Source organism: Salvia splendens, chromosome 11 (genome assembly GCF_004379255.2).
Source record: "Salvia splendens isolate huo1 chromosome 11, SspV2, whole genome shotgun sequence".
In the NCBI taxonomy this organism is placed as follows: domain Eukaryota; kingdom Viridiplantae; phylum Streptophyta; class Magnoliopsida; order Lamiales; family Lamiaceae; genus Salvia; species Salvia splendens.
Genome location: NC_056042.1, coordinates 14,422,826 through 14,494,914, shown reverse-complemented (window position 1 = coordinate 14,494,914; position 72,089 = coordinate 14,422,826). Strand labels below are relative to the sequence as shown.

The 72,089-nt window shown below is 40.9% G+C and overlaps 3 protein-coding genes across 3 annotated transcripts; all 3 read left to right on the top strand.

The window, feature by feature from the left end:
* The first annotated feature begins 17,437 nt into the window (after nt 1-17,437).
* Nucleotides 17,438-18,787, top strand: LOC121754477. The gene is made up of 2 exons (XM_042149827.1): nt 17,438-17,966; nt 18,228-18,787. Exons 1-2 carry the CDS (start codon nt 17,438-17,440, stop codon nt 18,785-18,787), a joined length of 1,089 nt encoding a protein of 362 aa, XP_042005761.1.
* A 3,006-nt stretch (nt 18,788-21,793) lies between these two features.
* Nucleotides 21,794-27,448, top strand: LOC121756466 (AT-rich interactive domain-containing protein 2-like). The gene is made up of 4 exons (XM_042152017.1): nt 21,794-22,062; nt 22,166-23,403; nt 25,648-26,547; nt 27,064-27,448. Exons 2-3 carry the CDS (start codon nt 22,234-22,236, stop codon nt 26,533-26,535), a joined length of 2,058 nt encoding a protein of 685 aa, XP_042007951.1. The 5' UTR covers nt 21,794-22,062; nt 22,166-22,233; the 3' UTR covers nt 26,536-26,547; nt 27,064-27,448.
* Nucleotides 27,449-35,078: 7,630 nt separating this feature from the next.
* Nucleotides 35,079-61,970, top strand: LOC121754988 (ubiquitin-conjugating enzyme E2 4-like). Its single transcript, XM_042150277.1, has 6 exons — nt 35,079-35,140; nt 59,279-59,358; nt 59,875-59,989; nt 60,109-60,161; nt 60,292-60,396; nt 61,698-61,970. Exons 1-6 carry the CDS (start codon nt 35,097-35,099, stop codon nt 61,853-61,855), a joined length of 555 nt encoding a protein of 184 aa, XP_042006211.1. The 5' UTR covers nt 35,079-35,096; the 3' UTR covers nt 61,856-61,970.
* The last annotated feature ends 10,119 nt before the right edge of the window (nt 61,971-72,089 follow it).

The following is a 72,089-nucleotide window of genomic DNA, read 5'->3' as shown; positions in this document are numbered from 1 at the left end:
CCGTCCACAAAAATAGACAATTTTAAATGACACAGATTTTAATGCGCAATTGGTAAAATAAGAATGATGGAGGAAAAATGTGATCGAAGTAATGTTAGAGAATTATGGGGTCTGCATTTAAAATGATGTGTAAGGTTAGTATATTTAAAACTTCCATTTTTAGAATTAGTCCAATTTTAGTAGAAGGCCCAATATGTTAAAACATGTCTATTTTTTGTAGATGGATTTACTACTTACAAAAAACTTTAAAATAAACCCCATATTACAAACAGTGAAACAACTGCAAAAGGAACACATGGTTACATAGTTAATAAAGGTGATACCTGCATTTTAGACGATTAATTCTTGGATGCGAGGCTGATAAGGCTAATTTCATGCATCGGTCTAGGGATTTTATTTCATGAAAACGATGGGTCTAACGCATGTTTAAAGCCAGGTGTATGAAGGTTTTCGCTAGATCCAGGAAAGGAAGAGGACGCTTGCATGGTCCTAGGAAACTGACGAAAGAGTGGACATTATGAAGAAAATTGCTTGACGGAGGAAGCCTCAGAGTTGAAGGGTAGAATAGGGATTTCTACGAAGACTCTAGAAGGCTATGTCCGCATCTATAAAAGGAAGAAGCATGCAAGCTGGAGGGACCCTCACGGTTGGAGGCCTCGCTGACAGCTTGTAACTTAGTTCACTTTTCACACACGTGGGTTCTTTTTGAGGGGAGATTCAGGGTGACGCACCTTGGGTTCATATCTAGCTTTCTCACGTTCTCGATTGAGTTGTAACACCGTCCTTCTGTAGGGCGAAGAAACAATTTAATTTCTGTTTTCATACTTTGCTGAATATTTCTCTTATCTTAATGCAAGTTTCGTTTTCGCTTATGTTGATTGTGTTGATTTCTGTTTGTTGATTGTGTTTACTTGAATTCTGGAGTTGAAATTGTTGGAGTTGGTTGTTTTCGCGGATTATTGCAGGTTCGTGGTTGGATCTGGGAGAATGGAGTTTGTTTGTGGATGAATCGGGGTTTTGTCTTGCTGATATTGTAGGATTGTCTGTGATTGTTGGAATTCGGAGTTGATCGGAGCAGATCTGTAAGAATCAGAGTTATGGAGTTGATTTTGATGGTTGTTGAGTTCGGGTGGCTTGGATCCGGAGTGGATTGAGCACTCGACGTGAATCTGAGCAGTGTTGATTTAATTTAATGCCTAGTTTACGTGTTTTAATTTCGCTTCGCCTAGTTTATGTCGATCTGATGTATTTCCGATTCGTAGCAAGTTTCCGGCGTCCTGATTTCTATATTCTGTTTGAATCTAGGTACGTGCTCTGTTTTCTCCATTTACGTACTTCAGTCGGTTAGGGAAATGCATGTCGTTGTTAGTCAGGGCATGAGTTGGATGTTTGCAGCTTTTATCGTACTTGCTATATTTGGAGTCGTGGTCCCCACTGCTTTTATTCTCTCTGTCTAGTCTTAATTTGTGAATCGTTTACACGGTCTAGGAAGTGATTTTAATACCTCGCGATCATGACGATGTTTGCTGTCAGCGTGTTTACAGTTTCCTAGGTCTAGCATTTACATTTCCTGCCTAGGACTAGAGTTAGGTAAAATTCTCAACCCTTCGTGTGGCAGCAGCCGCTTGTTTCCAGAGTCTCTAACACTACTTCACGAATCCATCTTCGTGGGATCGACCCCGCTTCCCTATACTAATTCATAGTATTTGGGGTTGAGGGATTTAATTGTTGAAGGGGAGTAGAGTGTGTCCAACGACAGAAACACTCTGTGTTCTTTGAGTTCCTGTACCTAGTGATCCAGTGGATTTAAGAAACGTGGTGTCTTGACCGAGCATCTGCATTAACTTTCTCTGTGCACACTTGCTCACTCCGCTCCTGAGTCATCTCTTAGCGAGCACTCGCGGGCACAACCTTCAAATGGCGCCGTTGCCGGGGATGGATGGCATGCTTTGTGATAGTGTTCAGAGCCTGTGGTGTAAATAGTTTTGATTTATTTTCTCTCTCTTTTATTTGTAGTTTATGAGCAGAGGCTGAAGATCTACCTACTGGAGCAACTCATCTGGGTGGAAGCACGGCCAGTTTAATTGGCGGATTAAGGATACAGTCTCTACTGTGACCACCAGATCAGGGTTCACCACGGGAGATCCGTTTCCGAGTGAATCTACTAGCGACAAATCTTGGACGTCGTCAGGACGCGAAGATCCAGAGTCACCACCCGAATCAGAAATAGAGTCAGAAACAGGGGAAGCAGAGGGAGTAGTCATGGCGCAAGTAGTAGATCTAGATCCAGAGATCGGTTCGCTCACTGCCCATTTAGATGGAGAACCAGCTCAAGCAATAGTGATGAATCCACGCCAGAGGACTATTGAGATCAAGACAAACATACTCGGCATCTTACCAACGTTCTCTGGGCGTAGGAATGAGTGTCCGTATGAGTTCCTAAACGAATTCAGTAAGTTGTGTGGTATTCAGAAGAGGCCGAATGATGCAACAGAGGAGGATTATCGCCTACGTGCAATTCCATTTACCTTGAAGGGGGAAGCTAATACGTGGTTATTGAGGTTGCCCCCAGATTCTATCCGCACATGGAGGGACTTCAAGTTGGAATTCTTAGATTATTTCTTTCCATCCAACAAGACGAATGCCCTGAAAAAAGAAATACTAGAGTGTAAGCAAGATTACGAGGAATCGCTGAGTCAATATTGGTCGAGATTCAAGGAGTTGTTGGATGCATGCCCGAACCACCGAATGATAAAGGCAGAGACCTACTCTCTGTTTTACGAAGGGGCAACTCCTGAGTCAAAGGACTTAATGAATTCCTCGAGTGGAGGGAATTTCACAAGAGAAAGAGGAAGTGAGGCAAACGAAATCCTGGGGAAGTTGATCGACGCTAAAAAAGCATACGATAACCCTAGGAATGCAGTGAGGAGAGGATCGGTGCATGCTGTAAGAGAGCAGGAAGATGACAAAGCAGAAGCAAGAATTAATAGGCTCGAGAAAGCTCTTTTGAACGCGATTGAAAGACGATTCCACTGGCTTCACCAGGGAAGGAGAAACCTTCTGGTTCAGGAGATAATCAAATTCAGCAATATTACGGGACCCAGGACAGAGATTATCAAGCCCAGATCAATGCAATGGGAAGTTGGAATCCCGATGGGAGTTGGAATCCAGGGAGACAGAGAGATGCACCCTGGAGAAACCATCCAAATTTCAGATGGACTGACAATGAGCAGAATCAGCCGGCACCACAACAATGTCAGCACTTTGCACCTCAGCCTGAAAGACAAGGTAACTGGTCAGGAAGGAATCAAGAGGGGCAGGGCAGCTGGATCAATCGGAACCAAGGAGACCACTCGAGCTGGGAAACAGAAATCAGAACAGTCAAGGGAACTCTTATGTACCACCGCACCAAAGGAATTTTCAGAACAATTACCAAGGTCAAGGAAATCAATACAACAACTCTTCAGGAGGTCAAGGAAACGCTCGTCAGGGTCAAGTGAGTGGACCGACTCTGAGCATAGGGCCAGGGCCCAGTCAGCCATCGAAATCACCAAAGAGACTCGATGATATGGTGCACGATCTCGTCAGTTCTCAGCAGCATATGCAAAACAACCTACAATCGAACAATGACGTAGTGCACAAGCTTCAAGAAGCTCAACAGGAGCAAAAGGCAGCAATGGATATGCTGGCCAAGCAGTTATCCCAGATAGCCACTTCTTTGAGTGATATGAGGGGAAATGAAGGGAAGATTCCCGCCTCCGTAAGGCCACCGGATAGAGCGAATATAAGTCAGATTACCTTGAGATCCGGGAAAGGATATGATGGGCCAGAGGTAAGAACGAAAGAAGCGACAAGCCCCAAAGAAGGCAAGGACGAGGCTACAATTCCTAGGCCTTGGAACTTGGAGGGAGGAACTTCCTGGATCAAGGATGACCTTAAGACAGGGGATGTGGAGAAACCCTTGCCAAGGTCAGCTGAGTCTTTTTTCCTCGATCCAGAGCTGGAGTTGGAGAACGAGGTAGTAAGAGAGGAAACTGGAGAATTCTTAGCTGAAATCTCTACAGGAGCAGGGAAGCGACTGAAGCCTTTCCCAAGCCGGGGGGAAGCCAAGAAGAAGAAGGAAGAACCGGTGGACTTCATGGATATTTTCGGGAAATTGGAGATTAATCTACCATTTTTACAGGCCTTGAAACTGCCGGTGTTTAGCAAATTCATCAAGGAATTTATAGCTGGGAAGGCTAGACCCAGTGGGAAAATTTTGATAGGCGAGAACGTCTCTGCAGTGATTCAAAAGCGGAGGATGCCTTCGAAATGCAATGATCCAGGTATGTTTACCTTACCCATCTCTATTGGTGATGTGAGAATCGAGCATGCTATGTGTGATTTGGGTGCATCGATAAATGTGTTACCACTGTCTATATACAAGAAGTTAGTGGGGGTAGGCATGGTGGACACGAAAGTTGTGATCCAATTGGCAGACAGGTCATGCATTTGTCCTGAAGGGGTACTTGAGAATGTGATAGTGAAGGTACATGACTTCTTGTACCTAGCTGATTTCCATGTGATTAGAATGAGCGATAATGAATCTGCAGAATCTGGCGGAGTACTTTTAGGGAGACCTTTCCTACGTACCGCTAAGACTATCATTGATGTCTTTGATGGAACCATCTGCCTTGATTATAATGGGGATAAATATACATTCAGTGTAGATGAGGCAATGAAGAAACCTCTTGACGTCGAAAATCTGCATGCTATGGATGTTATTAACCCCTTGGTCCAGGAATATCTTGAGACCGAATTAATGCAGGAACAGATTGAGAATTCCGAGATGAGTCATGCCATTGATAGAGAAGTGGCCAGTTGGTTGTTTGCAGCTTTTACCGTACTTGCTATATTTGGAGTCGTGGTCCCCACTCCTTTTATTCTCTCTGTCTAGTCTTAATTTGTGAATCGTTTACACGGTCTAGGAAGTGATTTTAATACCTCGCGATCATGACGATGTTTGCTGTCAGTGTGTTTACAGTTTCCTAGGTCTAGCATTTACATTTCGTGCCTAGGACTAGAGTTGGGTAAAATTCTCAACCCTTTGCGTGGCAGCAACCGCTTGTTTCCAGAGTCTCTAGCACTACTTCACGAATCCATCTTCGTGGGATCGACCCCGCTTCCCTATACTAATCCATAGTATTTGGGGTTGAGGGATTTAATTGCTGAAGGGGAGTCGAGTGTGTCCAACGACAGAAACACTCTGTGTTCTTTAAGTTCCTGGACCCAGTGATCCAGTGGATTTAAGAAGCGCGGAGTCTTGACCGAGCATCTGCATTAACTTTCTCTTTGCACACTTGCTCACTCCGCTCCTCAGTCATCTCTTAGCCAGCACTCGCGGGCACAACCTTCAGAGGCGTTTGTTTGCCTTTATATAAAAACTAGTGTCACCACCCGTGCTATGCACGGCACAAAAGATTTTCAAATAATAAAGATATATTAATAGCTAAATATATTAAAATAAAAATATAAAGAAAAATGATACAAAAATATTTTTACAAATCAGAATATAATCTAATCATAAAAAATATTATAACATTATAAACAACAACAAAAACAAATATGTACTTCTCAAACTATACTGTAAATGAACCATTTCATATACAACTTTGGATTTTATACCATCCATACATATCTAATTTGGGTGTAGTAATATTAAATAAAAGAAACAACAAAATAGATGAGACGATGATATAGAATAAAAATACCAATAAAGGAAAATATAAAACACAATCCAAAAGCAAAAAAGAAGCAAATAATTTGAACGATAAAAGAGTTTATAATTTCATTCGATGAACAAACCATAGTTATTCATAACTGATAAGGCTCGTTTCATGCATGTGTTCTGTGATAAAACTACACCCAATTTTGTGATCTAACGTGCAAATGTGAGCCAGGTGTGTGTAAAAGTCCGCCATATTCAAAGAATGAACTGATCAATTGGGCGGACGAACAGATCAATGAGAAGGAGTCAAATTTGCTATGCAAACGGCTCAAGTCAGATCACATGGCATGCAGCAGGAGCACCCGACTAGGAGATTGAGCGTCACACAAGAAAGATCCCCTAAACCAAGGGCAAGACAGACCTTTCAGAAGATGATTGCCCTAGGGATCAAGACCTCACACCTTCCTATAAATGAAAATAGAGTAGGAGGAAGGAGGCACCTTCCAAGCCCGTGACACTCAACATACTGCAGCTCTCTCCTAGGGCTGGAATGGGAGCTCCCAACACTCCAACTATAAAATTCCGTTACATACACACTTGGTTCCTAGTTTAGTTTAGTAGTGATTTGATGTTGGTTTTGTTACCTCTATCTTTTGGTTATGTAATTCCACTTCGAGAAGGAGCGATGAAACAATTTCTGTTTTTTGGTTTTGTTCACTTTCAGTTTATGATTTGATGTTGCAGACTATGAAACAATTTTAGTTTAATGATCTTGGTTTATTGTTGAAAGCTTGTTTATCATGGATAAATTCTCTGATCTATGTTTGATTTCCGATTTATGGTGCATATCTTAGCTCAGGTATTTCACTACTGTCAATTTTGTTGGATCTGATCTGTTATCTATGAGTCCTCCTTGATTGCGAAGAAATTGTGGATGGAATATGTTAGGATGTTTAGATCTGGTTATTTGCAGTGTGGTAGAGTAGATCTGAGCATGTTTACGTTGGTTGAAGATGCGATCGTGTTTGATTTGTTGCGGTAGGCGTAGATCTGAAGTTTAGTTTCAAATTCTGCATGAGTATGAGTAGGTCAGTTCGTTTACGTGTTCATAGTCGTTGAAAGAGCAGGTTTGTGCAGGTTCGTGTATTCAACTGATCAGGAGGGGATTCCCAACCTAGTTGTGTCGCTGACACGATGACCTAAAACCTGGTATCAACAATTTCCTCAACCCACATTACTGGCTAGTATAGTGAGAGCAAGGGTCAAATCCCACATAGATGGATGATTGCTTCTTGTGATTGGGGTGATAATCTGGAGAGGGTTTGGTTAGATACCACGCTTGGGTTGAGGTTCTATCTAGACACAAACTGAAGGGTGGACCGGTACTCTACTGACTGGTAAGAAGTTCTCATATCGGAATTAGGCTGGGTATGTGAAAGGTGGTTTAGTAAGACTCAAGTGCATGCAAAAAATAGAAGTTTACTAAAAATAGGTAGATAATGACAAAAATGGATCTCCGACCGAACTGGCTGATGAAGTGCTAGATCCGCCAAAAGTCTGACAAAAGTGGAGGGACAAAAGGTAAAGTAGCTCAAAAGTAAAAATGGTCCCCAAATCAGATGTAGATGTTGTCTTCTCCAACAAGTTTGCACAAAAATTCAGATGAATATGAAAACAAATTCCATGGATAGCAACTCAAATCAACACTTCCCAAAAATTAAGATCCACAATTAAAAGTTAAAAACAACCGATTAACGACTGATAATCTCATATTTAAGCATACTGACTAACATGCAGGGTGGCGACAGTCACGTAATCACATATCTCATGCATTGAACTTCAAATTGAACGATTAACCCTTGGAATCCCAGTTAACAAACTCAGATCTATCCTACTCAACCGAAATCAGACATCAACACTTAGAAATTTCACGTAGACAACTGGATCTAACTAATCTAGGCAGAATGAAACATGATAGCAACGAAAAGATAAATAAAAACCAGCTTCCATATCATAGTGTTTGTATCTCAACTCGATACTTCAAAAACAACAAGAGAAATAAGTTTCAACAGTCGATCCAACGATATAAAATGAAATACGAAGTTAAACTAAGAAAGCAAGTAAAGATTGTTTTGCCACTCGGGCGATGAAATAATATTCTGGTGACTACTACGGCTGGAGGAGTTGAAGGTGAACTATCCCCAGTGGAATATCGAGGTCTTAAGTGATCATGACTGGCGGCGAGGAACAAGAGGTGTGGAGCTAGCCTCCGCTTCGAAACTAGGACTTCCGAGAGCGGTTTCTATGTGTGCTTTCTAAAATGAGTAGTCTCATTTTTTCATTCTTCATGTGACCTTCTATTTAGAGGGTGGCTTGCCCTAAAATTAGGGTTGTTCTTCACTGCTCATTGTCGTTTTTGCCCCCGTTAAATAGTTGGTCGTCTACTAGCAATCCTCTCTTCTCCATCTCGAGCCTTTGGGCATGCATCCCGGTCAGTATTGCACCCTTCTGATGTCCTTTTTCACTTGAGCCTCCCGATTCCTTTCTTGCTGACTTGTACCTTTTCCTGCACTTACGCAACTTTTCTTGCAGAATATGCACATTAAGCTCATCATATTGACCAGTAACCAAGGCCTTGAATACGACAGACAACAACGAAGTGAAGAACTAAGTAGCAAGCAATAGCATGAGTTTCAATAACTTCAAACAAAAAAACATACAAAAACAACAACAATTCAGTTATTCACAAATTTTTAAAAACTTCTTTGTAAACAACATTAACAGTAGCATCACCTCTATTATAATCTTTATCTCCACAAACTAAAATCTTCAATCCTTCACGACTCGTGACTCTAGATATAGCAATATACAACTGTCTATGACTGAAGACCGATTTTTAAAAAAATAATCCAACTTGAGAGAGAGGTTGACCTTGACTTTTATTAATAGTCATTGCATACGACACAACCAAAGGAAATTGTCTTCGTTGGAATTTGAATGACAACCTTGGATCGGACGGTATTAGAGACATTCGAGGAATCAACACTTTATGGCCAATATTATGGCCACTCAATACTTGACCCTCCAAAACATAATCACCTAACCGGGTAATTGTCAACCTAGTGCCATTACACAAACCATTAGAGTGATCTATGTTCCTTAAAAACATCACCGAAGTACCAACTTTCAACAACTCAGGATTAGGTGCACTCGAACACTTCAAATTATTCAAAAATTCAACTGAGTGTAATTCAGCAGAACCATTCGATGTTTAATCCGAATTTGAAATGCTATCAGAGCTCAAATATACTCTACCGTGAGACTGATCCAACGAAATCATGAACTGGTTAACCTCATTGAAAGCTTGGAATTTCCTTATCTTCTTTTGTTGTTCCCCTTTTAAATATTATGTCGCTATTTATCCTTCCCGCCAACTGAAATGTGAGCTGGTAGTTGCAGATTGATCAAGTCGGAATACCAAATGAACCCAGTCGAACAATGTCTTTTATCACCTGCACGTGTCCCATGGATGGATCCAATGGGTAACCTGGCTGAACAACTTGACAAACTTCTACCTACTCAGGCCTTGTTGAGTGTGCGAACGGAGGAACTCGAAGGCTTTCAAAACCTTAACCCACAATACTATTACTTAGTAAAGGGAAGTAATGATCAAATCCCACGGAGAGGATGTGTTCTACATTTGTTGAGGACAAGTTGGGGATGACTGCTACCACGCTTACAAGTGGGTTAAGTTGAGAGTACTAAGGGTTTGAACAAACTGAGAGACTAACGAAACTGAACTGATCAACTCATTCGAGCTAGGGAACTTGTGCGATGGATTCTTGAAATAGCCAAACAGAATAAAAGTGAGCCGGTGTCATAGCTCTGCAAAACGTACGATAAAGTGAAACTTTTCTAACAAACTCATCTTCCTCATACAACCAAATTGAAAACAGATCAGATCTGCAGAGATTTCCATCATAACGAACTTGCATAGAAAAACAAACTTAACACATGACTCCAAATTAAAGCAGAAAGAAGACGACTACACACGTAGATAAACTGACCGACTCATAATCATGCATAAATCATAAATCACCGATCAGATCTACAACTACCGAAGCGAAATCAGACATGATCACATCTTCAATCGTCATAAACATACTCAGATCTACTCTACTATACTCCAATGTACCAGATCTAAACATCCAAGCTCATTCCATTCAAAATTTCTTCGCAACCAAGCAGAATTCGTAAGTTAACAATGCAGATCCCACAGATTAAACAATAGCAAGAAACTTAGTTGACAGATGCATCATAAATCAGAAATCAAAGATGAATCAGAGAATTCATGCATGGGAACAGAACATTTTAACGTGAGACAAGATCATAACACCAAATCTACTGCATTAGAAACATCCAGAGTTTTGCTACAACATAAGCGTAAACCAAAATGAGACAAAAGCTAAAAACAGAGATTGTTTCATGGTTCCTTCTCGGAACGGAATTAAAGAACCAAATTGATGAAAATGTAAAAACCAACAACCAAACCTGCTAAAACTAAAACTAAACTGAGGAACCAAGTGTGTGTGTGTGACGGAAATCAGGAGTTTGGAGTGTTGGGAGCCCCCATTTCAACCCTAGGAGAGAGCTGAAGTCTAATGAGTGAGTCATTCTTTCTCCTTTTCTATTTCCATTTATAGGAAGGCGTGAGGTCTTGATCCCTAGGGCAACTATCCTCTGAAAAGTCTCTCTTGCCCTTGCTTTTGGGGATCTTTCTTATGTTTCGCTCCATCTCCTAATCGGGTGCTCCTGCCATATGCCATATAGTCTAACTTGAGCCGTTTCTGCAGCAAAGTAACTCCTTCTCCTTGATCCGCTCGTGCGCCCAGTTGATCCATTAAATCTCTAAATGTGGCGGACTTTCACACACACGTGGCTTACAACTGGACGTTAGATTACAGAATTGGGTATAGTTTTATCACATAACACATTCATGAAATGAGCCTTATCACTCATCAACCACGTCCAACGTGGGAGCAAGTATAGCACGATCATGCAAACAATTGCTCAACTCTTCAAGATCAAGAAGGATAAATCTTTGAAACAATGGTTTTAAGTGAATCTCCATCATTAGACAAAACAATGTCAGAAGGGAGATCAATCACCACTTCACTATCATTAACTCCATCTCTAATAGAAGCAATCCAAAAAGAAAATTCCTTCAATTTTGAAGCTTCATCACAAGATTCAACACTCAAAAGTCTCATATTTTTGGTCAACCTCAAAACTGTACAACTTCTCCACAGATATGAAGAGTTAATAGTAGCATTCACAACATCCTGTCGACTACCTTTAGGAACAACATGCAAAATTTGCCTAAAGTCACCACCAAAAACAACAGTTTTTCCACCAAAGGGTTTGTCCAAGTTGAACTCACTACAAACACGCATAATATCTTTAAAAGTCTTATCCACAGCTTCTATGCAATGTTTATGAATCATCAGAGCTTCATCCCATATAATAAGTTTTGCTCGCACAATAAGTTCAACAAGTGCACTCCTTTGTTTTATATTGCACATCAAATCTTCATTCACAATGATAGGAATCTTAAAGCGAGTGAGCTGTCCTACCTCCAGATAACAATAAAGAGGCTATTGTTAGAGTTTGTATACTAGAAATCACCTTTCGAATGATTGAATATTGTAAAAACTCTTATTTTATTTTCCAAGGAATAAAACAGATTATTTTTGTCATAATGTTGTTATGTTTTACATTTAATGGATGATAATTGCATATTTAAAGGTATAGGAAACTTAACAAAGTCTGAGTCTTTATTTTAGTAGATCGGTTGTGGGCGTCGTCCAATTTAAGGTAACACGGTCAGTTCTGAACAAAGAAAAAGAAGAATTTCACAACCCAGACAGGCCTAGACTACCTATCGAGAAAGGTTGCAATGTCAGTCCGCATATTTCTAAGCCTTACTGAAATAAGATGACATTGGTATGGTACAACACTGAACGGATCTAACAGCGAGACATGTCTTTATGCTATCTACTTAAAGACGAGGTCTTGATAAATGTTTATTTCTTAACTAATGTACGTTAGCATTGAGCATACAGTATTGATTATGCATTAATTTGACTTATCAAATGGTGCGGGTTTTTCGCAACCCAATAATCCTGATATATTGGGTAGTGGTGATTAATATCTAGCGGTGCTAATATTGCTATTATATTGAATCATGCATGAGGTGAGTCTCGTTTGATAATGTCCTCAAGAGGAGCTCGAAACAAGGTTTTATTATTCGGAACCTAACTAGTTGGAATTTGATTATTCCATGAATAATGAATAAACGTTTCTTGCTAAGTCCACTGTTATAATTAATAAGATGTTAATTAATTAAGTCCATCGCAAACACTAATTAATCAATGGACATTTCTATCTTAAGTGTGGGAAATGAACAACAAACAACGGAAACCCGGATTACTTGTAATTTCATATTTGGATGGGCAGTGCAATATTATTTCTGTAGTGGCTGCTAATAATATTCCAATATAAGCTTGTATTAAATTGTGGGTTCAATTTAAATAGTAAAAAGCTAATTGGGGGAGACCATATCTAAAACCTTCCATAGATCCCTGACTGGGCCTGATATGTAACTTAATATAAATAGGAGAATAAATGAGACAGAAAATATATTTTATTTTTCCTCAAATTATCCTCCCTCCCCTATCTCACATAGGGGACGGAATTTTCTCCCTTGTCCTACTCTGTGAGGGATTTCTGTCTTTTTTATTTAAGTCCTAGTATCCTGGTGAGATCAGCCCACACTAATATCAGCATACAGTTCAAGAACCAATCAAAAGATCCATGGTCTAGTACTCGACATCTTCACGAGGAGAAGTAGCGAGCAATCTTCGATTCTCTGGAGAATCATAAAGGTATAATTCCTATTCCATAGAAAAGCATGTTTAGGTTTCAATTAATCTTAAAGCATATTTTAATTCAAGTTATGAGCATGATACATGTGATAATTGTGTGAATAGAATTTGTCTAAATAATCCGTTAAATAGATCAAAATTATTATGTGATTTATTTACATGCGCTTCCCCTGCCAACCCCTTTAGCTATGCCACTGGATGCCACATTTAACACAATATCACCCTTCGAACGAATCCCTGCTGACAACGACCTCAATATGAAAGTTTTACCAGTACCTCCATAGCCATAAACAAAAAAACATTCCTCCCCCACTTGAATGCACAGATGACATTATCGTATCATGAACATGAAGTTGCTCATCTGTGAACTTTGAAAGAAAGTCCAAGTGTTCTCTTGCTAAAGCTTCACGATCATAACACAACTCATCGCTAATCAATCTATTATCACATGATTCATAATACTCAGACTTCGGATATGGCATACCATGGTAATCACGTAAATTTTTCCAACATTCAACAACAGTTTCTCAATATCCGCCAACACAAAATTCTGAATTTCATCATCATTCAACACCAAACCTAGAGTAATCAACGAAAGTGATGCAATCAGCCTCACACTAAAAATAATAAAATCTATGCTAAAAATGAAATAACATTACAATTATAAGTTACCTGGATGATTTCTCAATTTTCGTTGGTTATAGAGAACATCATCAGATAGATGTTTCCAATACTTTTGCCAAACCACATCTGGTCGCGATACAGATTCAGAAGACAACAAACTCACAAATAGCAATATGAGAGAATGAGCTGAAGACTAAAACGAAGCCTCTACAATTCCATCAATATAATCTTTATCATTATCCAACAAACTCAAAGCGAAGCAAGCATCTCGAAATGTATCATACTGAACACCATTAACACATCTAATGTCTTCATAACATGTAGCCCCCTTAACAATATTCGACAAACATCTTAGGTAATACATATCAACATAAAATAATCTACCAATCGAATAATGTTGCTTCCTAGGTTGCCAATGATCCTTACTCCACACAAACTTGGTCAGGAATTCACCATAAGTCAAATCTCTACCTTTAGAATATATCTTATTTGCCTCCATCTAACCCAAGAACTTGTTCTCAAGAATTGTCCTACGATTCAAGACGCTATCCAACAACTCATTTCATCAAACACGATATGTTGTTCATTAGGAAGATGAAAACTCAATCGTTCAACTGAAGGATCCTTATATTGCATCTTAAATCCAAAGATTCTCCAAGCAGCTTCACAGGACGATACGTACCTACAATCGTAATACAAACTTACTTCATCCAAAATTTTTTCAACACCATCCACACCAGTCTGGAAAAAAGATGTCGTCACCTTATCATAACCCTTATTTATGTACTTAAACAGAAACTTGATAGACAGCGACTGATTGCACCACTCAACGTTGATATGACCACCATATTCCATAAGTAGGAAACGTGGAACAACATATATGTTATCTAAAGGAACACCATCCTTCACAATTACCCAACCATTATCTCTACGTTTGTAAACAAGATAACCATCTTCATCAAACATTGTGGCAGCAACATATTTCTTCGGAAAATATTTCGTGCAACGTCCATCACGCATGCACGGAGATGATTTTCGTACTACGCCACATGGTCCATGTATCATGGACTCTTTAACGTTCTCATAATAGTGAGGATCAACTAATGGATCAGGAGTTTATCTTCATTGCTTAAAAAAAGCAAAACATGTGTCGAGGCTGAGGCTGTTTATCATCATTGCTTAAAAAAAGCAAAATATGGATCAGGAGTTTCAGCAGATATAATCTCATCAATGCGTCGAGGCTGAGGTTGTTTATAATCATTGCTTAAAAAAAGTAAAATATGTGCATGAGGCAAACCATGTTTTTTAAATTCAATAGTATACACAACTGCAACACAAAATAAAAAAAAATTGTCAATATATAAAATAACAATATTAAATTTATCAAATCAAAATTTTCGTGCCAAATAAAAAAGAAACAAACTTGCTTTGACAGCTCCAAATATTTTTTTACTCTTGAGATCCCTAATGAAACCATCCGACTTAACTTTAAACATCCTGCTAACAATATCAGGACGATCATCTGATGTTAATCCCTTAGACCCAAGAAATCGAACAATCTCTGGCCACTTAGGATTACACATAAATGTAATAAACAAATTAGGATAACCAATTCATCTACATATTGTCATCGCATCTTGGTAATTTTGAATCATGTATCTAGCACCACCAGCAAAATTGGAAGGCAATATCACTCGTTTCCCATGCCTTGAACCATCAGTCTCACCTCGAAGAATGGCTTCCGCCAAGCAACTATACATTTCAGCCCGTAGTTTCTTTTGTTGCATTCGTATGAACATTAAACGACCTGTCTCAACCATCGTGTAGGCATCAACAACAAATTGTTGAAACAATCGCCGCGAGTACAAAATAATAGAACACTCGGCAATTCTATCATGCAAGCGAAAGGCAAAAAACTCTTTAGGGCTAATTTTCTTCCTCTGGGTTGATGAGGAAGTAGAAGAATTGGAAAAACCAATCTCTTCTGAATAACCATCTTCCCCATAAACAAACAGAAGTGGATATTGAAGTGCAAGATAAGGAGGATGACGTTCACTAATGTGCTGTAATTTTCCTAATCTTTTTTCAATAATAATATCTCTATCGCCCAAAATGTTAAAACATGTCTATTTTTTTGGACGGAGTTACTACTACAAAAAAAACTTTAAAATAAACACCATATTACTAACAGTGAAACCACCGCAAAAGGAACAAATAGTTAATTAATAAAGGTGATACCCGCATTTTAGACGATTGATTCTTGGATGCGAGGCGCTTGATTGCCTTTATATAAAAATTTGTAAATTTAATATAGACAAAGAACGCTATTATATCCAAAATTTCCAAAAAGTATTTGATCGGAATATGAATGTAATAGAGGAGTACATTTCTACTAAAAGAGGGACCAGTCTCATCGTGGTGATTAGATTAGATTAGAGGACACCTCTGGTCGTTCACCTCTATTGTGACACGTTTCCTCCCAGTTATATGATCAACATAGGATCATTTATTACCGTCTCAACAACTTTAATCAATGTTTGTTGATTTTTGACTAGACAAGACAATATCAACCGAGAAAACGTCGCCTAGAACTGGAAAAAAATAAATTCCAACAACTTTTGGTTCAAATGTTGTCGATTTTGTGATAAATGCAACAATGAATTGGATTTTTCGGATTGGTAGGGTTTTAATTTTTGAGTTGAAAGAGCGAGAGAATCAGATTTATGCAGGAAGTCGACGGGTTACATGGTAATATTAATGCAACTGTTATCACGCCAAAATAGTTTGTTGTAGACATAGTTCGACATTAATTAACTTTGATCTGCTTTCCTTTTCTAAAATTAGGTTTCCTAAATTTCATTATTTCTTTCGATATTTATTTAATTTCGTAGTTATTTATAATAGTAGATGAAAAGTTATTTTTAAATCTTAATTGACTTTGATTACTAATTAGAGTTTCCTTTTAGTTTATTTTCTTATTTCTCATGCCTTAGAATTAGTGTGCCTATATGAAGGCTCCATTATGGATGAAATTCAACATTTATTGATAATTTTTTGTATGAGTTTCTCTCTTTGAATTCTCTCTTAAATTTTGGATTTATCGAGACTTTAATCTAGCGGTGGGTAAAAAAATCAATTTTATCGTTATACCGCACTTATCGTATTGAAAAAATAAGTAAAAAATATCAAATTTTCGATATACCAAACTTTCGGTACAACATGATATCATACCGTAAGATTTCGGTACGGTAACAAAATGCATATTCTTACACCGCAGTAAACTATATACCAAACATACTGTATATTTTCTCATACCAGTATTTCCGTTATGGTACTTTCGGTAAGATATACTCCCCAACGTTTATCTAACTTATCAAATGAACTTTACACTTGTTTGCGACGTCAATTTTTCCATCCACTACTTATCATACGATCCATCCATTCCTTTTGTGGTGTCATTCATCCTTCATTCGTGTCTCCTGCCACGTTCATACACTCATTCCTCGTTGTTCATCAATCGAGCGACAAAGATCATATTATTTGTTTTCATCCACAACTTATCAAACGGTCCATCCATCCATCCCATTTACGCTTGTAATTCATCCATTGTTAAAGTATTCTGTTGCATTCCTAAGCTGATTCTTCATCGTTCATCAAATAAGCAGCGATGCCTGTTAGGTTCATGGCCATGTGACTTGGCTCGTGGCTGGTTCGGATGAGATAGCTCAGCCCATAGGCTCAGATTGAAACAGAAAGCTAACCATGCACACGGTTTGGAGAGTCGGTTGTAACTAATTTCCTTCTCTTCGTTGCATTGCGGTTTGGACGTTGCATGAAGAGTATATGAGCGTGAGGAGTTACTCATTTTCAGTGGTGTGTGTGTGCGAGGAGAATCAAAGAGGGTAAGAAGAAAGAGATACTTGAGCTCGTATCTTGAGAGTAGATAGCGTGCGTGTGTTGTTCTTCATTCCTAGTTGTGCTTCCCATTGTAATCTCCATCTCTACTCGTGAATAAAGATTCTCAGATAGTTTCCCGTGGACGTAGGTTTGATTTAAACCGAACCACATAAAATCCTTGTGTTCCTTCGTTCTTGAGTGTTTGGTTTCATCGCTATCACCATATTTCTACAATTGGCGCCGTCTGTGGGAACCAAGGAAGGCGATGGCGATGGCAAGGTTTGAGACAGAGAAGTTCAATGGATTGAATGATTTTGGTCTATGGCAAATCAAGATGAGGGCATTGCTTACTCATCAAGGATTGGATGAAGCCTTGGAGGAAGGAGAGAAGGATGATAAATCTGATGCACAGAAGATCGAGATCTTGAAGAAGGCCAAGAGCGTGCTCATTCTGAATCTGGATGACAAAGTGTTGAGGGAGGTTGCGAGAGAGGAATCTGCAGCTGCGATTTGGAAGAAACTGGAGGATCTCTACATGACCAAGTCGTTAGCCAACAGGTTATATCTTAAGCAACGTCTATACTCTTTCAGATTCAATGATGATAAACCGATTGGGGATCAATTGGATCAATTTAACAAGATACTAGATGATATAGAGAATGTTGATGCTAAGATGGAGGAAGAGGATAAGGCGATTGCATTGCTAAATGCACTCCCCAAATCCTTTGAACACTTCAAGGAGGCTATGCTCTATGGAAGGGAGAAGTCCATTACTCTGATGGAAGTCCTCACATGTTTGAAATAAAAAATCTTGCAGAGATCTGAGAATGGGCAATCTGAGGCATCTGCAGAGGTTCTAAATATCAAGAAGTTCAAGTTCAAGCCTAAGTCTAAACCTGCAACCTCCAAGAACTTCCAAGAAAGGCATAAAGGAGATAGGAAGGAGACTCGCAGCTGCCATTACTGCAATAAGCCAGGGCATATCAAGAAGAACTGCTTCTCATGAAAGAGAAAGCAAGCTGCTGAAGGCAATGATCAAGGGTCCACTGATGTAGTACAAGAAGAGTCTGTACATCAGATCCTGAATGTAGTTGCAGAGCAGATAGGAGAAGCCTGGATCATAGATTATGGCTGCAATTTCCATGTAAGTTCTCACAAGCAATGGTTTGAAGATTTTAAAGCATCAAATGGCTCTGTGATTCTTGGAAATAATCAGACTTGTCTGATAAGAGGGATGCGCAATATCAGAATGAGATTTGCAGATGGTTCTATGATATTGCTCACTGATGTGAGGTTCATACCAGAAATCAAGAGAAACCTAGTCTCACTTGGACTTCTTGAGACAAAAGGGTATGGTTTCAGATCAGAGGGTGGAAGATTGGTCATCTATAAGGGGTCCAAGACAGTGATGAGTGCTGAAAAGAGACAAACTTTCTATTATCTTGAAGCAAGTGTTGTAACTGGAAGTACAAATGTTGCTGAAAAACAAATAGGTGTGCATACATGGCACATGAGAATGGGCCACCTAGGTACAAAGGGAATGCTGAGGCTTGCAAATAAAGGTGTATTCAAGATGGGGAAAGAAGAAGATCTCAGCAAGTGTTGCAGTGTATGATGGGAAAGAGCAGGAAGCTTCCATTTCCAAAGGGAAGGCACACATCTACATCAGTTCTTGAATATGCTCACAGTGACATCTGGGGTCCTGCTCAGCCACTGACCATGAATGGGAGAAGATACTTCATGACCATTATAGATGATTTCTCTAGGAAGCTCTGGGTTCAAGTGCTCAAAGAAAAGTCAGAAGCCATTAAATTCTTCAAGGAATGGCACTTGATGGTTGAGAGAGAAAAAAAGATGAGTCTCAAGTGTTTGAGGACAGACAATGGCTTGGAGTATCTATCTTCAGAATTTGCTGAGTACTGCAAGAGTAAAGGGATTCAGACATAAGACAGCACCTAGAAATCCACAACAAAACGGGGTGGTTGAGAGAATGAATAGAACCATTCTGGAGAGAGTAAGATGCATGTTGCTGTCATCTAGAGTTGATAAAAGGTTCTGGGGTGAGGCTGTGGAAACTGCTGCTGTGATAATTAACAATTCTCCTATCAGCAGTGAATTATGACATACCAGATGCAAGATGGCATGGCCATCTACCTAACTTCAGCAAGCTAAGATCCTTTGGTTGTAGAGCATATGCACATATCAAGTAGGGAAAGATGGAATCCAGAGCATTGAGGTGCATTTTTCTAGGATATCAGAGTGGATCCAAAGCCTATAGACTCTGGTGTACTGAACCCAGGAATGGAAAACTAATAGTTAGCAGAGATGTTACTTTTGATGAGGCTATAATGCCTTATGTTGCAGAAGAAAGAAGGACTGCATCAGTTGAGGTGGAGCCAGTGGATGAGAATGACACTATAGTCACTAATGCAGGTAATTTGAGACACTCAGAGATTGAGCAAATTGCTAGTTCTTCACAGACTACCCCAGAGTACCAAATGCAGTAAGAGAAAGACCAAAGATGGTGCCAAAACTGCCATCCAGATTCTCAGATTATGAGATGGCCTATTTTGCACTTCATGTAGGAGAATGCATAGAGTTTGATGAACCTGCTACATACGGGGAAGCAATGAAGGGAAATGAATGAGAGAAATGGTTTGAGGCCATGAAAGAAGAAATAGAGTCCCTCATGAAAAATAAGACATGGATCCTATCTGACAGACCATCTTCTCAGAAACTAGTGGGATGTAAGTGGATTTTCAAAAAGAAGGTGGAGGTTTCTGATGGAAACAAGGTCAGATACAAAGCAAGATTAGTAGCAAATGGGTATTTGCAGCAAGAAGGAGTTGACTTCAATGAGGTTTTCTCCCCAGTAATGAAGCATTCTTCTATCAGAATCTTGCTGTCAGTAATAGCTCAGAAAGATTGGGAGTTGCATCAACTTGATGTCAAGACAACATTCTTGCATGGAGATCTAGTTGAGACCATTTATATGGAGCAGCCAAAGGGCTTTGTTGTTCAGGGACAGGAAGACAAAGTCTGCTTGTTGAAAAAAAGCCTATATGGCCTAAAGAAAAGTAGTAGGCAGTTGTATCTCAAGTTTGATTAACACTTAAGCAGCATTGGATTCATTAAGTCAGCTTATGACAATTATGTGTACATAAAGTCTGATGGAGTGAAGACTCTGGCCTACCTAGTGCTGTATGTTGATGATATGCTAGTGGGTGCAGCTAACATGGAAGAGAACTCCAAGAAGGTGTCTGTTCCAATAGCTCAACATTTCAAGCTATCTATGCAGCAAATCCCAAAATCAGATGAAGAAAGGCAAGAAATGTCAAAAATCCCTTATGCAAGTATTATAGGGAGCATCATGTATAACATGATCTACACAAGGCCAGATTTGGCTCATGGTGTGAGTGTCACAAGCAGATATATGAAGGAGTTTGGCAGAGAGCATTGGTGTGCATTGTAGTAGATTCTCAGGTACCTAAAGGGCAACAAGAATCTTGGAATATTGTTCAAGAGAGGTGATTCTGGAGATGATGATCCTTTGATTGGATATTGTGACTCTGACTATGCTGCAAATTTGGACAGCAGAAAGTCTTAGACAGGCTATATCTTCAAACTTTATGGTGCTGCAGCCAGTTGGAAATCTACACTTCAATCGGTTGCTGCTCTATCCACCACAGAGGCTAAGTATATTGCTCTTACAGAGGCAGTGAAGGAAGGGATCTGGTTGAAGGGGATCTTGGCTGATTTTGGAGTGGGACAAAAGAAAGTTAAAGTGTTTTGTGATAATACAGGAGCCATCAGTTTATCAAGGCATCAAGTGTTTCATGAAAGATGTAAACACATAAACATCCGGCTGCATTTCATCAGAGATAAGATTGAGAAGGATGAAGTGGAAGTGTTGAAGGTTGGCACTGAAGATAATGCAGCTGATGCATTGACTAAGGCACTACCAGTCTCCAAGCTTGAGCATTGGTTAAGGCTGGTAAGTGTGATTGCATAGTAAGGTGGAGTGTTGGTTTGGAGACAAAGTCTGAGAGATGATTCATATGTCTAAGGTGGAGATTGTTAGGTTCGTGGCCATGTGACTTGGCTCGTGGCTAGTTCGGATGAGATAGCTCAGCCCATAGGCTCGGATAAAACAGAAAGCTAACCATACACACGGTTTGGAGAGTCGGTTGTAACTAATTTCCTTCTCTCCGTTGCATTGCGGTTTGGACGTTGCATGAAGAGTATATGAGCGTAAGGAGCTACTCATTTTCAGTGGTGTGTGTGTGCGAGGAGAATCAAAGAGGGAAAGAAGAAAGAGATGCTTGAGCTCGTATCTTGAGAGTAGATAGCGTGCGTGTGTTGTTCTTCATTCCTAGTTGTGTTTCCCATTGTAATCTCCATCTCTACTCGTGAATAAAGATTCTCAGATAGTTTCTCGTGGACATAGGTTTGATTTAAACCGAACCACGTAAAATCCTTGTATTCCTTCGTTCTTGAGTGTTTGGTTTCATCGCTATCATCATATTTCTACAATGCCATTTGATTTTTAGCCCTTGGTTTCTAAGCCTAAACCTAAATATTATGAAATTATTTAACCCATAAATTTCCAGCCGACATCCCACACTATCCTTGATTTTGTCGAAAAGATTATTATATTTATATACCTAGCAAAAATTAGGGTAACATTCATCCCTAAACTTAATCTTGCCCTAAGAAATCATCTAAAAATCGAATTCTTCCTAAATTAATCTTTTTTGTTTCGTCAAAAATGAAATACCTTTCCTTAAAATCGGTAGCCTTACTCATGATTTGATTCTTCCTAGCTGGTCAACAACTCAATCTCTGCTGTCACTGAACTATACCTCCATTGCCGTCGAAGCTGAAAACAAGGTAAAAATCCGATCTTTTTTCATTTTTCACATAAAATAGCATCATTTGTATATAAACCTTCTGCATATAATCAATTCTAATTTATTTAATCGAATATTCCCAGATAAAAGAAAAGAATCAGGAAAAGTTTTGGACTGGAAGGTGAGAGAGAGGGAAGGGGTTAACTGGGAAATGGTTAAGTTGCGAGATGACAAAGATGGAAATGGTGGTGGTAACTTTGGTGGTGATGGAAATGATATAAAAACATTTAGGTTTGCTTTTGATCTCAATTTTCAGATAGAGAAGTACCGTTTTGATTCTTGTAAGCATAGACTAAGGGGTTTGTTTGATCAAGTCGTGGTTTCCTTTTTGAGAGATAAGTCTGCTGGAAAATTTCATAGGCCTATTCCTGCATTCTGTGGCGAGGGGCAGCCAGTGGATTTGTTTAAACTTTTTTGGCTTGTGAGGAAATTTGGTGGATACGATGCCGTTTCAAGAAATAACTTGTGGGGTTTCATTTCGGATGAATGTGGACTAGGACGCGGTGTGATTGCATCCCTTAAGTTGATTTATATGAATTATTTGAGCGAGTTGGATCAATGGCTGCAACGAGTATTTAGCAACAGAGTGTTGGAGGATGACCATTGTGGATTTATTCAGAAACTGGATTTATTGTCTCGGGAGTTGGAAATCAGGTTCAAGGGTATGTTGCCAAACAAGCAAGAGCAAGAGCAACTAGGGGAAGGTGCTACATTTGTTGGAGAGGCAAATGACAGGTCTCATATCATGATTGATGATTTTGCTTCATCAGCGAAGATCGTGAACGAACTAAATGGTGTTTCTAGAGGACAAGTTCATGATGATGGTGACATCATAGAATCTGCCAAGAAACTCATTGACGACATTACCAATAAGGTCCTAAATCATAAAGAAACTACTATTTCTGTTATTGCAAATGATTATGAAAGTTCTTCTGCCCTTGTAAACAGTGGATCTTGTACATCTTCCAAAAAAGTTAACAAGGTCAACTGTAGAAAACCAAATGGTTTTGAAAAAATTCCTGATGGAGAAGAGAGCTTCAGAGCTCAACTGAGTATTGATGATAAGATTACACCCAAAAGTGATGCTGGAAATGTGCTGGCTTCTCGTAAGAGGAAACAAGAATCTCATTCTTTTTCAGGAATGCTGGAGTGGTTGATACATGCTGCAAAACATTCAGGTGATCCTTCAGTTGGTTCGGTTCCTGAATGTTCCAAGTGGGGTGACAGGAATGGAGAATTCTGGGCTGATGCCCTGTTTGTTCGAGATGCATTGCTGATAAAAAGGCATGCTAGTAAAGCTGCTGGTGAAGTCCTCCAAAAGGTTACATCTTTATCTTTTCTTGATTGTATTCCGTGGTTTAATGCACTGCGTTCTTCACAAAAAATAATTAAATAACTAATTTTGGAATTCGTATTGTTGCACCCCAGATCTATAATTTAACTGCAAGTTCCCAATTAAAGTTTGTGCGATATTTTAGAATGTTGCATCTGCTACATGTGGGTTTAGGTTATTTAATTAAATTATTTGTTTACCACTATCCGAATAGGGCCGCTAGTTGAAATTTCCAAGTGATTAGCTCTCTGTCTTGAGCTGTTAAAATATAACCTCTGTCAATAATTACATGATTCACATGGTCCAACTCAGCATCACGTTCCCCAAGTTTGTGTACCATATCTCCTGTGGACACAAGATTCATATATTATACTACTATTGTGTTAATTGGGTGACAAAAAGAAACATTTTCTGGAACTAATGAGCATCCTAGTTTTCCTGCTGTGTTTGCAACTATAACTTGTTTTCTGCTGTTTCAACAAATTTTATCACCTCAAATTGGGACAGATTTTACTTTTAGTATAGCTGAAATGAAGGGCATCCAGGAATCACCTAGACATTTTTAACTGATCGTAATCTCTAATAACTTGCCTCAAACATGCAAAACTTTAGATTTAGGTAATCTCTCATAGGTAGAGAGACGAATTATACAATACCACATATTGAGTGCGTAAGAATATTCCCTTAAAACAGATAAAATGTAGATTAATTTGTGGAACTCTAGTGTGAAGCTCTAATACTCGTGGATGCGTGAAACATTGTAAATCTTAATTGCTAGTGGAGACCTATTCTAATGTTAGGAATAGTGTTGTTAGGGCCACGGGATGATTATGTAAAAATCCGGGCGCGGGGCAATGGGGGCATTATCAGATTAGAATTCTTCTTTTCTTGCTATACTAAAAAAGAATTTGAGTAGAAGAGGGAGGAATTAATTGAGAAGAGGATAAATAGGAATAGTTAATGTCTTGAGAAGAGGAGAAGAGCTGGAAAGGTTTTATTTTTGGAGAAACGAAAAAATTATTATTTTTAGCTATATTATGGTGATTTAAAGGGATTAGGATCAGATTTAAATGATTATATTTCGACATTAATTATGTTTGAGTTATTTAGGAAAACAAGATTTGATAAGATTTGAAGGCATTAGTGTTTTTCTGATTTAAATTTTAGCCGCCCCAGACTCGCCCCGCCACCTCTAGGCGATTCAGTTGGTGCCTGAGCGCCACGCGCTTGGGACGCGCTTTTAACAACACTGGTTAGGAATGAGTCGAATCGCGTTCTAGTGAATAAATGGTAACATATGTTCTTGGCATATCCTCCCTTATGATTGCAGGATATTACTTTTTCTGGTCAAATCATAAAAATAAGCTAGCCGAATCATAACCCTAAAATAATAAATACACTAATTTGATTGATCTTCTTTCATTTTTTAGTAGTTAAATTCATTATACTTGCAACCTCATGGAAAGTTTCCATTTTATGCTCCTTAATAAGGAATAATTGTGCTGAAACTCACAGAATGCTCGGGATTCACCCTTTATAAATCGTGCTAGAATTCTTCTCTTGCTGGCCAGGGCATTATTTTCCCACCTTTTATGTTACTCAAAATATGTCCACATAAATTTTTTTCCTATTGTGGAACGACACAAGTTTTAATAAAATAGTTTGTGGTGTTGTGGATATTGGAGGTGAGTGGAGCCACTTTTACTGTGCGGAGGGTATTGTGAGTTGAGTGAACCCTACTACTATACATAGAAAGGATCAAATTTTTGTGGATGGACTGAAAGGAAATAAGAGCAAATTTTTTGAAAGATTATCTCAAGTTCATTCCCCTCCATATGAATACAATTGAGTTCAAAACTTATTTATTGTGTTGTACGATTTTGAAAGATTAAAAGCCCCTGTTGTTTGACAATCACGTATAAAGAAATAATGAGAATGTCAAAGAAGCAGGTCATTCTGTAAAACTAGAAAGTGCTCGTGTCTAATTCACGTACAGCTTGTTAACAAAATGAGTTGTATCACAGACACAGAAATCTTTTGTTGTGGATAATCATGATAAATCTATCTTAAATTTGTCTTCTTGTGGTTTAATTTGATCCAAGATTCTTAAGCTGTGAGTTTGATTGGTAAGTTGTGTGCGAAAAGAGCTAAGGATGCTTCCCTCAATGTTGATGATGGTATTTTGTATTTAAAGGCTTGTAACATTCCATTACATGTTATGTCGTGGATCAGGATCAGCAGAAAAAACCCAGGATGCTTCCCTCAATGTACGAGGATGAAGTTATCGACCACCAAACTACAGAAAAACTAAGATATAGCAGGAGGATACCCGTGATTAAACCTCCCTCGTGTTCATGCTGCCCTTCTTCTGCAGCCCCTCATAGTCATCGAGAAGCAGATGTGGCTAGGCCCAAAGAACCATCTGAAGCAGCTGCTACAGTCGTTAAGGAGCAGCCTCTAAATATGAACGATCACAAGTCCTGTGATGTGCCAGCTGAGAGGGAAGTCTCCATTGGTCCTCGTTTTCAAGCACAAGTTCCACAATGGACTGGTACTGCTTCCGATAGTGATTCTAAGTGGCTGGGCACAAGAATGTGGCCTCCAGAAGATGGTAAAATTAACATCTCTGTTAAACTGGATCCAATTGGGAAAGGAAGGCAACATCGGTGCAGTTGCTCGTTTCCAGAATCTGTTGAATGTGTTAGGTTTCATATTGCTGAGAAGAGGTTAAAGCTAAAACAAGAACTCGGCTCATTGTTCTACCGTTGGCGATTCTACCTCATGGGAGAGGAGGTTTCACTTTCTTGGAGTGAACAGGAGGAGGGGATATTCAAGGATAATATGAAGTCGTATGCTGCTTTCTCAAACAAGTTCTGGAACAATTCTTGGAGGTTCTTGCCTTCGAAATCGAGGGAGAAATTGGTTAGCTATTACTTCAATGTCTACCTCGTCCAGCGTAGAAGCTATCAGAACCGGGTAAGTCCAAGAGATATTGATAGCGATGATGACGAAAAAGTTTGTGGTTCAATTGGTGGCAGTTTCGGGCATAAAGCACTTTATATACATAGGCCTAGTTCAGTTTCTTGTGCCCTGAACACGGAATCGACTGAATTCGTGTAGTCCAATCACAAGGTACCTCCATCTTTTTTCCTTCCTGCAGCATTTATATACAACATCAATGCCTTAGATCAAAGTTCTGGTTGGTATGATGGAATGGAATTAGAATGGATTGGAATGGAAATGACAATTGAATGAAGATAGGAACATAATGGCTAATCCCAAGGAGAGTATGCATTGTCTAGTGGAAATGATGATTCCTAATAAAGAGTCATACTAAAAAATAAAATGAAATGGATGTAGGAATCACCATTCTATTCCATTGTTCATTATATTATACCAAGCACCTCTCTGTGTAGGCCCTTTTTGGTATGGTGGAATGGAATGTGATTCCTAGTTCCAGTATATTCATTTGCTTGGTACGATGGAATGATAAAATGAAAATGCAAATGAAATGCAAAGAAACTGTCATGTCATTTCTATCTTCATTCCAGTCCTACCTTCATTCCATTCCATCATACCAAGAAGGCTTTATTGTTCGCTATTCCTGCTTATATATGCTGAACTTGACTAATAATATACTGGATACAGGTTGTAGAAGTTATGGTTTTGAAGCTTATATGCAAGTGGAAGTTCCAACAATTTTGAGAGGCGGTTGTAAATCAAGTTTTGGTTGGTTTGTAAATAGGCTTGCAGTCAAGCCAAGCCAGGTTAACAAGTTTTGGTTTAACCTACTTCTCGATAGCAAGGCCTTGTTTTCTCTCATGCTAGCTCTTGATTTTTCTGTATCACATAATTATATCTGTCTTTCATAACCAAAGCTGAAAATGTGTTCATTTTGGGAAGTCGTGTAAGATTAGATTTGAATCTGAACACATTCAATTGCATACAAGTGAATACTACAAATATGTCAAGTTTGACGTTTTGCACATTTAGTTTGTTTATTTCGATATGTTGGATTGATTATCTCCATCAAGGTGGAATTATAAAATTCTAAGCGTAATTCAATGGTACTTCAAAGCTGAATAATAGATTGATTTAAAAAGAGAGGGAGAAGTTAGTTTCTTATGGCATTATACACTTCGTTTGGTGGATGATAGAATCGTTGATACTGTATTCTTTTATTAATAAAAATAGAAATACACTTATTTAATAAAGTTTTCACTTAACACGTAAAATAAAGCCTGAAAAAATGTAAAAAGCTCGAGTAACCGTAAATTAGGGAATACACTACCACTAAATATAAAATGTTGCGATAGTTGACTTTCACCAGCTCATGCGACACATACAAAACCTAGACCTAAAGACTCCTATTCACGTTAGACACAGACTACACTAACTCCCTCCCCCTCCCTCTTCACTCGTGCTTGTCCCCAAGCCATCCAGTGAAGAGGGGAAACATGGCAGTTAAAAAACGGAACATAAACATAAAACACAGCAACAAAACACCAAACATGTATAAGCAAAACAAACATCTCACACTTAGACCGAGCATCAGGCTAAGTGGGAGAAACTAAAACAAAACAGAAACCAAAACATGCCCAAAATAACACAAACTTCTCACACTTAGACAAAAGATTGGGCTAAGTGGGAGAAAACACATACACATATATAAGTGAAAGTGAACTGCCCCAACGTACCACCCCAGTTTGGCTCCCGCGGGGGCCAGACTCAGAATTGATACCCCCCGATGAACAAGTAAATTTTACTCTTCAGTTTTTTTTTTCGTTTTCTTTTCATCTGTTTATATGTTTGTTGTTCTGAGTCTGTGATTTTGTGTTCGTTGCTCAAGCATGCCACGTTATGTATATATGTGTATGTGTTTTCTCCCACTTAGCCCAATCTTTTGTTTTAAGTGTGAGAAGTTTGTGTTATCTCAGAATTGATACCCCCTGATGAACAAGTAAATTTTACTTTTCAGTTTTTTTTTTCGTTTTCTTTTCATGTGTTTATATGTTTGTTGTTCTGAGTCTGTGATTTTGTGTTCGTTGCTCAAGCATCTCTAGGTCTTCGGGATCTACATAAATCTGGAAGTATCCACTGTACCCGTCAAGGAAACAAAAGTACTGCTTCCCGACCAGTCTCTCCAGCATCTGATCAATGAAGGGTAATGGGAAATGATCCTTCCTGGTTGCTTCATTCAGCTTCCTTTAGTCTATGCACATCCTCCACCCAGTGACAAGTCGGGTGGGTACTAATTCATTCTTGTCATTCTTAACTACCTGAATTCCTGACTTTTTGGGAACCATGTGAACTGGACTTACCCATTCACTATCCAGAATGCAGTAAATGATACCTAGAGAAAGCAGCTTCAAAACTTCCTTCAGAACCTCCTCCCTCATGTTTGGATTCAGCTTACGTTGCGGGTCCCTATAGGCCTTTGCACCTTTTTCCAACCTGATGTGGTGCATGCAAAGATCAGGACTGATCCCTTCTAGGTCTGAGAGAGTCCATCCTATGGCCTTCTTGTTCCTTCTGATTACCTCCAGTAATTCCTTTTCATGTTCCTTGGTCAAGTTGTTGTTGACGATTACTGGGAAAGTCCCATTTTCATCCAGATAGGCATACTTGAAACTTGGTGGGAGCGTTTTCAGTTCCTTCTTAGGGGTACTTGTTTCCTGGGGCAGGGGATTTTTTTCTTTCGCATCAGATATCATTCCCTTTGCAGACCCAGAAGAATTTTCCACGCTAGCCACATGGGCTAATCCCCTGACCTGGTGGACTCCGGATTTTTTTAAAACTCTGAAATAGCTTCGGCCAGCTTCTCATCCGTTAGTTCCCTTCTATGTATTGCCTCACACCATCCAGCTACCTCTCTGTCAATTGAGTGACTTAACTCTGAATTATCAATCTGCTCCTGCATCAACTCGGTCTCAAGATACTCCTGGACCGGGGGTTAATAACATCGACAGCATGCAAATTTTCAACATCTAATGGTTTCTTCATTGTTTCATCTATGCTAAATGTATATTTTCCCCCATTATAGTCCAGGCATATGGTTCCATCAAAAACATCGATAATGGTCTTAGCGGTACGCAGAAAAGGTCTACCTAGAAGCACGCCGCTAGACTCTGAGGATTCATTATCGCTCATTTTAATAACATAGAAATCGGCCGGATACAGAAAATCATGCACCTTGACTATGACAATTTCTAAAACTCCCTCTGGACAAATGCACGACCTATCCGCCAACTTTTTGTATATGGAAAACGGTAAAACATTTATCGACGCCCTCAAGTCACACATAGCATGCTCAATTCTGACATCACCAATGGAAATGGGTAAGGTGAACATACTTGGGGCAGTGCGTTTCGAGGGCATCCTTTATTTCTGAATCATTGCTGACACGTTTTCTCTGATCAGGATCTTCCCACTGGGTCTTGTCTTTCCAGCTATGAACATCTTAATGAATTTGCTGAAGATCGGAAATTTCAAAGCCTGTAAGAACGGTAGGTTTATCTCCAACTTTCCAAAGATATCCATAAAATCCACCGGTTCATCCTTCTTCTTATTAGCCTCTCCTCGGTGCGGAAATGGTTTCACTTGCTTCCCTGCACTTGTAAACCCTCCAGCTGAAAGCTCGCCCGTTTCCTTCCTCACTACTTCATTTTTCGCTTCTGGCTCTGGGTCTAGGAAAAATTGGTTCAGCCACACTAGGTAGCGGTTTCCCCAGGTCACCTTCCCGAAGGTCATCTCCTCTTACGGTACTCCCTATCTTTGAATTTTCAGGTTCAGGAACTGAGTTTTTCCTTTCTTTGCCTTCCGCGGGAGATGTTTATTCATTCATCTTCATCACCGGACCTTCATAACCTTGCCCAGATCTTAAAGTGATTTGACTGATGTTAGCTCTATCTGGTGGCCTTACTGAGGTAGGAATCTTTCCTTCGTTCCTTCGCATCTCGTTCAAGGAGGTTGCGATCTGGGACAATTGCCTTGCCAACATGTCCATTGCTGCCTTCTGCTCCAACTGAGCGTCCTGAAGCTTATGCACCACGTCATTATTGGATTGCATGTTATTCTGCATATGCTATTGAGAACTGACTAGATCATGCACCATTTTATCTAGATTCCTTTGTGGCTTAGAATTGGGTTGGCCGGGATTCGGTCCTGAACCCAGGTTTGGTCCACTCCCTTGGTTCTGGAGAAAGTTTCCCTGACCTCTTGAACTGTTGTTGAACTGATTTCCTTGCCCTTGGTTCCCCTGATAACTGGGTTGGGAATCCTGATAATTTCCTGGGTAGTTCCTTTGGTGTGGTGGTACATAAGAGCTCCCCTGGTGCTTTTGATTCCTGTTCTCCTAATTAGAATGATCGCTCTGATTCCAGTTGTTCCAGTTGTTCTGCCTCTCCTGATTTCTTCCAGACCAGTTAGTCTGCCTTTCTGGTTGGTGTGTAAACTGAGTGTTATGTTATAGAGGTGGCTGGGTCGGGTCATTGTCAGACCATCTAAAATTGGGATCGGTTCTCCATGGTGCATCCTTATGTTTCCCTTGATTCCAACTCCCCATCGAATTCACCTGGACCTGTTAATCCCCCTCTTGAGGGCCATAGTATTGCAGGGGTGGAGCGTCTCCTGGACCCAGAGTTTTCTCTTTCTCTCGTGAGGCTGGCGGGTTGGCCCTCTTGATTGCACTCAAGAGTGCTTTCTCAAGCCTATCTATTCTCGCCTCGACCCTTTCGTCATCTTACTCCTTCAGCGCATTCGCCGATCCTCTCCTCATAATGTTCCTCGGGTTGTCGTACGCCTTTTTGGCCTCTATCAACTTTCCCAAGATCTCTCTTGCTTCACTTCCCTTTTTCTTTGTAAAATTTCCCCCGCTCGAGGAATTCATCAGATCCTTTGATTCAGGGGTTGCTCCTTCATAGAACAAATAGTAAATTTTTGCTTCGATCATTATGTGATTCAGGTAAGCATATAATAATCCCTTGAATAGTGACCAATATTGACTCAGAGATTCATCGTACTCCTGCTTACACTCCACGATTTCCTTCTTGAGGGCATTTGTCTTGTTTGAAGGGAAAAAATAATCCAGAAACTCCAACTTGAAATCTCTCCATGTACGGATGGAATCCTGAGGCAGCCTCAGCAGCCAGTGTTAGCCTCTCCCTTCAGGGCGAATGGAATTGCGCGTAGGTGATAATCTTCCTCCGTTGCATCGTTGGGCATTTTCTGAATACTGCACAACTTACTAAACTCATTTAGGAACTCGTATGGACACTCATTCCTACGCCCGGAGAACGTCGGTAGAATGCCTAGCACATTTATCTTAATTTCGATGGCCCTCTGACGCTGATTCATGACTATAGCCTGGGCTGGCTCACCATCCAGATGGGCAGTGAGCGAACCGATCTCAGGATCTAAAGCGACTACACTCCGATCTCGTTCTCTTCTGTATCTGTTTCTGAAGACGACTTGGGATCCTCCCTTCTTGACAAACTCCAATCCTCGTCACTTCCTGAACCAAACGGAAATGGATCTCCCGTAGATAATCCTGATTTGGTGGTGACCGTAGATGCTATCTCCTTGACCTGCCAAGTAAACCGATCGTTCCTCCACCCAGATGAGTTACCCCAGTGTCCAAACCGTGAGCCTTTGCTCATAAACTAAAATTAAAGAAAAAAAAGAAAAATTAAAACTATATACGCCAAAATCTCTAAACACAATCATAAACTACGCCATCCATCCCCGGCAACGGCGCCATTTGAAAGCTTTGTTTGGTATTAGAGAAAGTGTGTGTGCTTTTGTGCTAGGTCAAGCCTCTCAAGCCCAGAGAATCCACTAGATCACAAGGTCTAGGAACTCAGAGGATCCTGGGAGTCTCGGTCGTCGGTCACACAAATTCCGCGTTCAAAAACCCTCAACCCGCTATACTATGAATTAGTACAGGGAAGTAGGGGTCGATCCCACAAAGACGGATGCGTAAGAAGACATTTAAAAGATTATGGAAAAGGAATTGGCTGCTGCCACGCAATTTTGGGTTGAGAAAATTATAACTAGGCTGAGAAATGAAAATTGGCTGACACTAGACCTAGGAAACAGAGAACATCATGCAAACATGAAACATCGTCACGACTTCAATAACTCAAACGAACTTCCTCGACCTAGTAAACAACTTCCTAATCTAGCTAAATAGAGATCAAACGAGCAGTGGGGACCATTTCCCAAAACAGTAAAGTACAGATGAAAAGTTGCAAATAACTAATTCTGAAATTAACAAACAACGATCTGCATCTTATCACCTATTCAAGCTCGAACATGGAAAAAAAAACAGAGTAACTACAGATTCAAACAGAACAACATGATTCGGACGTCGGAAACTGGCGATTAATCAGAAATCGAACAGATGCACATCTACTAGACTAAGTAAACAGAAACATAGAAACGAGCCATCAGATTCATGCACAATCAACCAACTCTGCTTCAGATCCACACGTCGGACACTCAATCCACTCCGGATCCAAGCAAGCCGAACCAAACTACAACCAAAAACAACTCCATGAGCTCCGATTCAACAGATCCACTCCGATCAACGACAATCCAACCTCGATTCAATTCTGATTCACCAGATCAAGTGCGAAATGCATCCATTCAAGTAAACAAACACAAACTCAGAATCAAACACAAACAAACCTCAACATCAGCATCATTCATGACAGAAAATAGAAATTCCATAGAGAGCTAAATGAGATTTCAACAACACAACGAAAGCCGAGCTTCGAACAACGAAGACTCGGTAGAAATCTGAACAGAATACTAAAATGAAAACAGATAAATTGTTTCTTCGCCCTACACGAGGATGGTGGTACACAACGTCAAACCGAAAATGTCCCCCAAAACCCCTAGACTTCCGATTACCCCAAGTGTGTGTAGAAGTGCGTGAAAGTGAGCTTAGAGCCAAAAGTCGTCCTCCTTTTTCATGTTGCATGATCTCTCTTTTATAGATGTGGAGGCGATCTTCTAGAAGCCTTTCTCTTTAATTCTCCGTCCTGCCCTCCAGCTAATGATCTCCTCCGTCGGGCAATTTTTTTTCATTCTGCTCACTTTCTCGCCAATTTCCTTCGCCAGGCGATTTTCTTCTTTCCTTCCTGGACCTGGCGATTTCCTCTACACACCTGGCTTAAAAGATGTGTTAGATCCCGTAAATTGTTGAATTCAACCCCATAACCGATGCATGAAATTAGCCTTATCAATAGATAATAGAGAAATTGAGATTGAGTGAGTAAAAATGATGGGAGAAGTAGGGTATTTATAGGAGTAAAATTGGAAGAAATAAAAAAAAAGTTCAAATTTCAAATTTCAGCCGGTTTACCGCCTGAACCAGCAGTTCCGGACTGAACCAACGGTTCAGTCCACGGTTTCTGGCCGAAAACCGGCGCTTTCTGACCGGTTTTCAGGCCTATACACTGCCACCTGAAAAAGGTTCTGAACCGTCGGAAACCGGTTGTTTCAGACAAAAACCAGCGATTTTTGCCGAAAACTACCGGTTTCTGACGTAAACCGCCTGTTTTTTTTGCACACCTAGCCTGAAAACCTACGCCCTATCTGGAATCCTACCATTGGAACTGCTGAACCGCCAGTTTGAATCGGTGATCCGGTGGTTTTGAACCGCCTGTTACGATTCACGATTTTTTTGAACCTGAACCGGCCCGCTTGAACCGCCATCCGGTTCGAACCGCCGTCACCGGTTCCGGTCTCGGTTTGTGAACTGGCGGTTCCGAACCGCCGGTTAACTGGCAGGCTGGTTCGGTTTGTGCATGCCTACTCTCCCTCTTGCCTCTCTCTCCTGATGTGCTTTCCCTCTGCCTCTCGGTCCTCTCCTAGCCGACCAGCCCACAGGCTCCCTCTCGGTCTTGGACTCTCAGCCATCTCACACAATCTACCACCATATGCTACCAGTCCAAGAGTGAAGCTAAAAGATCGGGAATGGATATCGGAATCGAATATCTATATACCCGATTGTAGCTTTGGATCGGGTATCATGTATCGCTCTTCTGGAATTTCGGGATCGGGTTTCCGCGTACCCGATTTGACAGTCATGTATGTAGTAGTCCTAATATAACTTGAGTTATAATTGGATATTAAATTAATGATTGAATTTACTAAAGAATTAATGAAATAAATATCCCGAAATTCTCTTCTTTAATTAATTAAATCCTTAATTTTCCATTTACTTTCATATATTAAAGTAATCATTTCTATTTTAATAGTTAATAAATAATCTTTATGTTTGACGGTCTGGATAGTGCAAAAAGGTTAAAATGATGATACTTAGAATTAGATCTTTAAATATAAGATACTTAGACTTATCCTTGGCTATACTATAATATTGCACTGTCCAGTTGAAATTAATTATGAAATTGTAAATAGTTTATAAATTTGTCCACCAAATTTAAAGGTTTATGTAAAAAAATTTGAATAATTGATGGATTTACAACCAATTAAGGAATTTACCCAAGTTAAGAAAACGAAACTTTTTGGCTGATAATTTACATAAGGGAGAAATGGTGTTGGGAAAATGCAATTTAGACAAAACCTCAATTTCATCCCCACTTTTGCTCATCCATGTCGGATAGTCAATTAACAGAGAGCATTTGGGGAAAAAACTAGCGCAATCGTAAAGAATCATGTCTTCTCCAAGCAAACGCCGCGAAATGGATTTGATGAAGCTGTAGTTACTCTTGATTTTTGTGTTTGATGCATAATTTTGTGCTTTTTTCCACAAAACTACCTCCTTGGAGCTTGTATCCACCGTTTGTACGCAGAAAAAAAAAATTCAGGGAGGAGAAAGACGCAAGAGGAATTCGCGTGTTTACTTAAAACACGCAACACGCTCATGCATGTATGCCTCAATACAAATGCGAGACGAGGTCGCGTGTTTAGTTGAAACACGCATCGGGAGCTCTCATGTTTGCCTTGGTTACGTTCCAGCATAGAATGCAGAAGCTTACTTCCACCTCGTTCACTCTCTCATTCTCAGCGACGCCCCTCTCTCCCAACGTCTCTAGCCGGCGAAAATCGAAGTGAACCTGACATTTAGATGCTCTTATTTCTATTTTAAGTGTTGTTAGGTAGTTTTTTACCCTTAATTTCGATTATTATTGCTATATATTTTAGTTGGGTATAGATTTAGGGTTCTTGGTTTGACATTGTGTGACAAGAAAAATATTGAATTTAGCCATTCATTTAGTTATATTTAGCCATTGTAAACTAACTATATAATCGAAGCATTGAACTTGGTATTGAAATTGTAAACTACTCCATATAATTACTGGTTATAGAATTAGGGTAATTTATTGTTGAATTTTGTTAAATTTGGTATTGAACTTTGTTGAATATTTAATTTTGTTGAATTTAGAGTATATGATGTTTTATCATACTTATTTTGCAGGATTGATGATGTTTGTGAGTTTATATTGAAATGGGAAAATTATTCAGCTCCTAGGTTTGGGTGTTGCTTATGATCCCCCTCGTGCAAAATTATTTATTATATTGAACGAAATGATACCTTATTATCAGCTAGTTTCAATGATATGTGAAAAAATTGGAATTGATTTGGATGCACATACGATTGATTTAACATGGAGGCATTCTGTGGCTTTTAGTGGAGTGGTCAATTATATAGCTGCACCAATGGATGAGAATTTGTTGGAGTATATGTTTGCTGAAAATCCACGTCAAATTGAACTGTTTATTGAATATACTCCTGTTACTACTGCTTTACAATTTGAACCACCTACCATTCATCATGATGTTGGAACATCTAGGAGGGACGAACATCATAGTTTTGATGTCGGGACATCTAGGAGGGATGATGAACATCATAGCTTTGAATTCAACACAGTTGGGAGGGATGTTGATGAACAAATAGATGTACCAAATGTGACATTTGATGGTTTTGATGGTTCTGATAGTTCTGATAGTTCTGATAATTGTGATGGTTCTGATTGTCCCCCCTCTGATGTACCAAATGTGGTATTTGGTTCTGATTGCCCCTACCCCCCTCGAGATGACACTCTGGAGGTGTCAGATAATTCAGGTAGTTCTCAACCAAGTGATCTTGATTATAGTGTAGAATCATGTGAAGATTCTACAGACGATGAGACACTTGATATGATGGTTGAGAACTATGTACAACCATCTCTTCGTGGGGAGCAACCTGTTCCCGACTATGTGCCTGAAGGGTTATCATTTTTTCGATCATTACCATGGAGTGGGTGAAGAAGATGTGTGGTATTGGGATGAGGATAATCCGAGACATATAGATGTTGGAACGAAATTTGATAGCAAATTGCAATTGAAAACTGTTGTAACATTATGGCATGTGGGAACAGGGTCGGATGTATGAGGTTATGAATAGTAAACCAAGAAGATGGCATGCAGTTTGTAGGGACCCATTTGGTCCGAAAAGAAAAGGCAAGGACCTCGGCCAACGATACCCATGTAATTGGGAGGTTAAAGCAACGTTTAAGAAACGCGATGGTAGCTGGTCCATCAACTCCTGGGTTGATCATCATTGTTGTATGGGAGATCACGATCCAAATGAACATGCTAATCTTACATCATCCATGATTGCCCTCTGTATTCAGAATCAAATTGAAAACGATGTTGAATTCAAGCCTTCTGGATAGTAACATATGCCAGTGATAAATTTCACGTCATAATCAGCTACAAGAAAGCATAGTATGCTCGCAGAAAAGCTATTGAGCTTGTATATGGTGGGTGGGAGGGGTCATTCAGACAACTCCCCAGCTACCTGACTGAGTTGCAGAGTCAAAATGTTGGGACAATTGTTGAGTGGTTGCATGACCCTATATTGAGTCAAGGTAATAAAAAGGTGTTCCGCTACGTATTTTGGGCATTTGAGGCAGCTATAGAGGCGTTCCAACTAGCAAAGCCGGTTTTATCAGTTGATGGGACTCACCTGCGTGGAAGACTGAAAGGTAAATTACTTGCTGCAGTTGGTTATGATGCAAATGAGAACTGTTTGCCTGTTGCTTTTGCTATTGTTGATGAAGAAACCAATGAGAGTTGGAATTGGTTTTTGAATCTCGCCAGAGTGTATATTATAATGCATGACAGGGAAGTGTGCATCATATCAGATAGACATCAAGGCATTATAAATGTCATGCAGTCTGATGTGTGGAAAGAGGTACCGGTAGGTTATCACCGATATTGTTTAGTGCACGTCAGAGCGAATGCGTTACAAAGACACAAAGCCCCCCGGAGTGAAGAAATGGGTATGGATAATGGGTGAAGTAATTGAGGAGCGGAGATATTGGAGTGCAAGACGTTCATTAGAAAAGGTGAGTCCAGAAGCTCTGAAGTACCTCGAAACCACCATAGATAGATCGCACTGGACTATGGCACACGATGAATTTCGTCGATGGGGTGATACATGTACTAACATGTTCGAGTGTTATAACAATGTGTTGTTATCTACGAGGGAACTGCCAATTAGAGCTATAATTGATATTACATTTTGGAGAACCATCAACTGGTTTGTTAACAGAATGACTGTAGCCAAATAATGTCAGACGCCTTTGACACGTGGGCTTGGCAGTTATTTCAGAAGAATGATCGTCGAAGGAGAGGTCACCATGTTAGGACTACAAGCATAGCACTTGGAACTTATGAAGTTCTAACCTATCACAGAGGTCCGGGTAGAGGCCATAATATACATGTAGTAGATTATCGTGAAAAGAGATGCACATGTGGAAAGTGGCAGACCTAGAGAATGCCTTGCTCTCACGCCGCTGCGATGTTGAGAGAGCGCAGTGATGACATGTTTAGTCATGTTGATTCTAGATACCATACATTTGTTTGGATTCACCAATATGCAGGTATGTTATTTTTGATACTTCTTATTCTTATATTATTATCATATCTTACGGTTGCCTTTATATGCAGGTGGGTTCCGTCCATTGAGACACTAAGATTATTGGTATGAACCTGAATGGACTTTGGAATGTTCGCCGGCACAGCTACTTCCTCATTCACGTGGTCAGTACAAAAGAGGCAGGATACACAACCAAATGGATGAGCGCAAAGAAGATGAGCCAAGAGCTCCACCTCGATGCCGCCTTTGTGGAGAAACCTGTAGTCATATTATGTCTGAGAATCGTGTTTAAGACTTGATTATTATGTTCGAGAATTGTGTTTAAGACTTGACTTATTATGAATTATGATGGTGTATATTTACTCGGGCCCTTTCCTTTGTTGTCACGTCTAGACCTTCTAAGTGGGAACATATCCATAGTTGTCGGGACGTGACGTATGTGCACTACTACTAGGGCGATCTAGTTGTACACTACTCCTAGGAGGGTCTATATGTTCAGTGCTCGTGGGGCGCTCCATTTAGGCACTACTCCTGGGACGATCCATTTGTGCACTACTCTCTAGAGCATCATCATCATCTATTTCCTCATTTGTTGGAGAGTGCATGATATGAACACCTGCAAAGAATGAATCTTGTGTAGTAGGCTGCCATGGTAACCCAACTCTCTCAATCGGAGTGACCCAACTTGACTGAGGTACGTCTGACCAGGTAGGAAACCAAGTAGAGGCATCTGGTGCTAGTGGATTCTACATTTGTGGCTCATTCTCAACATTTTTGACGAGGGTATCCGCATCCAAGTTGTCATCCCAATTCACATTTTCTTCATTTGCGGCTTGTGATGACCCTGGCATGTCTTGGGACATCCTGAAACGACGTGAATTACCATGCCCCCCTGTTCGGGCACCTCTTCGACCACTACCGCGAGCTCTTCGGATAAAACCCCGGGACATATCCACATCAGTGAGCTGTGTTGTAGGTATGACCGTACGTTCACTCTCACCGCAATCGTTAAGGCAGTCAAGAACAAGCTTGTTAATATCATGCATTAATCCTACGGCGTCTGCTGGGTCAAAACCACGTGACAAGTGTTACACACGGGCCAATGTCTCAACCTGTAACAAATAAAACGTGAATAGTTAATAACATAAATAAATAAAATGAAAAAACAACTATAAAAAAGTGATACTTACTTGGAGTGTTGATGATGATGCACAGGTGTTCATTCCCACATCTGGAAGTCTACCCGGCTGAGTGATATATGTAATAGTTATTCTATAATACCACTCCATGTATGCCCGAGTTCTAATCACCTGCACATGGTCTTCAAGAGGTTCCATGTAGTGGTTAGACACGAACTCCGACCTTCTCTCCCAATGTTGAATGTAAGCCCTATTCTCAATAGCCCAATTCTTCTTCGATTTTCCACGACGATTTGTTTTGAAATGATTTTCATTGAAACCCCAATCACGCATTTCTGGAATGAACGGAGTCCCTCCAAATTGTCTCACAACACGCTCACGCTCATGTGCCTCAACAATAGCCCAACACACCATGTACGTCACTGATCTCCATGTGTTGTTGTTTATCTCGAGGCATGAGTCTGACAATTGACGATCCACATATGACATCCAAATAAACTACAACAACAATTTTAAATTAAACTATTACACATATAAATCAATGAACACAAATATATATGAAAACATTATTCATTTTACCTGGCTATTTTGGAGTAATGATAACTATTCACGATAATGTCAAACAAAATGTTTGGGCGATTTGTTTATCATATATGAGCCAGTCCACCTACAATGAGAAAATTTTGTAATTTAATATGTTGTCATTAAATACACAAAAGACTTAAAACAAAAAACTTACATAAATGCACATGGAGTGTTGTCCGTATGCATACGTGTCATCACAAAATTGGGTCTCAAAGTGGGCATTCTCTCCCACACCCACAGCTGTAGGAGTACTGTCAGACCTCCAATGTCTTTACTTTTACCCATGGAAGCCTCACAAAGGTTATGATATAACGTAGCAAGTGCAACACTCGCCCAACTAATCATAGAGGCAGCCTCAACATCTCGAAGTTGAGTCAACCACATCAAAGGTATCTTACACTCTGAGCCGTCGGGTAATATCAAGCCTCCTAATAGCACAAGCATAATCATACGTGCCTGTTGAATGTAGGCTTCATCTTCTAGATCATCATCTAACGGTTCCATCGTCATCCTATTTATTAGAGCCGATGCCAAAATACCGTTTTCCTTCATCTCACTTTGAAGTGGATAGAAGCCCAACAAATCACCACATAAACTCTCCACCTAGATTCACAATAACCATTTCTTGTTAAAGGAAATCCATCTACATGTAGAGCCCATAACACTTGAATGTCCTGCAAGGTAACAATAGCTTCTCCTACAGGAAGATGGAAGGTATGTGTTTCTGGCATCTAACGTCCTCAACATCTAACAGTAGCTTCTCCTACGCGAGGTCTCTCCACTTGCTTCACCCCTTGCGTGCTGGCCGCTATAGCCCCCACCTCCGCCACCACCCGGTTGACCTCTATTCTGCGCGTCCGGTGACGCAGCTGCTCATCCTCTCTATCCATGTGGAATGAAGTTCCATTCTGCCTCCCTTTGTTGCATTATTTCGTTGGGAGGAGACGGAAGGTCCTCCGTAGAATCATTGTCAACATTCACAACCTCGATTGGTTGTGTCGGTCCTAGGAGAGTAGGGGGGTTGAGCCTCTGCCACTTAGTGGTATCGGAGTGTCGGGAGCAGCCGTGCCCTCTGCATGTGGTGGCGGTACGGATTCTGCTTCTCCGGTCGGGACGACGGCGGGTTGCGCTCCCTCTCCCTCAGAGTCATCACTATATTGTACTAAGGGAGCGACGTGTGTAGGTTCAGTGGTGCGAAGTGGGGCTTGTGTTTGCGTGGTGGATGTGGGGTTTCGGGATATGGAGGCAACGACCTTGTCCTTTGACAGGATCACTCCCATTTGGGCTTTTACAGCGGCGTAAACCGTCGCAACATCCACGTCGGAGGGGAAACTCCGGAGGATTCTTGTCAAGCGCCGTTGAGCTTCTTCGTCCACCTCGGGTAGTGGAGTGGCGGCGCTTGTTTGGGGTGGAGCGGTGGTTGGTGTAGGTGGGCTAGGGTTTTCTATATGGGCATGTGAGGAGGTTTCTTGGTTATCACTATCAGCACGGGTACTGGAAGAGGAGGATGAAGTCGAGAATTGTTTAAGCAACATTGTCACTGGTAATGTGGGTAGGTCTTGGTAGAGAAGATGATGTTCTTGAAAAAGGGATTTTAAAATTGGGGAGAATTCTTGATGAGAACAAAAGGACTGAGATCCTTTCGGCTGTTGGGATCTTCTACTGTTGAGATCCTTTCAGCTGTTCAAATCTTTGCGACTCTTCACGTACAGGCACACCTTTTCAGAGTGCTAGCTGGTAAAGCTTTTCTGATACGTTTCGTCCTTTTAATGCAGCAGTTGGCGCTTCCTGGCACCTCTTAAGTGACTGCGCACTACCTCTCATCACCTGCCCTGATCAACTCAATCACTGTACCACCAATTAAATTCGAATTGTACTGATCAAGTAGACAATATTTTTTTATGAAAAACTCTAATAGTTTCGCTTGATCAGTTTCTTTCCTCACTTCCGACTTTTAATTTTAAATTAAGAAAATAAATTAACATGATAAAAACTATTTACACTAGCTACTTAAGAAGTTGACCAGGCTCTCTCAGGATGTCACTTGATTAAGTCTTTGTCGCCTGATCAAGCAGACTTCCCATAAGTGCCCAGTCAACCCTTTTTACCTGTCTACTGGAGAGAGTTAGGCATTAGTAGTGGAATGTCGTCCACTACAAATGCCTCCATTCCTTCTCTGTATGGTTTAACCCTATGTTCATTCACTATGAAAGAAGGTGAATCAGGATCGCCTCCTTGGAGTACGATTGCTCCATTCCCTCAGATGGCGACAATGGTATAAGGACCTATCCACCTAGATCTGAGCTTTCCTGGCATCAATTTCAGTCTGGATTGAAACAACAAAACTTTCTTATCATGCCACATTTTCGTCTTTTCTTTGTACCACATGGCAGAGTCATAGGCGTCCAGGCGAAGCTCTTCCAGCTCCTGTAACTGCATTCTCCTTTCTGCAGCTCCAACCTCGGTATTCATATTCATTTCCTTGATCGCCCAGTATGCTTGATGCTCAACCCCCACCGGCAGATGGCACATCTTCCCAAATACCATTCGGTATGGGGACATTCTGATAGGCATTTTGAACGCTGTCCTGTAGGCCCAGAGTGCGTCCTCCAGTCGACGGCTCCAGTCTTTCCTCGTGGGATTGACCGTCTTCTCTAGAATCGCCTTGATTTCTCTATTAGAGATTTCAGCCTGGCCATTGGATTGTGGGTGATAAGGTGTGGATAGGCGGTGGTGGACTCCATATTTTCGCATCAGAGCTTCGATAGTTCTGTTGACGAAATGAGTCCATTGGTCAGAGATAATGGCCCGTGGTTCTCCATATCGGAAAATATGTTAGATTTCAAAAACTTCGCCACTTCTCTGGACTCACACGTCCTAGTTGCCTTCGCCTCGATCCATTTGGACACATAGTCCACTGCCACCAGTATGTAGAGATTACCTTCAGATGCGGGAAAGGGTCCCATGAAGTCCATTCCCCATACATCGAATATTTCACAGGCAATAATGGGGATTTGAGGCATCTCGTCTCTAGTAGATATTCCTCCAGTAAGTTGACATCGAGGGCACTTCTTGCAGAATTCATAAGCATCTCTATTGATAGATGGCCAATAAAACTCACTATCAAGTATTTTCCTTGCTGTTTTCTTTGGCCCAAAATGACCCCCACAAGCTAGTGTGTGACAGTGGATCATTACGTCTTCCTGCTCCCATTCTGGTATACAGCGTCGGATTACTTGATCTGCCCCCATTTTCCATAGGTAAGGATCATCCCAATAGAAGTATCGGGAATCACTTTTAAGCTTTAACTTCTGTGCTCTTGAAATTTCGTCACTTTTGGTTAACTCCCCCGTTACCAAGTAATTAGCCATGTCCGCGAACCATGACTCCTTCCTCGTGTTCTGTCATTTGCTTCCTTGGTTGGCTTGAGAATTTTCTTCCGCTTGGTTGATCCACTGGCGCTCAGGCATTGACTTGATCAGGCAGAGATGCTCTTCAGGGAAAGCCTCTGGAATGGCTTCACCATTATCTTCTTGCAGAATTCGACTTAGGTAATCTGCCACCTTGTTCTCACATCCTTTCTTATCCACTGCTTCCCAATCAAACTCCTGTAGAAGGAGTACCCATCTGATCAACCGCGGCTTTGACTCTTTCTTTGCCAAGAGGTATTTGATGGCCGCATGATCTGTATAGACAATCACCTTAGACCCAAGCAGGTAAGGCCTGAACTTCTCAAATGCGAAGACTACTGATAGCATCTCCTTTTCGGTCACATCATAGTTCTTTTGTGCCTTATTTAGAGCTTTGGAGGCGTAAAAAATGAAGTAACTTTTCTCTTCGATATTTTGATCTAATACCGCCCCCACAGCTTAGTCACTAGCATCACACATCACCTCAAAGGGGTGATTCCAGTCAGGAGAGCGTATTATTGGAAAGCTTATTAATCGGTCCTTCAGAAACTGGAATGCGCCTTGCAGGCATCTGAGAATTCAAATTCTACATCGTTCTGTAGAAGTCTTGTTAGAGGCTGGGCTATCTTTGCGAAATCTTTGATGAATCTCCTGTAGAACCCAGCGTGCCCTAAAAAGGCTCGGATCTCCTTCTGGTTGGTAGGATATGGGAGTTTTGCAATGACTGCTACCTTTCCTGGGTCGACCTCTATTCCCCTGCTTGATACTAAGTGGCCCTAGAACTATTCCTTCAGTAACCATAAAATGACATTTCTCGAAGTTCAGAACTAAATCCTTCTGGCGGCATCTTTCCAATACCCTGTTCAGACTATGCAGCCCTTGATCAAAATCATCCCCATAGACAGTGAAATCGTCCATGAATATCTCAATACAATCTTCCAACAGATCCGAGAAAATGCTCATCATACATCTTTGGAAAGATCTCAATACCCGTTGTTGGTCGCGGTGTGGCTTGGCTCCTTCCTCCAGCCGGATGTGATGCATACACAAATCCGGGCTAATTCCCACCAATTCTGTCAGCTTCCAGCCGATAGCCTTCTGATTCCTTCGTAATACTTCCAGTAACTTGTCTTCCTGCCCTTGGGTCAATCGACTGTTTATAATGACGGGCATAGTTTTGTCTTCTCCCAGGAAAGCGTACTTTAGATGCGGTGGAAGGGGTTTCAACTCCTTCGCGGGTTTTGGCTCTTCGGTGGGCAGAGGGTTTTCTGCAGCTTCATCACCAAGTGGCTTTCCTTGATCAAGCTGCTTTGCTAGGCTGGATACTGGAGCTGTCTTACTCGACCCAGTTGGCCTTGGACGTTCACAAAATTCTGTTATTGCTTCTGCGACTGCTTGGTCATTCATTTCTCCAACCTTATCTGACTCAAACCACTCTTCTACTTCCTTTTCGACCTCTTCACTACAGCGGAGTCCGTGAACTGCCTATTTAAAAATTCTTCTTCCAAAAACTCCTGTAACAAGGGCTCAATTACATCCACGGAATACACGTTCTCTCCGTCGGCTGGCCTTTTTATGGCCTCATCTATATTGAATGTATACTGCTCTCCCTTAAAGTCCAGACTGATCGTCCCATTGCGGACGTCTATGATAGTGCTGGCCGTGGACAAGAATGGTCGTCCCAGTAGGACTCCACTCGACTCTTTTTCCGTGGGTTCTGTCATCTTGATTACGAAAAAATCAGCTGGGTATAGAAAGTTATTCACCTTTACAATAACATCTTCCAGAATTCCTTCGGGGTGAATACATGATCTATCGGCCAACTGTATCATTATATCCGTGTCGACTAGCTTGGCCTCTCCCAGCTTCTGATAGATGGAGTATGGCAGAACGTTGATAGAAGCCCCCAAGTCACACATGGCGTGCTCTACCTGAATGTCTCCGATTGAAATTGGGAGTGTGAACATTCCTGGATCAGTTTTCTTGGAGAGAGGTCACTTCTCTGGATTACGGCAGAGACGTTCTCATCTGTAATCAGTCTCCCTTCCTCATTGACCTTTCCTGCCAGGTAGTCTTTAATGAACTTACTGATCGGGGGCATTTTTAACGTCGTTAAGAGCGGTACCTTTACATCCACGTCCTTGAACATGCTTGCCACATCGATTGTGGCATCTTTTATTCTTGTCACCATTCCACGGTACGGATAAGGCTTGACCTTTTCAGTTTCTTCCTTCTGACCTCCTTCCAAGGCCTCTCCTCCCACCTTTTCCTTGCCTCTTTCTTCCATTTGACCTCTTTTATTCTTCCTCACGGCTTGCTCCAGAATCAGTTGGTGGAGATATCGCAGGATGGCTGGGGCCTTGGTAGACCTTCCCTGACCACAGGGATACTTCACTAATATTCTCATGACCAGGTGGTTGCATAGTGGCTTCATTTCTCTTTAACTTGCCCAACGATACTGCAACTTGAGAGAGTTGTTTCGTCAGCATTTCCAACGCCGCCTGTTGCTCTTTTTGAGCCTCCTGGATTTCCCGCATTGCATCATTTGGATGGTGTGGTACCAATATTTCTACGTGGCTTTCGTTGGGGTGTCTGTTGTGTCTTTGATTCGACGGACCTCCACTATAGTTAGGCTGCCGGTAGTCTGATTGCCCGTAGTGTTCTTGCTGATATCGCGGCTGGTGTCGATTTCCCGAGTGCTGATTTCCCCCTAGATGTGATGGGATGCACATGACCATCTGGTTGTTCGGCTGCCTTCCCTGGTTGATAAACTGAGTGGCTTGGTGTTGGTACCCCCATTCTCCTTCCTGTTGTCGGCTTGACCAGTTAGTTTGTCCTCCACTTGACCAGTTCCCTTGAGGTCCACTTGACCAATCTGCATGACCTCCTTGCATTCTATTCCCTCCATTGTTTGGTCTATCCAAGATTCGAGCTGGCCAGTTGGATTGCCCGTCAGAGAGCTGTACCTGTTGTGGTTGGTTTTGATTCTGATCAGTCCATCTGAAGTTGGGGTGGTCCCTCCACGGAGCATCTCTCTGCTTCCCCTGGATCCAGTTGCCATTTGTGTTCCAGTGGCCTATGGCGTTTACTTGCTCTACCTCAGGGTGAAACTCGCAGTAATAGTAATGATGATCTTTTGGCGATGGCGGCTGCGGCACATATTGTGTCTCCTTCGGTGCAGGCTGTGGCGGCAGTCTCATTTTTTCTATTGCTTCCAGCAATTTCTTATCCATCTGCTCAAATTGAGCCTCCAGCTTTTCATCGTTGCGCGCCTCAGCTGCTTGCACTGCTCCTCTTCTGTACTGCCCTCGAGATGTTTCGTACGACCGCTTAGCCTCAATTAACCTTTCCAGTATATTCTTGGCTTGGCTAAATGCGGTTTTCTAGAAGTCCCCTTAAGCAGCGAGGTTGAGATCATTCTTGCTGTCCACCGTGAGTCCACCGTAGAAAACAGAGTATATTTCCTTCTCCTCCATTTTGTGATTTGGACATGCTTGAAGCAAGTTTTGGAATCTGTCCCAATACTAGCCAAGGGTTTCATCGTACTCTTGCCTTGCCTCTGTAATTTCCCTTTGTACTTGCTTGATCAGTTCGGCCTTGCTGCCTTGGTTAAGTGGTATTTCTGCACATTTAACACTTGTTTTGCGCGATAAACCGATCAAGTAGCATGTATTTCACCCTTAAACCGATGGATGAAATGAGCCTTATCAAACTGCTCACACTTAAAACATACTTGTCCTCAAGTATAAAGAAAAATAAAAGAAAAAGATAAGGCAGATTTCAGGCATGGTTTACTTATTTCACTAGTAAAGGAAAACGAAAAGAAAAACAAAACTTTAAGATAAAAACACGTATTCACATGTATGCATTAGACCGAATAATTTTCCAACAATCATACCCGAGGTCGAGGTCAATCCATTTGTCAGTAGCTTGTGTTCCTTCTCCTTCGCCTTTGCTTGATCAAGGTGTCAGCTTTTCAAGATTGCTCAATTTAAAAACCACTGTTGGATTCACTCAGTCACTCATTTCTTACCAGAGATGTTAGGACTACACAAGATAGTTCCTTAAAGTCTTTGTTTTGGGTTGTAACAGGGCTCAAAGGTAGCAACGTGTTAGGTTAGGGTCCTAGGGGTTCTATGTTTAAATATAAAATTTTTAAAGAAAAATCACATGAGTCGAAAGGCCAAAGATTTGACTAAACTCGCTGGATTAGAATTGAGATATTTATTTCTTGGTGCTCCCTCTTGGTCAGATTTCGACCTTTAGCCTTATAACCTTCGGCTTATTATTATTTTTACTTTTGATTTCCTGGGTCAGGTTACAACTATTTCCTGCACCCCTTTTTTTTTCAAACCTTTTCATTCTTTTCATATGATCAACCTGATTGTCTAACTTGATCAACCCGGCTACCCTTTATTCCGACCATTCTTATTGCTATCCCCCTTTTGTTTCCCTTGACAAACTTCATTTCTTTGACCATCTTTCCTCATGTGATATGAAACTTTGAATTTGGTTTTAAGGCTTCAAAGAAAGGGAAAGAGTGTATGGGCTCGAATTGGCTACTAGGGGGTGCCTTGACTAATGAGGCGGGTTTGTGGAACGAAAGAAGAACACGGCTCAAATGGTTAAGTCCTAATGCCTTTAGTCATTACTACTTGTACAATTTTCATCTCAATATTAAAAGTCAGCCTCTCGTAATTTTTTTCTTTTGTAAAAATAGTAGAAAGTGTTCTACTTTTGGCTTATAACTCACATATAGAGAGGCTTCACAGTTGGTTTAGAAATTGAGCGTTTCCATCATACTTGCATCATTCAAATTGATGAAGTTTTTGCAATTAAGTTTTACATGTGAGCATACTGAATCATTTTTCTAACTCTCCCAAAAAGTATTCAAATCTTCCATTTATCCAATTTCATGCATATTGCCTATTTATTACTACCTGAAATTTGTTAATTTTGAGAAAATTTTTTAGCATGTATGATTTTATTGTAACTAACCCGTCCCCCTCCCCACTGCATATGAACTCGTCCTCGAGGGACTGGATGCAGTGGAAAGAAGGGTTAGGCACAGGCGATGGCATAACAACAATCAAGGGAACTTCTCATACTAAGACCAGACATCTGGCTAAGTGTGAGGCAGTGCCGACAATCAAAAACTAGCTAATCAAAATAGAAAAACAGAACTTAAATATGTAAACGCATGCAAACAGAGATAGCAAAAATATCATGCATACTTCTCACACTTAGACCAGACATTGGGCTAAGTGTAAGAGAACAAAAGAGCATGAGTATATACAGATCAACAAAAAAAATTATTTGTAAACTTAAAACGAGCGGAGATATGGGGGGTGTGTACTTCAAAGTTCCCTGGGGGGTTGACTCGGAGACGCTGAAGGTGGCCTATAGGACATTGGGTGCCGAGGTGAAGGAGAGCTTGTAGAGGGAGGTGGTTGCATAGCGAGGGTCAATTGGCGAATATCTTGCAAGACCCTGGATAGAGCGACCAGCTGGGCATTCGAATTCTCCACCAGGTGCGTTAGAAACTGCTCCACGCGGAGCCTCCATTCGATGATAGCGTGTGCAGCCACCTCTGGTTCTGCTATGGTTGTTAGCTCCAACCTCTGCTGTGGTTGTCTGTCGGGGCTTGCCGGTTGTTCCGTCGTTATCCTCCTGTTCCCGCGCCCGGCCTCCTCTGTCTCCGCCTGCCTGATCTCTTGTTGCTCTGCCTGCTTCTCCTTCCGAGCCTTCGAGATGAACCGAAGTCTCCCGTCGCGCAGTCGTTCAAGCACCTGAATTCTTACAAAGAAATCAATGTTAAACAGTTCAGGTTTTGGGCAGCGACTGGGAAGCTCCACACCCTCCTGGAATTCCAGGGTCCAGTTTCGCCTTAGATATGCTCCGAGAAGGTGGTAGACATTGAGGCGGCGGACAGGTTGACTGGCAATCTGACTTATCGAGTAGGCAATCCAATAGCCCAGGTGCACTCTGCTTTGCTCCTTCTTGCACCACATAAAGTAGAGCTCGACCAGAGTAAGGATTGCCAATGTATTGACTTGGCCAAGGAGATTGCAGGCTAGGTAGGCTTGGGCAAGGCGGAGGGCCGGATTAGCAATATGGTCCCCTCTGGACTCAGAAGCTTTAAACTCGAGGGCACGTCCGTTGCACAGGCTTTGTCAGGCTGCCTGCTGATAAAAATTCAGGCTCATCTTTTGTTTATACCCGAACACCCGGAAGGAGACGCTCCTAGCCTCCAAGTTTGTACTTCCAGTAAACCGGAAGAATGTGAAGACTTCTTTGGCCAGGCTCGTGGGCACGAAGGCATCCTCGATCTCCAGCAGCCAATCAATACCAATCCCAGTAATGTACTGGGTAAATCTATCCTCAACCCGGATCGTCTCCAAGGCTGGCTGGTGGGGTCTCCTGCCTGCCTTCATCTGCTTTGTAGCCGTCACCCTATGGAGGACCTCCTCGTTCCACTTGGGGTTTTCAAATACCAGCATCTGCCAGAGGAGGTCCATGGTCAACACCACTTGGAGTGTCAGGAGTAGCCATGCCCTCTGCATGTGGTTACGGCACGGATTCTGCTTCTCTGGTCGGGACGACGGCAGGTTGCGCTCCCTCCCCCTCAGAGTCATCCTCACTATATTGTACTAAGGGAGCGACGGGTGTAGGTTCTGTGGTGCGAAGTGGGGCTTGTGTTTGGGTGGTGGATGTGGGGTTTCGGGATATGGAGGCAACGACCTTGTCCTTTGATAGGATCACTCCCATTTGGGCTTTTACAGCGGTGTAAACCGTCACAACATCCACGTCGGAGGGGAAACTCAGAGAATTCTTGTCAAGCGCCATTGAGCTTCTTCGTCCACCTCGGGTAGTGGAGTGGCGGCGCTTGTTTGGGGTGGAGCGGTGGTTGGTGTAGGTGGGCTAGGGTTTTCTATATGGGCTTGTGAGGAGGTTTCTTGGTTATCACTATCAGCACGGGTACTGGAAGAGGAGGATGAAGTCGAGAATTGTTAAAGCAACATTGTCACTGGTAATGTGGGTAGGTCTTGGTAGAGAAGATGATGTTCTTGAAAAAGGGATTTTAAAATTGGGGAGAATTCTTGATGAGAACAAAAGGACTGATATGTAGGCGGCTTGGGTAAAAGTGATGTACGAATCTGAAATCTGCTTTTTATAATGAAATCGCGGCTGTTGGGATCTTCTACTGTTGAGATCCTTTCGGCTGTTCAGATCTTTGCGACTCTTCACGTACGGGCACGCCTTTTTAGAGTGCCAGCTGGTAAAGCTTTTAATGCAGCAGTTGGCGCTTCCTGGCACATCTTAAGTGACTGCGCACTCCCTTTCATCACCTGCCCTGATCAACTCAATCACTACCACCAATTAAATTCGAATTGTACTGATCAAGTAGACAATAATTTTTTATGAAAAACTCCAATAGTTTCGCTTGATCAGTTTCCTTCCTTACTTCTGACTTTTAATTTTAAATTAAGAAAATAAATTAACATGATAAAAACTATTTACACTAGCTACTTAAGAAGTTGACCAGGCTCTCTCAGGATGTCACTTGATTAAGTCTTTGTCGCCGGATCAAGCAGACTTCCCATAAGTGCTCAGTCAACCCTTTTTACCTGTCTACTGGAGAGAGTTAGGCATTAGTAGTGGAATGTCGTCCACTACAAATGCCTCCATTCCTTCTCTATATGGTTTAACCCTATGTCCATTCACTATGAAAGAAGGTGAATCAGGATCGCCTCCTTGGAGTACGATTGCTCCATTCGCTCGGATGGCGATAATGGTATAAGGACCTATCCACCTAGATCTGAGCTTTCCTGGCATCAATTTCAGTCTGGATTGAAACAGCAAAACTTTCTGGCCTATCTTTAGTTCCTTCTTGCGAAGGTTCTTATCATGCCACATTTTCGTCTTTTCTTTGTACCACATGGCAGAGTCATAGGCGTCCAGGCGAAGCTCTTCCAGCTCCTGTAACTGCATTCTCCTTTCTGCAGCTCCAACCTCGGTATTCATATTCATTTCCTTGATCGCCCAGTATGCTTGATGCTCAACCCCCACCGGCAGATGGCACATCTTCCCAAATATCATTCGGTATGGGAACATTCCAATAGGCGTTTTGAACGCTATCCTGTAGGCACAGAGTGCGTCCTCCAGTCGACGGCTTCAGTCTTTCCTCGTGGGATTGACCGTCTTCTCTAGAATCGCCTTGATTTCTCTATTAGAGATTTCATCCTGGCCATTGGATTGTGGGTGTTAAGGTGTGGATAGGCGGTGGTGGACTCCATATTTTCGCATCAGAGCTTCGATAGTTCTGTTGACGAAATGAGTCCCTTGGTCAGAGATAATAGCCCGTGGCACTCCATATCGGGTAAATATGTTAGATTTCAAAAACTTCGCCACTTCTCTGGACTCACACGTCCTAGTTGCCTTCGCCTCGATCCATTTGGACACATAGTCCACTACCACCAGTATGTAGAGATTACCTTCAGATGCGGGAAAGGGTCCCATGAAGTCCATTCCCCATACATCGAATATTTCACAGACAATAATGGGGATCTGAGGCATCTCGTCTCTAGTAGATATTCCTCCAGTAAGTTGACATAGAGGGCACTTATTGTAGAATTCATAAGCATCTCTATTGATAGATGGCCAATAAAACCCACTATCAAGTATTTTCCTAGCTGTTTTCTTTGGCCCAAAATGACCCCCACAAGCTAGTGTGTGACAGTGGATCATTACGTCTTCCTGCTCCCATTCTGGTATACAGCGTCGGATTACTTGATCTGCCCCCATTTTCCATTGGTAAGGATCATCCCAATAGAAGTATCGGGAATCACTTTTAAGCTTTAACTTCTGTGCTCTTGAAATTTCGTCACTTTTGGGTAACTCCCGCGTTATCAAGTAATTATCCATGTCCGCGAACCGTGGCTCATTCCTCGTGTTCTGTCATTTGCTTCCTTGGTTGGCTTGAGCATTTTCTTCCGCTTGGTTGATCCACTGGCGCTCAGGTATTGACTTGATCAGGCAGAGAGGCTCTTCAGGGAAAGCCTCTGGAATGGCTTCACCGTTATCTTCTTGCAGAATTCGACTTAGGTGATCTGCCACCTTGTTCTCACATCCTTTCTTATCCACTGCTTCCCAATCAAACTCCTGTAGAAGGAGTACCCATCTGATCAACCGCGGCTTTGACTCTTTCTTTGCCAAGAGGTATTTGATGGCCGCGTGATCTGTATAGACAATCACCTTAGACCCAAGCAGGTAAGGCCTGAACTTCTCAAATGCGAACACTACTGATAGCATCTCCTTTTCGGTCACATCATAGTTATTTTGTGCCTGATTTAGAGTTTTGGAGGTGTAAAAAATGACGTAACTTTTCCCTTCGATTTTTTGACCTAATACCGCCCCCACTGCATAGACACTAGCATCGTACATCACCTCAAAGGGTTGATTCCAGTCGGGAGCGCGTATTATTGGAGAGCTTATTAATCGGTCCTTCAGAAACTGGAATGCGGCCTTGCAGGCATCTGAGAATTCAAATTCTACAACGTTCTGGAGAAGTCTTGTTAGAGGCTGGGCTATCTTTGCGAATTCTTTGATGAATCTCCTGTAGAACCCAGTGTGCCCTAAATAGGCTCGGATCTCCTTCTGGTTGGTAGGATATGGGAGTTTTGCAATGACTGCTACCTTTGCTGGGTCGACCTCTATTCCCCTGGTTGATACTACGTGGCCAAGAACTATTCCTTCAGTAACCATAAAATGACATTTCTCGAAGTTCAGAACTAAATCCTTCTGGCGGCATCTTTCCAATACCCTGTTCAGAATATGCAGCCCTTGATCAAAATCATCCCCATAGACAGTGAAATCGTCCATGAAGATCTCAATACAATCTTCCAACAAATCCGAGAAAATGCTCATCATACATCTTTGGAAAGTGCCTGGAGCATTGCAGAGGCCAAAGGGCATCCTCATGTATGCGTAAGTGCCAAAGGGGCAGGTGAACGTCGTCTTTTCTTGGTCATCTGGGTTTACAGCGATCTGGAAATAGCCACTATAACCATCCAGGAAACTGAAGTACTATTTCCCTGCCAACTTCTCCAGCATTTGATCAATGAACGGCAGAGGGAAGTGATCTTTCTTTGTGGCATGGTTCAGCTTCCTATAGTCTACGCACATTCTCCACCTAGTAACTGGCCTTGTCGGGATTAATTCGTTTTTCTCATTTTTCACCACTTGAATCCCTCCTTTCTTAGGTACCATGTGTACTGGGCTGACCCAATTACTGTCGGGAATGGAATAGATAATTCCGATTGAAACCAGCTTGACAATTTCTTTCAGCACCTCTTCCCTCATGTTGGGGTTGAGTTTCCATTGTTGGTCGCAGTGTGGCTTGGCTCCTTCCTCCAGCCAGATGTGATGCATACACAAATCCGGGCTAATTCCCACCAAGTCTGTCAGCTTCCAGCCGATAGCCTTCTGATTCCTTCGTAATACTTCCAGTAACTTGTCTTCCTGCCCTTGGGTCAATCGACTGTTTATAATGACGGGCATAATTTTGTCTTCTCCCAGGAAGGCGTACTTTAGATGCGCTGGAAAGGGTTTCAACTCCTTCGCGGGTTTTGGCTCTTCGATGGGCAGAGGGTTTTCTTTGATCAAGCTACTATGCTAGGCTGGATACTTGAGCTATCTTACCCGACCCAGTTGGCCTTGGACGTTCGCAAAATTCTGTTATTGCTTCTGCGACGGCTTGGTCGTTCATTTCTCCAACCTTATTTATCTCAAACCACTCTTCTACTTCATTTTCGACCTCTTCATCTATAGCGGAGTCCGTGAACTGCCTATTTAAAAATTCTTCTTCCGAAAACTCCTGTACCAAGGGCTCAGTTACATCCACGGAATACACGTTCTCTCCGTCGGCTGGCCTTTTTATGGCCTCATCTATATTGAATGTATACTGCTCTCCCTTGAATTCCAGACTGATCGTCCCACTACAGACGTCTATGATAGTGCTGGCCGTGGACAAGAATGGTCGTCCCAGTAGGGCTCCACTCGACTCTTTTGCCGTGGGTTCTGTCATCTTGATTACGCAAAAAATCAGCTGGGTATAGAAAGTTATTCACCTTTACAATAACATCTTCCAGAATTCCTTCGGGGTGAATACATGATCTGTCAGCCAACTGTATCATTATATCCGTGTCGACTAGCTTGGCCTCTCCCAGCTTCCGATAGATGGAGTATGGCATAACGTTGATAGATGCCCCCAAGTCGCATGTGCTCTACTTGAATATCTCCGATTGAAATTGGGAGTGTGAACATTCCTGGATCAGTTTTCTTGGAGGGAGGTCACTTCTTAGGATTACGGTAGAGACGTTCTCATCTGTAATCAGTCTCCCTTCCTCATTGACCTTTCCTGCCAGGTAGTCTTTAATGAACTTACTGATTGGGGGCATTTTTAACACTGTTAAGAGCGGTACCTTTATATCCACGTCCTTGAACATGCTTGCCACATCGATTGTGGCATCTTTTTTTCTTGTCACCATTCCATGGTACGGATAAGGCTTGACCCTTTCAGTTTCTTCCTTCTTACCTCCATCTGAGGCCTCTCATCCCACCTTTTCCTTGCCTCTTTCTTCCACTTGACCACCTCTACTGGATTCTCCCTCTTCCTCACGGCTTGGTCCAGAATCAGTTGGTGGAGATATCGCTGGATGGCTGGGGCCTTTGTAGACCTTCCCTGACCGCAGGAATACTTCACTAATATTCTCATGACCAGGTGGTTGCATAGTGGCTTCATTTCCCTTTAACTTGCCCAACGATACTGCAACTTGAGAGAGTTGTTTCGTCAGCATTTCCAACGCCGCCCGTTGCTCTTTTTGAGCCTCCTGGATTTCCCGCATTGCATCATTTGGATGGTGTGGTACCAATATTTCTACGTGGCTTTCGTTGGGGTGTCTGTTGTATCTTTGCCTGTAGTGCTCTTGCTGATATCACGGCTGGTTGTACTGTCGATTTTCCGGGTGCTGATTTCCCCGTAGATGTGGTGGGATGTACATGACCATCTAGTTGTTCGGCTGCCTTCCCTGGTTGATAAACTGAGTGGCTTGGTAATGGTACCCCCATTCTCCTTCCTGTTGTCGGCTTGACCAGTTAGGTTGTCCTCCACTTGACCAGTTCCCTTGAGGTCCACTTGACCAATCTGCATGACCTCCTTGCATTCTATTCCCTCCAGTGTTTGGTCTATCCAAGATTCGAGCTGGCCAGTTGGACTGCCCGTCAGAGGGCTGTACCTGTTGTGGTTGGCTTTGATTCTGATCAATCCATCTGAAGTTGGGGTGGTCCCTCCATGGAGCGTCTCTCTGCTTCCCCTGGATCCAGTTGCCATTTGTGTTCCAGTGGCCTACGGCGTTTACTTGCTCTACCTCAGGGGAAACTCGCAGTAATAGTAATGATGCTCTTCTGGCAGTGGCGGCTGCGGCACATACTGTGTCTCCTTCGGTGCAGGCGGTGGCGGCGGTCTCATTTTTTCTACTGCTTCCAGCAGTTTCTTCTCCATCTGCTCAAATTGAGCCTCCAGCTTTTCATCTGTACTGCCCTCGAGATGTTTCGTACGACCGCTTAGCCTCAATTAACCTTTCCAGTATATTCTTGGCTTGGCTAAATGCGGTTTTCTAGAAGTCCCCTTAAGCAGCGAGGTTGAGATCGTTCTTGCCGTCCACAGTGAGTCCACCGTAGAAATTAGAGTATATTTCCTTCTCCTCCATTTTGTGATTTGGACATGCTTGAAGCAAGTTTTGGAATCTGTCCCAATACTAGCCAAGGGTTTCATCGTACTCTTGCCTTGCCTCTGTAATTTCCCTTTTCAAGGCACTTATTTTAGACGCTGGAAAGAAACGATCCAGGAATCTCATGCGGAATTCAGCCCACGTCCTGATGGATCCTTCCGGCAGCCTTGACAGCCAGACACCCGCATCGCCCTTGAAAACGAAGGGAATAGCCTTAAGACTGTAATCTTTGGACGTGGATCCAACTGGCACAGGCTGAATATCACAGTATCTGCAGAATTCTTCCAGGAAAGCATACGGACATTCCTTCGAAAGGCCATAGAAATGGGACAAAACGGCCAGTACTCCTGATTTGATTGCGATGGTCCGCATTCCAGGAGTAGCGGCGATGGCATGTGTGGGCTCTCTCTCATCATGAGTGTGTAGAGAGCCGATTCCCGAGTCGTCAGCGACAACGGCCAATTTTGCTTCCTTTCCGCCTTGCCAAAGTAATTTATAACTCCCAATTTTGCACAACTTTAACAGTAAAGCGGCAAGTTCGGGGTCGATCTCACAGAGAAGTTGGTGTGTCGAGTGTGTGAGTAGTGAACAGGGGGGTTGGCTGCTGCCACACTTTAACTTGGGAGTTTTTAGCTACTGGTTTTAATCTAGACAAAATTAAACTAGCTAGCTTGATCAATGGAAATTTAACTACTGGATCAAGTGAATTACAGGTAATAACAGAAAAGTAAATGCGCGGATTAAAAGCGAAAATAACTTTGATTAAACTAAAAGCTAAGTACAACGTGAAATTTAAACTAAGCTAACACTTTGGAATCTAAGAAAACGGTAAAAACTAAGAAAAATCTCAGCGGGAAACTTAACATAACGCTAATAGAAATGAATATTCTGCAGCACTTCCTTTCGGCCTTTAAACTAAGCTATCTAACTAAGCTGGAGAACTGAACTAAACTAAGCTAGAGAGCCGAACTAAACTAAGCTAGAGAGCTGAACTACGCTAAATAACTAAGCTAAGCTAAACTAGACGGAAAGTAAAGTCTCGGATGCCTTCTTGTGGTGGCACACCCTCTATTTATAAGCTCGATTCGACCGCCAGCTGGATAACGATCTTGACAGGGAATATTCGCTTATTCTGAGAGTGAGCGACTCATTGATTACTACGTGATGTTCTTCTAGAATGACGACGCTTTTTGGTTACAGATTCGTGACTCAGCTCCATCCTTGCGTCTCATATTCCAGCACGTGTCCCCTTCTAGAACGTCGTCCTTGATAACAGAATGGTGCGCTGTATCCAACTCATTTCCTCACGTGTTCTTCTTCTAGAAGCCAACGGTCCCCACCTAACTGCTTGATCGCTCCCCCTTGATCAACTCCCCCGATTCTTGGCCTTTTATCGCCTTTTGTACTTGCTTGATCAGTTCGGCCTTGCTGCCTTGGTTAAGTGGTATTTCTGCACATTTAACACTTGTTTTGCGCGATAAACCGATCAAGTAGCATGTATTTCACCCTTAAACCGATGCATGAAATGAGCCTTATCACCATGCCTTGCGAGATATGTGAATGCTGATAATGCAATACAGAATGATCTTTTGGTCCATAACGCGACATCCTAATAAAATCAACAATTAACTAACATATTTAATTATAAAGCAAAATTTTGATACAAATGGCAACAGCAGTAAAAGCAAATGGTCTATACAAATACAAATCAAATTTAGATATTCTAACCATAAATCAAAAGCAATAAAAACTCTAAACAAATGGCACCAGCATAAACTCTATACAATTTTCTCATTTGTATTTTCATATCACACACGTTACGAAATGCCATAAATAAAAATGATTGCCTCCCAAATTCTAGTACGTACTACTGCATATCTTTTTTTTAAAGTAAGTCTATATTTTTTAAAATAAACTAATTATACTTGTAAAAATTATTCACTAATTGGAACCAATTCCAAAATCAAATTAGGAAAAATATAACAAACTCATCAATTTAGAAAAAAGGTATGCTCGACCCTTCTCGTTCTCCAACCTATGGTGAAATACCCCAAATTTAGCCCTTCATTTTAGGTATAGGGAATGAAATAGTGATTGGAATGGGAAGTTATTACCTTGATTTACAACGAAAATTGAAGCTTGGGAAAGAGACTGTAGGGAAGTTATTACTTTTGAAATGGTGAAGTCAAGTCAGGGAAAATCTCCAAATTCAATAATTTCACACCAAATTCAACAAAATTTCACTACCAAATTCAATAATTTAACATAAATTGAATGCATATTGAACCAAATTCTAAAAAAATTCAACAACAAATTCAATAATTCAACACCAAATTCAATAATTCAACCCCAAATTTCAAACCATGAACCCTAAATATATACCCAACTAACATATACTCCATCTGTCCCTCTGTAGTAGAGGTGCTTCATTTTTCAGCACCTGTTTTGGAAAAACGATAATAAATAATTAAAATAGAGAAAATGTAAAATAAGAGAAAGATTAATATAGAAAAGACTTTTAACTATATTATTCTTTTTTACTTTACTTTCTCTGTACTTTAACTATTTATTATAATTTTTTCAAAATGAGTGATCAAAATGAAACTCATCTACTACAAATGGACGGAGGGAATACCAATAATAATCGAAATTAATGGTCAAAAATTACATAACACCACTTAAAATAGGAATGAGAGCAGCAAAATGTTGGATCCACTTCTATTTTCGCCGGCTGGAGATGTTGGGAGCAAGGTCTCGTGCTGAGTGTGAGTTGTGGTCGCTGTGTGAATGAAGGCCGAAGCATTAGCGCGATGCGTGTATAAGTCAGACACGCATGAGCCTGCTGCGTGTATAAGGCAGACACGCATTAGCGCGATGCGTGTTTTAAGAAAACACGCGAATTGCTCTCGCATCTTTCCCCTCCCTGGAATTGTTTTTCTTGCGTACAAACGGCGGATACAAGCTCCCAGGAGATAGTTTTGTGGAAAAAAGCCCATAATTTTGCATATGTTTGATTGTGGATTTCGGTTTCCGTTTTTGGTTTAGGATGATGACTGACTATAAGGTGGATATGATCAATGATGGCATGCAGGAGTTTCATGTGCAATTTAATGGACCCAAAGAAAGAAATTATTTTCTAATTGTGAATTTATTTTTTGATGATCCATCTGCTTATTTGAGCTGATTTTGGGCTGCCTTTTCTGTTCTTATAATTTTATATTGCTATTTGGATTTGTGATTAGGCGTTGTTTTGATTTGATTTGAGGTTTATAGTTGAGCTTAGGATTGGAGGTTAGATGGTAGTGTTTTCAACTTCAGTTGATACTTAAAATGAAGTTACATCCTTGATAAGATCTTGGCTTTTGAGGTTTGAGCTAATTCTGTTGTCTTGCATCATGAGCTTGGGTTTATTGAATTTGATCATTATGTTAACACCTGTGATTATCAATTCTTACACTCACCTCATTTAATCGACTTATGGCGAATTTGGTGTCCGATTGTGAGGTTGTGTAGATTGCCGGTTTCTTCTCTCTTGTTAATCTTGGTGAATGTTGTAGCTAGCTTGCTAATTTGCCTGTCCATGATGAAGTTTTCTTATATCGAAAAGGGGGTTTTGCCCCAAATTTTGGGGTGTATGACAGGTCCTTATCAAGGAGGTGTTTGGAAGATTAGGGTGGAACTGCGAGATGGTTATCCGTATAAATCTCCTTCCATTAGTTTTGTCAATAAGATTTACCATCCAAATGTTGATGAGATGTATGGTGCTCACACATTGATCTTCTCTAGCAGATTTTTTGGTTCGCACTGAATCTAGTATAATGCTTGTAGAAATTACTACATTGACTTCAACAGTTTGATTCTCATTTATTTCCCAGGTCAGGTTCTGTGTGTTTAGACGTAATCAATCAGACATGGAGTCCCATGTTTGGTAAGTCGAACAGGTCTTCTCTCTCTCTCTCTCTTGATTGTGGACTGCTTTATTGCTGCATCTTTCAGGGTCTATTGGTGTCTGACAGTTGTTTGTATCTCTTGCTTGATCAATTTATTTGTGTTTTCAGACCTAGTGAATGTGTTTGAAGTGTTTCTTCCACAACTTCTTTTATACCCGAATCCATCAGATCATTTAAATGGAGAGGCAGCAGCTTTGATGATGCGTGACCGCGATGTATAATTTTGACACAAATTCGTAAGCATAATTTTGACTAGAAGATGCCTCACCTGATGATGCTACCTATACAGACGAGTGAATATATATAGATTAAAAGAGAACTGAGTGGATGGTTGGGTGCATGAGAACTAGGACCGAAATACAGCGTAAACATGTGCTTCGTATGTGGGTCTGGAATAGCTGTATGTTGCTCCAGTTTCTTTATCTACTCTCTTAGCTAACTTGATTCCGATTTCCATTGCCGTTCATGTATCTGAATCAAGTATCTGTGCATCATGCATCTGATTATTGTTGTTAAAAAATGGTTCTTTTGACGTGAGTGGTTACCATGTTTAAGAATCACATGATAGTTGGGGTCTGAAGCATTCTAGTTCAGATGATCCCCGTCGGCGATTCTCATATTGGATAATCGGTTATTATTATCTTTATACGATGAAGCCATATATGCTAAAATCACAATTAATTATCACTCATCAATCATGGACTTCACCACGGTTGCTGCACAAAATTTTTGGTGTAAAAGTTTATTGGGGCATTGGTTATGGTTATTTCTCACATGCTCTATGAACCACTCCATCGTCCAAATAAACCAGTTTTATGTTTTACGTGGGATAATTACTCTATGCTAGAGTTTATCTGAAATCTATAAAATGAATTATTAAAACCATGATTGCACCACCAAAAAACCAAAGTATAACCAGTAAGGACATTATTCAAAACTGAGCACAAAACTGCTTCAAATTAGCGAGAGAGAGGGTGGGCCCGCACGCACACACACATGATGAGGTATAAACTATGAAACTGTAGTCGGAAGATTGTTGGTGATAATGAAAACTATGGGAATGTTGATGCTGGACTAAGAAAAGGGGGAGATGCAAATCAACATAAGAGATTTCGGGGACAATAGCCTGTGTTTGTGGTTGTCGAACTAGCGAAATACATGATACCGAAATATGTATTACCTAGCCTAGGTGAATATTGCTTGCATCTACATCTTAACTCCCAGGTCATGTTTATTTTTCTCTATCTATCAACAGTAGGTAAATACAAAATATTGAAGTTGCTGCTTCTTTTCACATTAAATGCTCTCTTGTTTTTCTGTAGTTGCTATCTCGCTAAGTTAGGTGTTATAGTTTTCTCATGGACAACCACAATCTTTCATTTATGGTGGTTGTCTACTTGTTGGAGTGCTATGTTATGTTACACAGTTTTCTCGCCTTGATGAATGAAACTTGTGTAGTTTAGTATCTTGCTGTCATTCCTTCCTTTTTCTTCGATAATAACTTCATACAAGACTCATCACACATCAATTTTTGTCAGAGTACTGTGAAAAATATGCGAAGCCCACCGATGCAGCAGGGGTCGCCCCTGATGAAAAATCTAGTGACGAAGAACTGACGGAAGATGAATATGCGTCCAGAGATGAGGAAATTGCTGGAAAAGCAGATCCTTGAGAGGAAATCAGACAAGGTTATAACTGTTTGTCTGTCTGTACATTATATGCTGTTGTGTGATGATAATGTTTGAAACCTGTCAGTGCTTATATGCTTATGAAGAAAGTTTCATTTGCAGTTTCTCTTTTACATCCGTGTTCTCGTTTGTCCAAGTATTTCTAGGGACTATGACCGGAACCGACGTTCCCTATTCGCCCCTCGATATGCACAATCTCAGAATGAATCCATGAAAAAAACATTAACAAAAACATCGGAACTAATTGCTTGATGACCAATTTCTTGTTCTTCTTCTCACCACTTTGACAACATTTGATTTGTCTCCAGGTTTGATCGTATCAAATATACGAACATACCAAACTTTGATGATTGATGAAGTTATTTTAGGCTCTAGATTATTGAGAAATGTGATTCCTATGATAAGATCACATAATTAGTAACATAATAATCACACAAAAAGAGTATAAAATAAATGAATATATATGTACTACTATTGGTAAAGAGTAGGAATCCTTCATAACATAATTTTTCGTTTTGCAAAAAATTCAATAATGCTACAGGAGATGGCAATGAGAAAGTAAGTTAACACATTAAAACTGGTGGTTGTATAACATATATTTATAGAAAAAAAAATATAAAGAAGGTATAGCCTATAGCGTGTTAAGATAAATCCACCTATTAATTATGTAATTTTTAATTTTTAGGAGTTTAATTATGTAATATTTAATTTTTAGTATTTTAATTATGCAATTTATACTCACTCCGTCCCGGACTACTTGCACTTATTTCCTTTCTGGGCGTCCCAAGTTATTTGCACTCTTTCCAATTTTAGTAAAAATTATCACCTACAGCCGCAATTGTTGACTTTGCTATACACTCATTCCTTAATCTCCGTGCCGAAAAGGAAATGTGCGAGTAGTCCGAGACGGAAGGAGTATTTTTTAGGATTTTAATTATGTCTTTTTTATTTTATTTGTAATTTGTAATATTTATTGTGGTTTTTTAATGAATTTTAATATTATGGAAATGTTTTTGTTTAATTGAATTTTAAATTGAATTGTGCTCGTCCTTGCGAAAGAGCACAGCTGTGGGTGTCGTGCTCTTGACAGAGAGCAGACAGGAATAGTGGTGTCGGGCCCACAACCGTGCTCGCTGGCAAGAGCACGGTTGTGGATGCTCTAAAGCCCCATTCTACTTCCGATGTCCATTTAAAGGCTTTGTATTAAATTATCAATTTGGAAACATGTTTTTTTTTCAGAACCAACCATTACTTTTATTTAGATAATAATTTAGCCACGAAGATTTTTAAATTCCAAAGCAGAATAAGCAACTCCAGATTTATATGAATCTGTCACTATTTTGTAATCAAGGTTAGTCCTTTGTTTTGTTGTGGAAGATTCTACTTTTTTTATATGATTATTGGGGAAATTTAATCAAGGTTAGTCCTTTCTTGTTTTGGTATAAGTTAATTTACTTGATTCATTGATATGGAGAAATTTTTTAGATGTGATCTGTTTTAGAGAATTTGTTGTTTGAGGCTTTATATTTATAATCTTCTTATTGTATTTTGTATTTAGATGATGTTAGAGCATCTCCAATGGTAATAGGCCAGCCATAGGCTAGCCACAAGCTTCTCCTGCCACATCATCAGCACAAAAAACTCCTCCTGCCACATCATCAGGACAAGCAACTGGACAAGCAATAGGCTAGCCACAATAAACAAAATTATAAAATATAAATAATTAACAATCACACAAAATACGGAATTAAATTTACGACATGGGAAAATTCAATAATGATATTTAAATTAAAAAAATACATTAATTAAATAAAATTACATTAATTAAAAAAAATCTAACGACGTGCAGTCCTCCGCGCCCACAACTCTTCAATTAAATCCTTTTGAAGTCGAATATGAGCATCCACTTGGCGCATGTCGGCATGTGCCTTGAGGCGGCCGACTTCATAGTGAGATACCCCCCTTCGTACGTTGGGGGCGGCCACGCCGTGGCTTGGGCCGGCTTCATTAGCATCGTCATTGGCCCAACTAGTCAGTTGTACACCTTCATCTTCGACAATTATCACTACTAGAAAAATTGCTTCTCTCTACACTTTTTTTATCACACTTTATAAAAAGTGTCAGCATAGATGTACTATCTACACACTAGCTTTTCACTGTACTTTATAATATATTGTTACTGCACTTCAACATAAAAAGTGTCATCATAGATGTACTATCTACACACTACCTCTTACTACAGGTACCCGGTGCTACACTTCATCAAGTGCCATTATAGATGAAGTGTCAGCACAGTAATTTTCTAGTGACAATTTTAAGTGTCATTACGAGCCAATTTTCTAGTAGTGTATGTTGTACAGGATAATACAAGCGTACATTATATCAACAATGCAGTCGACATGCCACAAACGTGTTGGAGCCCTAATTGCCGCCCATCGAGACTGGAGCACACCAAATGCGCGCTCCACGTCCTTGCGCGCCGACTCCTTCCGTTCTGCAAAGTAGGATTTCCTCTCATCTGATGCGCATCTGATTATCTTCACAAAGACGGGCCACCTAGGGTATATCCCATCCGCCAAGTAGTAGCCCATATCATGCTGGTTCCCGTTGGCGATAAAACTGATGGCCGGACCGATGCCTTGACACTGCTCGTTGAAAAGGGGCGACGAGTTGAGGACGTTGAGGTCGTTGTTAGACCCGGCTACCCCAAAATATGCATGCCAAATCCACAGCTGGTAATCAGCTACGACCTCGAGGATCATCGTGAGATTCTTTCCCTTGTAGCCGGTCGTGTAGAACCCTTTCCAGGCAGCGGGGCAGTTCTTCCACTCCCAATGCATACAATCTATGCTGCCCAACATCCCGGGGAACCCATGCTTCTCCCCATGAATCAACATCAGATCCTGGCACTCTTCAGGGGTAGGGCTTCGAAGATACTGATCACGGAATATTTCAATGACGTCCTGACATAAATACTTCAGACAATCCAGGGCAGTCGTCTCGGCGATGTGGAGGTACTCGTCCCACATGTTTGCCGCGCCTCCGTAGGCCAACTGCCTGATTGCCATAGTGCACTTTTGTATAAGTGTGTGGCCGGGTCTGCCAGCCGCATCGTACCTGAACCAACGATACGCATAAATACAAATATAAGAAACATCTAATTTATCATGTATAGAAGACAAATATTAAGATCTTCTAATTTATCATGTATAGAAGCAAAATATTAAGATCTGTGGGTGGATTTGAAGGAGTTGGCAGCGGAAGCGTGCATGAATTTACCGATCACATAAATTTGATCTATTTAGCAGATTATTTAGACAAATTCAATTCGCATAATTATCATGATCATAACTTGAATTAAAACATGCTTTAGCATATAAAATCCCTAAAACATGCTTACTACGGAATTAACCAATTTACCTTGTTGATTCAATCAAGAATCGATGATGGCTTGCGTCTTCTCCACGTGAAGATCTTCAGTACTCGACCTCGGACCTTCTGACTGGTGTCCCGGACTATACGCTGATATTCGTGTGGGCAAATCTCACCAACGTACTAGGACTTGAATAACGAAGTCAGAACTCAGCTAACGGAGGAGGCAAAATTTCGAACTCTCTCTTTCTTTGAGGGGGACGAAAATTCTCAACCATAATAATTGTATTTTTTGTATTCTAAGGAAGAATTTGGAACAGGCCTCACCCAATTAGCTTTTTACTAATTAAATTGAACCCACAATTTAATATAAGCTTATATTGGAATATTACAAGCAGTCACTACAAAAGTAATATTGCATTGCCTTCCAAATCCGAAATTACAAGTATTCCGGGTTTCCTTTAATTGCATTTAATTTATTTCCCGCGCTTAAGATATAAACATCCATTAATTAATTATTTTCTTCTATGGACTTAATTAATTAATATATTTCTAATTCCAAGAGTGGACTTAGCAACAAACTCTTATTTATTATTCACAGAGTAATTAAATTCCAACTAGCTAGGTTCCAAATAATAAAACCTTGTTTCGAGCTCCTCTTGTGGATGTTATCAAAACGAGACTCTCCTCGCGCACGATTCAACGCTATAGCAATCCTAGCACCGCTAGATAATGATCGCCACTATCCAATATACCTGGATCGTTGGGTTACGAAAAACCCGCACCTTTGGTAAGTTAAAGTAGTAGATACTCAATATCGTATGCTCAATGCTAACGTACATTGATTAAGAAATTAATTATCAAGACATCGTCTTTCAGTAGATAGCATAAAGACTCGTCTTGCTGTTAGATTCATTCAGTGCTATACCACACCAACGTCATCTTATTTCAATAAGGCTTAGAAATAATCGGACTGGCATTGCAACCTTTCGCGATAGGTAGTCTAGGCCTATCTAGGTTGTGAAATTCTTATTTTTCTTTGTTTAGAACTGACCTTGTTACCTTAAATTGGACGATGCCCACAACCGGTCTACTAAAACAAAGACTTAGACTTTGTTACGTTTGCTTATACATTTAAATATGCAATAAACAACCATTAAATGTAAAACATAAGAACATTATGACAAAAAATAATCTGTTGCATTTATTGGAAAATAACAATTAGAGTTTTACAGTATCCAATCACTCGAAAGGTGATTTGTAGTATACAAAACTCTAACAATCTCCCACTTATACTCAAAACAGCTTTCGAGTATACAAAGTGGTAGTGCACACGTCTAAAATTTCTCCCACTTATACTGAAAGCGAGTTGAGGTCTTGAATGAGTCGAACTCTCATCCCTTCAACGTGGCACTCGAACGGTTTCACCGCCAAAGCCTTTGTAAAAGGATCTGCCAGGTTGTTCTCTGATGCAATCTCGACCACTTGTATGTCTCCTCTCTGCACTATATCCCTGATGATATGATACTTCCGCTCAATGTGTTTGCTCGCTTTGTGAGCTCTTGGTTCTTTCGAGTTTGCCACAGCACCAGAATTTCTACAATAAATGGTGATGCTCTTGGGCAGATTCGAAACCACACCTAAATCCATAAGGAAGTTCTTGAACTATACAACCTCTTTTGCAGCCTCCGAAGCGGCCACATACTCGGCTTCCATGGTAGAGTCCGCGATGCATTTCTGCTTCATACTCTTCCAAATTACGACTCCACCTCCTAAGGTGAACACATATCATGAAGTAAATTTTCTCGAGTCCTGATCAGCTTGAAAGTCTGAGTCAGTATATCCCAAAGGACAGAGCTCGACTGCATTGTAAACTAGAGCATAGTCCTTAGTCTGTTTAAGGTACTTGAGTATGTTCTTTACGGCAGTCCAATGTCCTTGGCCCGGATTCGACTGATATCTTGCCACTTTGCCAACAGCAAAGCAAATATCAGGTCTAGTACAAAGCATAGCATACATGAGACATCTAACTGCCGAAGCATATGGAATCCTTCTCATTACTTGTATCTCAGACGACGTTTTAGGGCACATCTCTTGAGATAAATGGATGCCGTGTCTAAAAGGTAAGAAACCTTTCTTGGCATCCTGCATGCTAAAACGACTAAGTACTGTGTTGATGTAAGGTTCTTGAGATAAGAACAACATCTTCTTTTCTCGATTCCGAAGAACCTTGATCTCGAGGATGTGTCTCGCGTCTCCCATATCCTTCATCTCGAACTAGTTCGACAACCATGTTCGTACTGATGACAACATCTTTTTATTGTTTTCAATTAGAAGAATGTCATCTACATATAAAACTAAGAACACCACATTCCACTTATCAACTTTCTTATACACGCAGCTTTCACTTGGACACTTTTCGAACCCAAACTTGCGAACAGTTTGATCGAAACATTGGTTCCACGATCTAGATGCTTGCTTGAGGCCACAAATGGCCTTCTTAAGCTTCCAAACTATGTGTTCTTTGCCCTTTATGGCATATCCTTCGGGTTGTTCCATGTAGATGGTCTCCTCAAGACCGCAGTTTAGAAACGCAGTCTTAACGTCCGTCTGCCATACATCCCAATCCATATAAGCTGCAATAGACAATAGTATCCGGATCGATTTGAGCATGGCCACTGGGGAGAAGGTCTCGTCATAATCGACGCCTTCATTTTGGGTATACCCCTTGGCCACTAGTCTTGCCTTAAAGACTTTAACTCGTCCATCGGGTCCATGTTTACGTTTATATATCCACTTGCTCCCAATGGCAGTACAACCTTCGGGTAGGACGGACAAATCGTAGACGTCTTTGTCTATCATAGATTGTAGTTCCGAATCCATTGCTTTCACCCATTCGCAATGATCGACATATCCCTGCGCCTCCGCAAAGTTCCAGGAATCTAATACATTGCTGTCCGAGGAGTGATCCATAGATTCTCCCAAACCAATGTAACTGTCGGGCTCATGCGAGACCCTCCCACTGCGGCGCGGAACTACAATATTTTGAGTAGAAGTTGAAGTTTCGGGAATTGTTTGTACACTTGGTACTCGTTCTTGGTTAATGGAACTTGTGACAGAAGTTAGCTCATCAAGAGCCACTCCACTTCTGGGTTTATGATTTATTACATAGTCTTCTTCTAAGAATGTCGTGTGAGTACTCACAATGACTTTCTTGTCTCGGAGACTAAAGAATTCATAACCTTTCGTCCCTTTGGGGTATCCTATAAACAAACATACCTCCATCCTTGATCCTAGCTTAGTTGGATCCTTTTCCATTACAGGAGCCGGGCAACCGCAAATCTTGAGATGTGCTAGATTGGGCTTGCGCCGAGTCCACAACTCATAAGGAGTAGTAGGTACAGATTTTGATGGTAAATTGTCTAAAATATGGCTTGTAGAAAGCAAGGCATGTCCCCAAAACGAAATAGGCAGACGTGCATAACTCATCATCGATCGAACCATATTTAACAAGGTCCTATTCCTTCTTTCAGCCACGCCGTTCTGCTGGGGCGTGCCCGGCGCAGTCAGTTGGGATTTAATTCCCGACTCCGATAAGTAGTCTAAAAATTTGGCACTGAGGTATTCGCCTCCACGATCAGATCGTAGGCTTTTGATATTCTTTCCATGATACTTCTCCACAAGAGTCTTAAAGTCTTTAAACTTGTCAAAAGACTCTGACTTGTGACGCATCAAATAGACATATCCAATTTTCGAGATGTCATCAATAAATGTGATGAAGTATCGAAAACCACCTCTTGCCTCCGTAGACATTGGTCCACATACATCGGAATGAACGAGCTCAAGTACTTCCTTGGCCCTATTGCCCTTAGCCTTAAAAGGCCTCTTGGTCATCTTGCCTTCTAAGCATGACTCACACTTATGAAAAGGTTCCTCCTCTAGACCTTTGATAAGATCTTGTTGAACAAGAGAATGAAACCTCCTTTCATTTGCATGACAAAGTCTAAAGTGCCATAAGTACGTTTCGTTCATTGAACTTGAAGGTTCCTTTCGTTTCTTTGAAATTTTCGATGTTGTATTGAGTTCTGATTTACGATTATTAAATTGTGTAGAAATGATTGTGTACAGATTGTTTTCCATGATACCATGACAGATATAAGAACCATCTTTCTTAATAACGCAGTTGTCATTAAAAGAAATCGAATATCCATCATAAACTAATTTAGAAACTGAAATTAAATTTCTTCTAAAAGAAGGTATCAACAAAACATTCTTCAAACTCAAAAATCTATCACTACTAAAACGCAAATAAATGTCTCCCACTGCAACGGCCACCACTTTGGTAGCGTCGCCCAGCTAGACTTCGATCTCACGATCATTAAGTCAGGATCAAAACAAATATGATTAGTGGCTCCTGTGTTAATAACCCAAGTGCAAGTAGATGTCAAAGTCAAACATGACTCAACTACTAAAGCTTGGTGCATACCTGTAGCCTTGCCCCTTTTAGGACAGTCTGGCTTCCAATGCCCCTTTTCTCCGCACTTGAAACACTTACCCGAGAGCTTCTTGTTTGCTCTTTTCTTCTTCTTTCCCTTAGCCACTTTGCCCGATTCTGAGTTCGGTGCCTTCCTTTTTCCTTTGCTAGGCTTGAAGCCAGAGGAACGAGGTGCCAAAGTCATCATGGCAGCCTTAGCCTGGACCATAAGGTCCTCTGCTGACTGAAATTCAGTCAATAGTTCTGCCAAGGTGTAATTCCTTTTGTTCATCTCAAAGTTGAGCTTGAACTGCTGGAAGCTAGGGGAAAGACTTTGAAGGATGATTGTTACCTGGGACTCGGGATCGATCGTCCCTCCCAACACCTCAATCTGGTTGAGGCGGTCCATCATCTCGAGGACATTGTCCCTCACAGACGAGCCCTCCTTCATTGTCTTCGACATGATACTCCGAAAGGCTTGAGACTTAGCTGTTCGATTCTGAGTACCAAAAAGATTCTTGAGATTCTGCATAATTTCAGTGGCAGTTTCCATGGCAGAATGCTGATGCTTGAGTACTGAAGACATAGATGCCAACATGTAGCACTTAGCCATCTCATTCGCCTTATGCCACTTTCTATGTGCATCTCTGAGTCCTACCGCAGCGTTAGCCGCCGGTACTAGAGGTCGCGGGGTTGTGAGCACAAAGTTGTACTCTTCAGCTGTAAGAACGATGTCCAAATTTTGTTTCCATTCTATGTAATTTTTGCCCTCGAGTTTGTTTTCTTTGAGAATTGTAGAAAGAGGATTGAACGACATTGTGACGATTCGAATTGCACTACAAAACATAGTATTTTACTATTTGTCATAAACTTATGTAAGAAATTTGATTAGATTAACCATAAAACTTTTCAAAATCTTACAACTGTAAAATTAAAATTTTGTAAGAAATTTGATTAGATTAAAATTTTGTACCCTCCAGAGGAAGTCAATACGCATTAAAATCTTACAATATTGCTGGTCACAACACCGACGAATAGTCCAGAGACCACAGAGTGGCATGGCCGCCTAATGTTGCCTAAGCAAGACCACCAAATTTAGCATTACAGAATCTCATTTCTACAACACACTCCCATAATAACAATGCTTATGTGCTGCTAACAAGATCAAGCTATCTCATAAATCTTGTGTGAACTTCTGAATCGCGTAGTTTCTTAGGATTATTGTCCCCACAAAACAGGTGGCGACAATATTGGAAACCACATTCTAGTTCATACCATTTATATTTGAGAAGTCCGCCATATGAACTTGCTATTTCTTAGGATTATTGTCCTCACAGTGCAGGTGGCGATAATATTAGAAAAAGGCTTCATAAATTGCAGACCAATTGTTGGAGACCATATACAAACGTTGAGTTCGTAATTATAGCTTATATATTTGGGTTATGGTTTTTCTTTAATTATCCTTAGCCTTAGGGCAGAGAAAGGCTTGATTAAATTCTATTAGTATTTAATTTGCTGGATAATTAAATGTTTAGTTTAATGTTGTTATATTCCTTTAGGAAACTGTTTTTCGAGAATTTAATTCTTATTCATGTCTACTAAAAGGTATATCTAAAATAAACAAATTATTTAATCCTTAATAAGACATGAAAAATAAATTCAAATTATTTCCTTGTTCAAGATTAGGAAGAGATATTTCATTATTTAATGTATTCATACATATCTATCCTTTTTATGATCTTAGATATATAAATATTAGGAAACTATAAATTATTCTCATCTATATCATCTAGGAATCAAAATAATATTATTTATTTCCATAGGTATAGAAAATAATAAAAATATTCCTTAAGTCTAGATAAATATTAGGAAACTATTAAATTATTCTCATCTATATCATCTAGGAATAAAATAATATTATTTATTTCCATAGATATAGAAAATAATAAAAATATTCCTAAAATCTAGACAAATCTTCCAAAAAGATTTTATTTCCATTAAAAAATAATATTTTAATGATATCTTTTAATAAAATAATTAAATAATCATTAAAATAATCCTTCATCGTTATCTCATCGTACGAGGTTCGCACGAACGATGAACAACGAAGATCCGACGAGTTCGTCATCGAACCACGATGCACGCAGCGTCTCGGCCACCGGCGTACAGGTGGCGCGCCAGCGTCTCGGCCCGTCGAGCCATCGGGTGTCGCTGCGTCTCGGTCAGCGGTGAGCGCCCTTCACGGTCTTGTCGACCGTCGGGTGCCGACGCGTCTCGGCCAGCTGCGAGCGCCCGTTGCCGACGCTTCTCAGCCGTCTCGGTACGTCGGGTGACGCGGTCCTCGGCCAGCAGCGCGCACGACGGTGGCGCTG

Coding starts and splice junctions, on each gene's coding strand:
- LOC121756466 (XM_042152017.1), top strand. CDS start 22,234: ATGGTTAAGTTGCGAGATGACAAAGATGGAAATGGTGGTGGTAACTTT. Junction 23,404..25,647: donor CTGGTGAAGTCCTCCAAAAG/GTTACATCTTTA, acceptor GTCGTGGATCAG/GATCAGCAGAAAAAACCCAG.
- LOC121754477 (XM_042149827.1), top strand. CDS start 17,438: ATGGCGATGGCAAGGTTTGAGACAGAGAAGTTCAATGGATTGAATGAT. Junction 17,967..18,227: donor TCTGATGGAAGTCCTCACAT/GTTTGAAATAAA, acceptor CCACTGATGTAG/TACAAGAAGAGTCTGTACAT.
- LOC121754988 (XM_042150277.1), top strand. CDS start 35,097: ATGTCTTCTCCAAGCAAACGCCGCGAAATGGATTTGATGAAGCT. Junction 59,359..59,874: donor ATTTAATGGACCCAAAGAAA/GAAATTATTTTC, acceptor GGTGTATGACAG/GTCCTTATCAAGGAGGTGTT. Junction 60,162..60,291: donor GACATGGAGTCCCATGTTTG/GTAAGTCGAACA, acceptor TTGTGTTTTCAG/ACCTAGTGAATGTGTTTGAA.